This window comes from Rhinichthys klamathensis, unplaced genomic scaffold, assembly GCF_029890125.1.
Source record: "Rhinichthys klamathensis goyatoka isolate OS25496 unplaced genomic scaffold, OSU_Roscu_1.1 h1tg000291l_1, whole genome shotgun sequence".
In the NCBI taxonomy this organism is placed as follows: Eukaryota; Metazoa; Chordata; class Actinopteri; order Cypriniformes; family Leuciscidae; genus Rhinichthys; species Rhinichthys klamathensis.
Genome location: NW_026606810.1, coordinates 212861 through 284949, shown reverse-complemented (window position 1 = coordinate 284949; position 72089 = coordinate 212861). Strand labels below are relative to the sequence as shown.

The following is a 72089-nucleotide window of genomic DNA, read 5'->3' as shown; positions in this document are numbered from 1 at the left end:
CCGAGGGGTCTTCACCGCCGTGGTCGCCCGAGGGGTCTTCACCGCCGTGGCCGCCCGAGGGGTCTTCACCGCCGTGGCCGCCCGAGGGGTCTTCACCGCCGTGGCCGCCCAAAGGGTCTTCACCGCCCGAAGGGTCTTCACCGCTGTGGCCGCCCGAAGGGTCTTCACCGCCTGGGCCGCCCGATGGACTGTCTGCTCCGCCCTGGCCGCCCGATGGACTGTCTGCTCCGCCCTGGTCGCCTGCACAGCCTGCTCCGCCCTGGTCGCCTGCACAGCCTGCTCCGCCCTGGTCGCCTGCACAGCCTGCTCCGCCCTGGTCGCCTGCACAGCCTGCTCCGCCCTGGTCGCCTGCACAGCCTGCTCCGCCCTGGTCGCCTGCACAGCCTGCTCCGCCCTGGTCGCCTGCACTGCCTGCTCCGCCCTGGTCTCCAGTCTTGCCGCAGTCTCCAGGTCCTCTTCCGCTCCATGGGCCTGGCCCTCCATCCCGCCCCCAGGTCCGCCTCCGCTCCACCTCCCTCCTGGACAATTTGAGGAGCGTCTGGAATCCGCTCCTTAAAGGGGGGGCTATGTAACGGTTACCAGCTGGAGTGCCCTTGAGAGCCACCAGAGGGGACTCCACATCAGACTCTCACGTTCACTCACAGACTACATTTCCCATAACTCACTGCCCGGACTCATCACTGATCACAATCACCTGTACCTCATTCTCTGATTGCATTCACCTGTGTGTCATCATCCTGTTAGTCTCAGTCCATATATACCATGCTCATTCATTCACTCACCGCGAAGTCTTGTTTTGCTGCTGCGAACATTTCCAAGCGTTTTCCCATGTATATTCCTGCCTGTTTTGACCTTGTCTGTTCCTGATCTTCTGCCTGGTTCCTGTATCCTTCCTGTTTGCTGCCTGCCCTGATATCCTGCCTGTTTACTGACCACGATTTTGCCTGATCTTCTCTGCTGTGTTTGCTGGTGTTTGACCCTTGCCTGGTGACTACTCTGTTAAATAAAGGACAAGCTGCACTTGGATCTGAACGTCTCCTATGCTTCGTAACACAGACACACACTGGTGAAATTAATAACAGGCCTGTGACGATAAATCTGTTGTGGAGCCAGGAAAGAGTGCACCTCAGATATATTTTATTTAGGAGAGATGAATACATTTTGCCTTGACCCCCCTGAGACTGGTAAATATTAATGTCCTTTGCCTTCCGCCGTCTGAGCGAAAAGCCAGGCCTTTTAAACACCTGTCACATATATCTCTCACAGACACCATTAGCTAAAATATCAATGTCCAGAGCTTCAAGCCACCTTTCAGTACCAGATTCTGTAATAACTTCTTTAAATAAATGGGGTTAAGTTACTCTCTTAATGTAAGTGCATTGACAAAGTGCAGTCAAATGAATTATGTGAAAGCGTGGCGCAACATTAACCTAAAAATGGTTTTTATTAAATCAAATTGAATTAATGAGTAATTAAATGTTAGCTAAACTAAACTGTTAACAAGTGTATGCAGTTTTGCATGTCAGTCGAGCCTGAGCTTCCCTTTAGAATCAATATAGCCCAATTTATAGCTTCAGAAACCCCATAAAGAAGCTCATAATCTTCAGTCCTTGAGCCCTGAGAAAGATATCAAAAGATTATGAAGATCTGAGAGACGATTTGGATAAACACGGGCACTCGGGCAGATGTGATGCAGACTCATGCATTTCCTGATGGTCCAGCCAGGTTTAATCTTTCAGAGTGCCCTGTATTTCAAGTCACTCCTTAATTTAGTTTTCCCTCCATCAAGGAGCTAGACTTCAGAAACCATGGCCAAAAACCTGATTGATTCATTTTGCCAAACGGTCTTATTGTGGCATAGTGTGCAATATTTTAGAGAGTTTAATTATGGAATTGAAAGTTATAACGTTTAATTCGCACCACAAACAGACAAGTGAAGCTTTGAGCAAGAGGCTCTTCATATGACAAAATATTTGAAGCAACAAGAAGCTCCTAAATACCCATGATCCAAGAGCAAAAATAAATTACATTTTATTTCATTGATATTAGTGTTAATAAATAGAACAAACATGAAAATAAATAAATAAATCAGTTACCCATAATCAATTAATTTAATTGTTACATAAAAAATTAATTTAATTTATTTATATAAATATTTTTTACATACACATTCTGAGGATACATAACATATATTCTAAGGATTTATTTATATTTTGTGTTGACTTTTGCACATTTATGCAAGTAGTGTAAATACGAATCTGTTGACATGGCCATAAAAATAAAAATATGCGCATCTTAAAACCTGCTTACATGTGTGTTGTGAAACAGACCTAACACCTACTTATACTGAACACTTAGCTTTGAACTCATCCATGCTCATGATGTTTTAGTGAACACATTTGTGTTTATTGATTATTTTGTCAGTGAACCATATTTCACATGACATCAGGCTAACTGTCCACTCTGTAAACTGCAAACATGGGCTCTTTGCGTATCTAGGGCAATAAAATCACCAATAACTCTGTTCTGCAAAAGTCGACCACTTTAAAGACGACAGTTGTTCAATGCTTATTATCAAAGAATGAACGACATGTTGTAGCAAGTAAGGCTGGATTTAATTGTGTAATTCTCCTTTAAAAGCAAGGGAGAGCTGATGTTAGTCAGTGTCCAGCCATGTCTCACAGCCACCTGACACTTCAAAGGTGAAGACCGAAAGTCTGAGACTGATATTTCTCTGCCCAGCGTCATGGGGTCCTGAGACCACAGAGCTTCGCTGACAGCTAAGCCGCTTGACGTACGTCATCAAAGTTACGCGTTATGATTTGTCAGTTGTGCTAGTTGCTCTGGGGTTTTAATAAATGTTGTGTTTAGACAGGGTCAGATGCAAGCAAAAAGAGTGTAAGCTACTTTGAAATGTAATGTTTTATCTAAACTTTTTAATCCTGAAAGTGCCTTAATCTGCATTAGTTTACAGATTCATTCCATCGCTACAAAATTTCATAATTGCTTACCGTGTGCTCATAACTTTTACATACACATGGTAAGACAATGAGTCTAAAAAAATATGCGTCTGATGACATGCTGTACAGTACACAACACATCATGGGCCCTATTTTAACGATCTAAGCGCACGGTGCAAGCACACTTAGGGCGTGTCCGAATCCCCTTTTGCTAGTTTAACGACAGGAAAAATGGTCAGCGCGCCCGGCGCATGGTCTAAAAGGGTTGTCTCTATTCTCTTAATGAGTAATGGGTGTGTTTTGGGCGTAACATGCAATAAACCATTCAGAATGTAATTTCCCATTCCCTTTAAAAGCTAGATGCACTTGGTCCATGGCGGATTGCTATTTACATGGCGGAATTTGCAAGCGGAAAAAATGAACACTTTTCCAGAGAGGAAACATCTGCTCGTGCGCGAGGTTAAAGCGCGCGAGCAGACCGTCTACGGGACAAGCTGGATACCCTGTGTGTGTAATAAGCAAAGTGTACGCGCGTTGTGGACCCGCCTATAGCCGCATATTACTAACGCGCCCTTTAAATAACAAAAAAATATTGCGCCATTGACTTTAGACCAGGTTTCAGTTGGCCAATGGCTCAGTAATTTCAGTTGCCTCAAAATAGCAACGCGCCAACAATGCGCCTGAACACACCTCGTTTTCAGACCAGCACGCCCATGGGCGCAAATGCATTTGCTATTTAAACAACGTGGCGCAGGATGTGAAAATGATAACTGCGTCAGGCTGAAACTAGCAAAAATAACTTGTGTCTCGCCTGGCGCCACATTGCTCCGGGTGTATGATAGGGCCCATAAGTGCCAGTCATCAGTCAAAGCCCCTCCTACTCTGATGACATCACTCCGCATGATACACTTCAGTTCAGCTTAAGTGACTGACCACTTAAATGCATGTGGAAACGTAATGCCAGCTCTTCTAATAGGGTGTCAGACTAAATGAGGTAAGGGTCACACAGTCACTATGTGGAGCTAATAGTGTTTTTTCAGTTTTTCACAGAAAAACAAATAGGCCTGCTGGTGGTTGCTGCTGTGTCTGATTTGTCCTCTACACTAGAAAGGCTATAAACATGCCTTGTTCTCCAACCCTTTCCTTCTGTCTCTGAAAAACATGACCAATATTGATCCTGGCTGATGGACGTACAGCTGTCTGTCAGCTGACATCTGTTCCAGACTCTGTGTTCAATCTCACTGAGTGCTCCATACGCAATCAGTCATTCTCCAGTCCACTAAACTAGCTGCTTTTGTGTGTGTGTTTATTGTGTTTGCATGACATTCATCATACACAATGTCACTTTAGATACATCCACTACAGATATGGGTCAATGATGTCACAGACATCTTTTTTGTCCAGATCTAAAGATATATTAAAAATGTAATTCAAACAGACATGACTTGAACAAACGTCTTCTATATATTTGATTGTTTGCGAGAGATATGGGTCAAATCAACTTTTTTGGCCTAATAGTATATCTAAGTATATCTAAGTACAGTGGGGAGAACAAGTATTTGATACACTGCTGATTTTGCAGGTTTTCCCACTTACAAAGCATGTAGAAGTCTGTAATTTTTATTATAGGTAGGCCTACTCTTCAACTGTGAGTGACGGATTCTAAAACAAAAATCCAGAAAAATCGCATTGTATGATTTTTAAGTAATTCATTTCATTTTATTGCATGACATAAGTATTTGATACATCAGAAAAGCAGACCTTAATATTTGGTACAGAAACCTTTGTTTGCAATTACAGAGTTCATACGTTTCCTGTAGTTCTTGACCAGGTTTGCACACACTGCAGCAGGGGTTTTGGCCCACTCCTCCATACAGACCTTCTCCAGATCATTCAGGTTTCCGGGTTGTCGCTGGGCAATACGGACTTTCAGCTCCCTCCAAAGATTTTCTATTGGGTTCAGGTCTGGAGACTGGCTATAGGCCACTCCAGGACCTTGAGATGCTTCTTACGGAGCCACTCCTTAGTTGCTCTAACTGTGTGTTTCGGGTCGTTGTCATACTGGAAAACCCAGCCATGACCCATCTTCACTGTTCTTACTGAGGGAAGGAGGTTGTTGGCCAAGATCTCGCGATACATGGCCCCATCCATCCTCCCCTCAATACGGTGCAGTCGTCCTGTCCCTTTTGCAGAAAAGCATCCCAAAGAATGATGTTTCCACCTCCATGCTTCACGGTTGGGATGGTGTTCTTGGGGTTGTACTCATCCTTCTTCCTCCAAACACGGCGAGTGGAGTTTAGACCAAAAAGCTCTATTTTTGTCTCATCAGACCACATGACCTTCTCCCATTCCTCCTCTGGATCATCCAGATGGTCATTGGCAAACTTCAGACGGGCTTGGACATGCGCTGGCTTGAGCAGGGGGACCTTGCATGCGCTGCAGGATTTTAATCCATGACGGCGTAGTGTGTTACTAATGGTTTTCTTTGAGACTGTGGTCCCAGCTCTCTTCAGGTCATTGACCAGGTCCTGCCATGTAGTTCTGGGCTGATCCCTCACCTTCCTCATGATCATTGATGCCCCACGAGGTGAGATCTTGCATGGAGCCCCAGAACGAGGGAGATTGACCGTCATCTTGAACTTCTTCCATTTTCTAAAGATTGCGCCAACTGTTGTTGCCTTCTCACCGAGCTGCTTGCCTATTGTCCTGTAGCCCATCCCAGCCTTGTGCAGGTCTACAATTGTATCTGATGTCCTTACACAGCTCTCTGGTCTTGGCCATTGTGGAGAGGTTGGAGTCTGTTTGATTGAGTGTGTGGACAGGTGTCTTTTATACAGGTAACGGGTTCAAACAGGTGCCGTTAATACAGGTAATGAGTGGAGAACAGGAGGGCTTCTTAAAGAGAAACTAACAGGTCTGTGAGAGCCGGAATTCTTACTGGTTGGTAGGTGATCAAATACTTATCATCTATGTCATGCAATAAAATGCAAATTAATTACTTAAAAATCATACAATGTGATTTTATGGATTTTTGTTTTAGAATCCGTCACTCACAGTTGAAGAGTACCTATGATAAAAATTACAGACTTCTACATGCTTTGTAAGTGGGAAAACCTGCAAAATCGGCAGTGTATCAAATACTTGTTCTCCCCACTGTATATCTTTCATATATATATATATATATATATATAGGCTACTGTATGTTTGAGAGATATGGGTCAAATCCACTTTTTGGCCAAAGTATACAGTATCTAATAGTATATCTAAGTATATCTTTTAAATAAATAAATAAATATATATATACACTCACCGGCCACTTTATTAGGTACCCCATGCTAGTAACGGGTTGGACCCCCTTTTGCCTTCAGAACTGCCTCAATTCTTCGTGGCATAGATTCAACAAGGTGCTGGAAGCATTCCTCAGGGAGTTTGGTCCATATTGACATGATGGCATCACACAGTTGCCGCAGATTTGTCGGCTGCACATCCATGATGCGAATCTCCCGTTCCACCACATCCCAAAGATGCTCTATTGGGTTGAGATCTGGTGACTGTGGAGGCCATTTTAGTACAGTGAACTCATTGTCATGTTCAAGAAACCAATTTGAAATGATTAGAGCTTTGTGACATGGTGGAAGTAGCCATCAGAGGATGGGTACATGGTGGCCATAAAGGGATGGACATGGTCAGAAACAATGCTCAGGTAGGCCGTGGCATTTAAACGATGCCCAATTGGCACTAAGGGGCCTAAAGTGTGCCAGGAAAACATCCCCCACACCATTACACCACCACCACCAGCCTGCACAGTGGTAACAAGGCATGATGGTTCCATGTTCTCATTCTGTTTACGCCAAATTCTGACTCTAACATCTGAATGTCTCAACAGAAATCGAGACTCATCAGACCAGGCAACATTTTTCCAGTCTTCAACTGTTCAATTTTGGTGAGCTCTTGCAAATTGTAGCCTCTTTTTCCTATTTGTAGTGGAGATGAGTGGTACCCGGTGGAGTCTTCTGCTGTTGTAGCCCATCCGCCTCAAGGTTGTGCGTGTTGTGGCTTCACAAATGCTTTGCTGCATACCTCGGTTGTAACGAGTGGTTATTTCAGTCACTGTTGCCCTTCTATCAGCTCGAACCAGTCTGGCCATTCTCCTCTGACCTCTGGCATCAACAAGGCATTTCTGCCCACAGAACTGCCGCTCACTGGATGTTTTTTCTTTTTCGGACCATTCTCTGTAAACCCTAGAGATGGTTGTACGTGAAAATCCCAGTAGATTAGCAGTTTCTGAAATACTCAGACCAGCCCTTCTGGCACCAACAATCATGCCACGTTCAAAGTCACTCAAATCAACTTTCTTCCCCATACTGATGCTTGGTTTGAACTGCAGGAGATTGTCTTGACCATGTCTACATGCCTAAATGCACTGAGTTGCCGCCATGTGATTGGCTGCTTAGAAATTAAGTGTTAACGAGCAGTTGGACAGGTGTACCTAATAAAGGGCCGGTGAGTATATCATTTCAAATATTGATCATATTAAAATTAAACTTTGCCCATCACTGTGAATTTCAGTGGTAGTATTTTTTTTTTTTTTTGTAATATATATGTTTACCCTTCTATGAAAAGGCAAGGTAGTTCAGGTAACTACAAGAAAATGTATATTCATTATATATTTATTGATATTGATGATTCTAAAATTATATATATTAGTGTTTTTAAATATATTTTCAAAAAATAAAGAAAACCAACACAAACACAAAGATTGTATTTCTAAGACTTGTGTTTTGTGACTTGTCTTTTAAATGGTGTTTTCTCTTATTTCAACTTTCTTCTTCTCACCAGTAAACAATCAAATCATAATTCACCTTCATGTACATAAACAAAGGAGAATAAATAAATAAATTAGGAAGCTGCCAGAGATTTCAGTGATGGTATGATAAATGCATATTTCTGCCTTTCAACATTAATCAGGGACATGTGACATTCGTCACCCACTGATCATTTATCAAGGAGGAAAAACAAAAAGCAGCCGTGAGTAATCTTATTACCATTCATTTGTCAAACGGGCCCGGTCTGAGCGTCAGGAGGCACTCTGTGCTTAAAAGCTACAGCTTCCATCACTCATCAAGCTCTCAATAATTAATGTCACTAACGGCATCTGACCACAGAGCAGTACACCAATCCAATACAGCGCTAATGCCATGCATGGTGGAAAGGTGCAATGGAAAGATGTTTTCCGTCCTTCTGTCTGTCCATCCAAACATCCATTCTTTTAAATCCACGTATGTGGGAAGTGGGAGGAGGCGGGAGGGTTTCCCTGAGGCCAAATGAAAGCAGATCAGACTGAACAGCCCCAGCTGGCACAATGGGTGGATGCCACTGGAAGTCAATTAGCTCACATGTCACAGAGACAAACCTCCCTCCCCCTTTCCTTCACTTGTCCTATTCTTGACAGTGCGGTGCCATGGGTGCCTTCGCCACTGAGCATGAAGAAATGAAGAGTAACTAATCACCCCACGCAAGGGAAGGGGGTCGAAAATAAATACATATGCTATTAATAATTCATTTAGGTCCTCAAAGTCAGAGATATTAATCTTTCAAATACGCATTTCATTACTTCTGCTGTCATATGGTGTTTTCTAAGTCAGCAGATAATTGGGTTTTCTGATGTGAGCCGCTGTCATTTATTTCTACCTGTTTCACTTTTTAAACCACGCATTAAATTGTTTTAATTATTATCTGTGTAAATTATTTTTATAGACTGGAACTAGGCGATACAGTGGGTTTGAAATATTAAAATTCTGCTTTATCATGCAGAAAGTATTCAAAGGTAGTAAAACATGATGGCAAGTTTGTGAGGTCATGTTGCCGGATGAATAATTTGGGTCACCTGTTATATATATAATGTAAATATAGATATAAGAAGTTTGCTCACCTATAGGCTGCATTTATTTAACCCTCTGGTGCTGCTCGTGTGACGGTCAAAAATGACTTATATTTTTTTTATTTCAATGTAGGCTAATGAATATACTATATTTTAGGTCGATAATGTTTTTTAGTTCATATTTTGTATGTTTAGGGGATTTTATGGTACTAAAATACTATTGACCAGAAAATTAAATTTCCAACTTAAAACGTCGCAAATCTTGAATGCTTTGGAGCACAGACTTAAGTTTGGTCTCTTTTTTAAAGAAGAGGCTTGGCAGATTATTGCTGAAGTTACAAAAAAAGTTACAAAGGTGAAACTAAAAAAAGTTAAGGCCTATTATTATGAAAAATGCACAAAAAAGACTATTTTTAAATTGTATATGAAATAGGCCTATTTTCCAAAATACATTTTACTCTAAAACTGTAAGAAAAAAACAAGTTGTGCTCTATTTTTGAGGTTGATATTTCCAAAATTGAGAAAATAAATGGGCTCCATGACTCTCAGCTGTATATATACATATACGTGTGTGTGTGTGTGTCTTCCAAAAAAATAAAATAGATCAATCTTACTGACCCCAAACATTTGAACGGTACTGTACCAAATTACAGTAATACATTTAAAATCGAACTCGTTCTCCAGCTTTACTCTTTCTAACATAAAGCTGTCAAGACAAGTGAACTGAAGTAGTGTGCATGGAAAGCAAAGTGCATTCTGCAGTTCTGTCAATCTCGCTAATCGTCAAGCACAGGGGTTCTTTTATCTGTGCATCTGAGCCACGACTCTCCTCCGGATACGCAGTTCATAGAGTGTGCGCATCACTTTCATCTGCAGAGCTTCTCACATGGCAACATGCTGAAAGGAACTTCATCTCAGTCTACAATTAAAAGTCTTCTCTATAGTGGTTGAGATCAGGAAAAGAGCGTCTGGCCCGGTTAAGGTCGATGTTCATTTGGAAAATAAAGGTTTGGGCCGAGAACGACGTCAGATGGACACAAAGCAGCTGTCTTATGACAAAGAGGTGTCACCTCCAGGCTTCTGAGGACCTCCAAAAATGTCAGCCTCCCCAGGAAGATCAGCCAGCAGACAAGAGATGATAGCCATCTCTCCACCCCCCTCCTCTGACGGATCAATGGTCCTGCTCTCTCATATTCTCTCTATCTAGATAATGGGGTTTAATGGGCCGTGTCCCATGGGATTCCTCCACTGTGATAAGAGCCGAGGGGTGTGGTCTGTTTAGGGTCAGGGTGGCTCATCTGTTGTGGGTCCACTCCTCCTGTGGCCATCACTGAACTGTCCTTCTATTCATGTCAGAATTTGATTACATTTTCAATACGCACAGATCAGGACTGAAGAATTAATCAGACTCGAATTACATATGCAACCATCTGCACATGCTGCTTCAAATGACAAAGATTAATTCTGTTTGCATGGCTAATTTCGTAATCTATCTAGAGCTCAGAATGAACACACATTTCTCTACAAAAGGTTTTGATTATAGCCCATTGTGTTTCCTAGAACTAGTGTTCAAACGAAGAAAGTCAAGTGTGCCTTGGGTTAGGTTATTGGAGTTTAACATGCTTCAAAGCAGAGTCGCTTTATCCAAGGTAAATGATTTGAAAATATTCATGAATATACAAATGTTCCGTTTTTTTGTTTTGTTTTTCAAATATTTATAGGCTATTATTTTATTATTGTTATTTATATAATGATATTTATTGCATTTATAATTATCTCTTATTTACCGCAATTATCCACTCTAATATGACATGGCTGTTTATTCAATTTTAAATGTCAACTAACCCATTCATTTGCAACTACATGTTAATTAACTCTTATTAGAGTATAGGGGGTTAGTAGAATATGTTGTACTTTAAACAGACAGTCTACTAATAATTTAATGACTAGTATTTGACAAGTTACTTATTAGTAGAATGTCTAACTAAAGTTGACTTGAAATAACTGTTCCCCAAAATATTATTTACAAAAATCACAGCCATGTCATATTATAAGTGAATGAGCAAGTTTATTTTTAAATCTAACTTCGATTTCTTACTTACAAAAATTCATTTGATTTAATTATTAAGATTTAAAAAAAAAATGTGTTAATTGAATTCGAAAAAGAGACTTTTAGAAAATAGGTAAATATAAATTAATTAGAGTAGGTACCAGTGCTGAGTCTGACGCACTCTGAAGCGGAGCCCAAATCCAAGACTCTTTTATTTTTGTCCCAGCAGGGAGCCAGCTGTTTTCACGCAGGTGTGTGCTGACTCCGCGTCACATCACGTGCCCCACCCTGGCAGCGCCCCGGCGAGCCGTCACTGATGCCCCGCAGGCAGATGGCATTACGACTGCCAAAGCGCGCATCCTCAATTCCCAGTCCAGGGATTTGCAGGCAGTCTGGCCTGACACTTTCTAAAGATAAAGATGCTGAAACTGCTCTGAGCTTTATGTTTTTCGTTTCGCCGTTGTTCCCGGGTGGCAGGGATAAACAGCTCTTCGTTGGCACGCTTGCCCAGCTCCGATGTGTGCTGTGGAGATGTTGTGTTCAAGAAGTAGAGCGCGGCGTACAATTCAAGAGCAAGATGTATAAAGCCAACTTGTGATCACTGGTGGATTCTTGTTAGACATATTTATGTCTTATTCTGAAGCTAAATATTTCAACAATCGCACAGTTAAACTCTGAGAGGAGAATTCCTAAACAGCTGCGGCACTTTCACGTGCGGTAGATATTTCCGCGCAAAAAGCATGCGTCTTATTTAATAACGATTTTATATAAACCTTCTGACCTACTATTTACGTAAACTAAAAAGGTTATTAATCAATGATATATGCTTCTGTTCAAGCTATCAGTCCGCGTTATTTAAACGTCATTTTAAACTTATCGTATTTAATTGTCAAAATCAATGTGAAGTGTGAACAACTGAATTAGTCAGTGAATCACATTGCATTTGACTCAGTCGAGTCGATCTTCATACACTCTAAAACTTACTTTAACTAAATTGTTTAAAGCTGCAGTCCGGCATTTTTCCTCTTTGTCGCCATCTCTGTTCGAAATCTGCAATTGCAGTCATTCGCTGAATTATCAACTTTACGTGAGTTGTAGTTCAACACCCTCGACACGGCACAGCGCGGATGAACACAATGTTTGAGGAGAGTGTGCAGCTGTCAGTCACCGCGCCGATGTGGATATTGTCATTTAGAATCACAGATTATTCTTTTTGGAAGTATGACCAACATAAGAATTTTCACCGGGAAATGTCATCTGAACTAGTAAGAAACATTCACTTTTGTTCTGGTTCTGACATTGCAGTAAATCGCGCTGATTAAATCTAACAATTGCTTATAAGTTATCATTTCACGCAAAACCGTGCAAAGTAGCTATACTATGTTCTCTAATTGTTAATGTTAACAACGTCAGCAAGCATTGCGTGACTACATCATGTAATGTCCTTCCGATATTATCCTTGTTTTCGCATGGGTCCGGTTGCAGTCTCTTTTTTTCTGTACGTTAGCCACTCCGAAGTCCGAACGAAGTCTTTTGCATGTTACAGTGGGTGAGTCTCTAGTTGTCACTGATGATGATCGTCGTTTGAACCTTACTGGATCCGCCATCAAATTGATAAGTTTAATATATCAAGTGCTGTGAGAAAAGGCTATAAATCTCTACCTCCAACATCCTCACACGCAATATAGCTTATAATAGCCGAGACTCCTTCTTTATGTGTACAGATGTGACGTAATGACGCAAAGACATGCTCGAATCTCCCGCGGAAATCCACCAGTACCACTAAAATTAAAAACATTATTACAAGCTTGTAGAGGCAGATACAAGCTCACACATCATGGATCTGCTGACATAATTCACTCATCACCGACACACATGTATATTGGACATGTCCCCTTTAAGAAGACGTTCATGAGAGTTTGGGGGTGGTTTAATGCGCGTTTTCTCTGACGCATGAGTTCATTAAAAAACACAACTGTTGTTGTTCTGACACCGCAATCCTGCCTCCGTGTATTTTTGATAGCACAAAAGCTACATTGGTGACCCCGATACAGAACAATTAACGTACGATGTCGACGAATGCTGTATCTCTGAAGCTGCCGGAGTTTTGGGAGCAACAAGCGGCCGTGTGGTTCGCTCAAGCCGAAGCTCAGTTCGCATTGCGGGACATAACCGCGGACGACACGAGATATTACTATGTTGTTGCAGCCCTCGGCAACTCCACGGCCGCGCGAGCGATCAGCATTCTGGAAAACCCCCCGGATCTGCATAAATATGATACTCTAAAGGCATATCTGTTAAAGACTTTCAGTTTATCAGAGACTGAAAGAGCACGTCGTTTGCTCTCACTGCCAGGCCTCGGAGATTCCCGGCCATCAGAGTTGATGGATCACATGCTAGCGCTGCTGGGTGAGCACAAACCATGTTTTCTGTTTAAAGAGTTGTTCTTACAACAGTTACCACAGAGCGTTCGTACCCCTTTGGCAAATAGTACAGTGACTGACTACAGAGAACTAGCACAACTGGCAGATGTTTATCAGGCAGCATCACACAAGTGTACAACTACTGAGTCAGTGGCTGCGTCTGTATACCCGGTTATGAGAGCTGCAGCACAACGGGCAGATGAACGACCAGCTTTTGCGGTGCGGCAATCACCGGACCAAGGACTATGTTATTTTCACGCCCGTTTTGGGGCGAAAGCCAAAAGGTGCCGTCCACCATGCACGTTCAAGGGGAGCCATAATACCACACCTACGGTCAGTAGCATAGTAGCTAACGACAACGCTTACCTACTGTTCGTCACTGACTCATTATCTGGCCGACATTTCCTGTGTGATACAGGGGCGCAGGTCAGTGTTCTCCCCGCATCCCCGGTGGACAGACGCTTGGGTGAAGCTGGCTCACCGCTCGAGGCGGCCAACCAAGGCAAGATACGCACCTATGGGAAACGGCTAATACCACTGTGCTTCAATGGACAACGCTTTACATGGGAGTTTGTCTTAGCGGATGTGAGTAGGCCTCTCCTGGGCGCAGACTTCCTGTGCACTAATGGACTGTTGGTTGATGTCAAAAATTGCTGTTTAGTCACGGCGGAAGGTTTTAATGTCTTACCCTGTTCGAGGAGCACTTTCCCCACAACCACCCTGTCTAGTGCATTGACAGGCGAGTGCGGGTTCGCCCAGCTTCTCAATGAATTTCCCAATCTCACCAAGCCCACTTTCTCCTCAGCACTGGCCAGTCATGGGGTCGTTCATCATATCTCTACATCCGGGCCGCCAGTTTATGCCCGGCCCCGTCGACTAGATCCAGTGAAGCTAGCAGTTGCCGAGGCGGAGTTCACAAACATGGAAAAACTGGGTATAGTACAGCGCTCCAACAGTCCTTGGGCCTCACCCCTCCACATGGTTCCCAAAGCAGACGGCGGTTGCCGCCCTTGTGGAGATTATCGTCGACTCAATGACATGACCACACCTGATCGATACCCGGTTCCACACATTCAGGATTTTTCAGCCCGCCTGGCTGGGAAAACTATTTTCTCAAAGGTAGACCTGGTTCGTGGATACCATCAAGTGCCAGTATTCCATGAAGACATCCCAAAAACAGCAGTGATAACACCATTTGGCCTTTTTGAATTTTTGCGGATGCCTTTTGGCCTCAAAAATGCGGCACAAACCTTTCAGCGCATGATGGACTCAATCCTACGAGATCTGGATTTTTTATTTGTATACTTGGATGACATTTTAGTCGCTAGTACCTCTAGAGCAGAGCACCTGGCGCATCTGCGATTGATGTTCGCTCGCCTCAGCCAGCATGGCTTGATAATTAACCCCACTAAGTGTCAGTTTGGCCTGACTGCCATCGACTTTCTTGGTCATCGAATCACCGGCGAAGGGGCAGTTCCCCTACCAGACAAAGTCGACATCATTACACAGTTCCCTGTTCCCCAGACAACCAAAGGACTACAGGAATTTGTGGGGATGGTGAATTTCTATCACCGTTTCATTCCTCGGGCAGCCGAGCTCATGCATCCTTTGTACAGAGCCCTCAAAGGACATGGCAAGAACAAAACGATTTCCTGGTCAGAGGAGATGTCTAAGTCATTCGAAGGCGCTAAACTCGCTTTGGCGCAAGCCACCTTGCTGTCCCATCCTGTTCCAGGTGCCCCCATTGCCCTCACTTCAGATGCTTCAGACCGCGCTGTCGGCGCAGTACATGAACAGCTGGTTGGCGGTGTTTGGCAACCCCTGGCATTTTTTAGTCGCCAGCTACGCCCAAATGAGCAGAGGTACAGCACATTTGACAGAGAGTTGCTTGCACTGTACCTTGCAGTAAGACACTTCCGTTTCTTTTTGGAGGGCCGTGTTTTCACAGCATTTGTAGATCACAAACCCTTGGTTCATGCCATGTCTAAAGTTTCAGAATCCTGGTCGACACGACAACAACGCCACCTGGCTTTCATATCTGAGTTCACGACGGATATTAAGCACATCGAAGGAAAAAGCAACGTTGTGGCAGATTGCCTTTCCAGGGCCACAGTGCAAGCAGTACACTTGGGCATGGACTTTGTTCGTTTAGCAGCTGACCAGCACTCTGATCCCGAGGTACAGGCGTACAGAACAGCTGTCTCAAGTTTGAAAATAGCAGATGTCCGCTTTACAGAGGCAGGAGTTACACTGATGTGTGATGTCTCCAGGGGCTACCCTCGCCCAGTGGTACCTGGACAGTGGAGGCGAGCTGTTTTTGACAGAGCCCACGGTTTGTCACACCCTGGACGGAAAGCTTCACAGAAACTGGTCTCTTCAAAGTTTGTGTGGCATGGATTGAAGAAGGACATCCGAAACTGGGTCTCGGCTTGTGTAGCATGTCAGCGAGCTAAAGTACAAAGACACATCAAGGCACCACTGGAAATTTTCGAGGTACCAGAGCGACGTTTTGACCACGTCAACGTCGACCTGGTGGGACCACTGCCACCATCCCGGGGGTTTACTCATCTTCTGACAATGGTGGATCGAACCAGCAGGTGGCCGGAGGTGGTACCTTTGACCTCAACGACAACAGCGGATGTAGCACGGGCCTTCATTGACACTTGGGTTGCACGTTTCGGCACACCATCAGACATCTCTTCAGACCGCGGCCCCCAATTTACATCTGATTTGTGGACAGAGGTGGCTCGGATTCTGGGAGTGCAGCTGCACCGTACTACAGCATTCCATCCACAGGCAAATGGCCTCTGCGAACGCTTTCATCGCTCTCTGAAAGCTGCGCTAAGGGCCAGTTTGACAGATGACAGATGGACAGAGCGGCTACCCTGGGTTCTGCTGGGCCTGCGAACGGCTCCCAAGGAGGATCTACAAACTTCTTCAGCAGAATTGGTATACGGTCAGTGTCTGCGGGTCCCGGGAGATTTCATTCTAGACAGCACAAAGCCCTGGAGTCCATCTTCTGAACGCACTGCCCTCTTAGACAGGATCAAGGCTTTCAAACCTCTACCTACATCTCAACATGGACTGGCTGTGGCTTGGGTTCCCAAAGACCTTTCTGAGGCTAAGTTTGTATTCATTCGTCATGATGCTCATCGGAATTCTCTGCGACCCCCCTACGATGGACCGTTTCGGGTTCTGGACGCTGGAGCCAAAACCTTTCTAGTCGATATTGGAGGACGCCCAGAGCGCGTGACTGTTGATCGACTCAAAGCAGCTCATGGGGAGCCAGGTCAACCGATGGTTCCGGCGCAGGCTCCAAGGAGGGGTCGTCCAGCCACCAACAAGGAAGCAGCCTCCAAAGCGGAATCTCAGACTGCGCGAGAGGTTCAAGATGCTGCCGATTCGCGGCATTTCACGCGTTCAGGGAGACAAATTCGAGCTCCTAGCAAGCTGCTGTTGCCGGTGTTGGTGAATTCTGGGGGACCTGTGTAGAGGCAGATACAAGCTCACACATCATGGATCTGCTGACATAATTCACTCATCACCGACACACATGTATATTGGACATGTCCCCTTTAAGAAGACGTTCATGAGAGTTTGGGGGTGGTTTAATGCGCGTTTTCTCTGACGCATGAGTTCATTAAAAAACACAACTGTTGTTGTTCTGACACCGCAATCCTGCCTCCGTGTATTTTTGATAGCACAAAAGCTACAAGCTTACCGTTTTGCATCGAGCTAAGGCAAGCAGATAGTTTTAAACACTGGCTGGTTATGTATTTTATCAAATATGTATTTTGGATAATTTTTAACCCAAAAAAAGCTACGGACAGCAGCTTTAATATATGTTGTATAGGGCAGGCTATAGCCAATGACTATAAATTAGGCTATTTAATATAGTCACATTATATTGAGCTTACTGCGTTTTTTATTTGATTACGTCATTTGTGGTGCTTCATGGTTCATTCCATAATAAAAGAAGGCCTAGAGTTGTTTTTCATATTATAGCTATGTATTATATCATGCTTCATATTTATATTATATTACATTCAAATTTTGTTATATTATTTATTATTAAATTGCATATAAAGTAGTAGTATTATAATGTGTAGTATATATATATTCAGCTGTTCTCCAAAAGAGGCAACAAGTTTGCATAATTAAATTAAGTAAACTGAACTAATTGTTTTTTACAATTAGTTCAGTTTACTTAATTTAATTATGCAAACTTGTTGCCTTAATTTCATCAAGTAAGCATAACTTAATTGCATCAAGTTATTCTTACTTAATCCATTTAAGTTTTGTCAACTTAATTCTACCTGTGATCTGAGGAAGTGTACTCCCAGAGTGCATTGCGGCATGAATAAATGAATTGCTTTGTTTTACTATTTTTGGCTTTGTTTTACCATTACAATTTTATTTGCTATCGTTATTGGGGTTATACTGACAAGAGACAGCAAATAAAATTGTAATGGTCTAAATGTCTAAAAAAAAATTGTTACCATTGTTGTGGTTTGCATGCTGAATGTTGAAGTCTGTGTGTGACTCAAGCAAAATTGCAAGATATCATCACAAATATAGAGGGATTATATCAACCAAATGAAAGATTTATGCCATAAGTGTTAGCAAATAAAATGTTAAACGATCATTATTATGCATGAAATATAGCTATGTTATCATTAATACATTCATTCATAACATGAAAATAATTTAAGTATAAATATATATAATAATTATTACTTCACTTCCTTTGAAATCAAATATTTGTGATTTCATGTTGCATCACTGCATCAATTGGAAGATAATTACAATAATATAAATTAAGTTACAAGTGCCCAACCAAAGGGAACATTAATCACAATAATGGCGAGAAAAGGGAAATCAACATGAATTTATGAAGTCAACTAAAGAATTTTGATGTTCTCTTAAAATTTGTTGGTGTATTGACAATAATATTCAAGATGACTGGACAATGAGCGAATGCAAATAAGAATGATGACTGCAGAAGTGGAAGAAATGAGTGAAAGGTCTATTAAGAATTGCCCCGCCTCATAAACCGTTTGCCCTGCCCGTTTTGTTTTTTTGCTTTGGCAAAATGGTACCCAAACCAGTCAAGTAATGTTTACTAGGTTTTTCTGAGTAACGAAGGCATAGCATGCAAATAGTACAGATTAATAAGAAATTTTAAGTAAGTTCAACAAATTATTAGACATTAAGTAAAGTTAACTTAAAAATTCTTAGTAAGAACAATGTTAGATTTTACAGTAATGAACCATATTTTTTTGGTGTATGTGTAGCTGGTCTGGGAAAGTGTTTACAGGCTGTTGCAGGCTGACAGGCAGAGCCCAGCAGGACCTCTGATCAAGTCTGTCTGTGCTCAAGACACACACACACACACGCGCGCGCGTGTGCACACACACACACACACACACACACACACGTATACAGCTGAGAGCCATGGAGCCCATTTAAGAGATATGACAGACAGCCCCAAGAGGACGGTGTCCAGGTGCCATCCTTCAGGTACGAGTGGCGGTGCTGCTTCAGGCTGCTGCCTCTGATTCTGTGTCTCCTGGGTATGAAGAGTTTTCCAGAAAGGGCCGGCCATGCAGTGTCTGGGCGATATGAAAGTACTTCCTATCTAAATGCTAATTGTCCCTTTGCCTGGAGATGAAGAAAGGGAAACAGAATGAAAAGGGCTCCATCAGTTGGACAGAATAAAAGAGGATGGAACACTTTCTTAAAAAAAAAATTCTTCTGTTTATTGCTTTTTCAAAAGTCGATTCTTCTATGCAGGATTACGTGTAAATTCAGATATGTGTATGTCCTGAAATCCTACATCATAGGGTAGCATGGGGGAAGATGACCATATAATGACCACAAAATCTCATCTCTGCACTTTTGATGAATGGCTACGCTATTTTCAATTCTGTCTTTTCATCTGAATTTCAACATTTATGAGATTAGTCATTCAAAACAGTTTTGTGGTTAATCGATCTAATTTTGTGTCTCTGGAAAATAGTGATCTATGATATTGTAATCAAAGTATTTTATGTCTGCAATTAATTGGGTTTTTATTTAATATTTTCCATTAATGTACATTTCAGACATATTTGCTTTCATTAAAATGTATAGGTTAGTATCATTCAATTTGATTTCACTGTGTTTCTATTATGACACATCTTCAATTAAAATATGGGCAATATATGTAAATATTTATATGCCTGTATATGAGTCATATAATAAATTTACCTTTCAGATAAATCTGTTTTACTGGGATTCTGCTTTGTCTGTCATCGGTTATTTAATTATTCAACTAAATTGTCTAAATACATTTTTTTAATTGAATAGTTGATTTATTATATTAAATATATATTATATAAAATAATACAGTTCATCCAGGTATAGGGGGACAACTGATAGGGCCATCTTACCCCTCTTTTAATATTTAATATTTTGTGTTATAACAACTAAATTAGCAAATGTTTTTATTTATTTCCTATAATAACACATTGGCTGATGCATCATAATCATGCACATTCAAAATTTACATCGCAATAGGTTACAAATTAAAAGTTTTTCATTTTTCAAGAATTTTGACAAGAATCAAACATTCAGGCTTCAAGACAGTGCAGTAACTCTGTAACTCAAAAGATGAACATGTTTAGTGTAATTTAAGGAGGTTTTTCAATAAATGAATATGCCAGACTTCATTGTTGACTTGATTGTTTGCACATTGCTGAGAGAATTAACAGGAATTAGAGAAAGAGGAAGAAAAAAATTAAGAAACACCTGGAATATTTATTTGAAATGGAAATGTGCATATTAGTGTCATGGGTTGACTTGCAGCACGCACAGAGAGACGTAGATGTAGCCAAACAAACAGACTTTATTTAGCATTCGAGTTACACTCAGGAGAATTCAGGAGAAACGCAATTGGGACATTAGATGTGTTCGACTTGAAGAGACGCTGCGCAGATCATTCACTGTATAAAATCAAAGACTATGTTCAGACTGTCAGTCAAAAACAGATTTTTGTGCATATTCGATTGAAATCCGATGAGATTTAGCTAGTATGAACAGCAAAAAATAACATGAAATGCCTTCTTTTTTTTTCAAATTCGCTTCGAGCTGCATTCATTTCAAATCCTATTCAAATTGCATTTCTGGAAATCCGATTAAATATGACTGCTCTGATCAGATTTCACGTGGTTTATGTGACTCTCTCACGCCACGTAAAACGTAAATGTCAGACATTGTTATAGCAAACAATCTGAAAGTCGCTGCAGAAATAAGGTTGTGATGTTGCAAAGTGCCGGACAAACAGAAAATGACAATATAACGGAGACATGTTTTGAAACTGGCGGAGACGACAGCACAGAATAAAGCCGCTCATACCAGCCTCCTACGGTTCTAAACACACAAATCGGTTCTGAAGAGTTGCGATACACAATGTGGACAGTCAATCATTTTTTATTCAGATTCCAATCGGATACACAAATAATTGGATTTGGGCTGAGAGTGTGAACTAGCCAAAATACGATTAGAGAGTAGATGGCTCTGTGTGCTTGAGAATTGCTCTTGTGGAACTTTGATGCCATACACCAATCAGTCTGCGCAGCGCCGCTTCGAGCCGAACACACCTATCACAGAACCAACATCCGAACCGACCAAAGAACTGAACTGAAACCGGATTATTCTTGGCAAACATAACGACACACAGGTGATATAATAGGAGGGTATAGCTACAAATGAGGACATAACCAAAAAAACTGCAACTAAACACTCCAGGGAAATGGGAACTAAAGGAAATGAAACAGAATATCAAAATAAGAGCGTAACACATAACACAGGCCTACACCTGAAAAGGAGTTTACACTTGGGTAAATTATTTAAAATTCAAAAAACCCATATTTACTTAATTGTGATACTGATATAAAATAAAATTTGAATTTATAAGACATTCATGATGTGGACATGCCAATGTACTGTACATTAGAAGTTACTCTCTAATCTCCCATTTTAGCGCTACACAATCAGAACTGTGCATTTGATCAGTCCAGAAGAGAGATTGGGTGACCTCTGCATGGGCACAAGGGTTGTTCTTCAGTGGCAGTTGAAGGCAAGCAGTGGGGCTTAGGGCAGAATGCTCAAGTTACCTAGAGCTTTTAGACATCATTAGAAATCACAACTATTGATCCTTCTGAGAGCAACAGATGGAGCTCATCTTGCCTACAGACAGAGGGTTCGGAGCCAGCCGATACAGTAAGCCTGGAATGACCAGACAGAAACACTATAGCATAATATTCAGTTCATGTAGTCGACATGCTTTGTAAGTCTTTATTTATTTATTTATTTATTTTTTGTTCATGGATACGAGTCAACTTTCTGCATGGATGAAGCATCATGCTAAAGAAAACATTTTCAGTGCAATTGAAGGTATATTTGTCACCCATGATTCATTTAATGTGCCTTGCACTAAAAGCCCAGCAAATAGGCAACGTTCTGGCAAGGTTCCCTCAAAGTTTTGAACAAAGAATGTTCAAAGTTACCTGGTCTTTAATAATGTTCTCAAAACGTCAGCACAAAAACATAATTTTTGAATGCCCAGAGAACATTCAGAAATAATGTTTTCATAAATTAATAAACATTAGCAAAACATTCTTAGAACATTTTTTTGTTAGCTTGGAGTGTCCAATAAATTTAAAAAAAAAAAGTTAAATAAATTGTCCATAAAAAGGAGTTGTATTTGGCCAGTCATGTGATTTCAATAAAAAGTTATCATTTTTGTGCTTTAATAAAAATGCAATTTTAACCTTATTGGTCAAAATTAGGTTTGAAAGTGAAAAAAATACTTTGTGCATCTTTAAGACAAGATAAAGTATTTATAATCTCACTATAGTCCTAGTGTTATACTCAAGTTTTCATTTTGGCCATTCAGATCTCCGCCTTTTCTGTTCTTTCAGCAACACGCAAACATACACAGAGTGACAGGTTTTCTTCTGACATCAATAGCTATTCATTACATGGCCTGAACAAAGAGAATCAGAATACGTGTCACATCAGGCAGGCGAACGCACACACGGGCTCAGGGCCTGAATCACATGCACGCCGTCACAGTCTGTGACAGCATTGATGAGATTTGTAGAGGCTCCAGCAGTCACAATGAAAATTAATACGACAGCAGGGACCGGCGCAAGCAGTCAATCAGGGGCAAGGTTCTTAAGTTATACCAGCCTGACGAGGTCCGGCTTAGACGGCCAGTGTCGGTCTCAGGGGACAAGGGCACTGAAAAATGATCGCATCCTCTTGTCCGTGTACAAGAGAGCCCGGGGAGAATGAGGAGTCTGGAACTTCCTGGAATCTTGTAGAATAAATTCATTTAAAACCATCATGCTCGAGCATCATTTGCCACGGCCCGACAGATATTTAATCTCTCCTTTCATGACTTCATGCTGAGACAACAAAATCAATTAACAAATCTCTTTGTCTTCATCTGTGCCAAAACATCTCTCATTGAATTCTGTGTTTTTCTGTCCTTCACATGGACTTCAATTTCAAGATTAGTTTATTACTGGATTAGGCCATTTAACAACTTGTGCCTGTCTCTAATTATGTCTGTATATTTGTGCTCCACTGTCCAATTTTTCAAACCAATTATAAAAGAAAGAAAAAAAATGAATGTAATATGCATTATGCTCTTTGTTCTTTTCTAAAGAAAACATCCTTTGGCATTTAATTAAATGAATGACATTTGGCTTTTCAGACTTAAGTTTTGAATATTAAGCCACAACAAAAGTTCTTCAAAAGAAATTTTCTCTCAAAGCCATGGCCATAAATTTTTCCAACTTGTTTTTTTTTTTTAACAGATCTCTTGTGTTTACAAGTATTACCAATAAAAAGGTGAAGAAAATCTCAAAGGAGAATTTTATTGCTTGGATGTAGCTCTTTCATTGCTCATTAGCTATAACTAATGTTTCATGAAAGCAGACACTTTTTTTCAGATGTTTCTCCAGTATGTCGAGAACTAAAATGAATGTATAATTTGATCTTATTGTTCACTCTTAAAAATAAAGGTTCCAACAGGTTTTTTTTTTTTTTTTTTTTTTTTTTTTTTTTTTCACAGCAATGCCATGCAAACTATTTTGGTTCCCCCAAAGAGCCTTTCAGTTTTGGAAAATTGGTTCAAAATTGGGTAATTGGTTTTTGCCACACACAAAAAAGAAAGAAAGAAAAGTGAGGTCACATTAACCACTGCTCTGCAAAACTTTACCGGCAAAATCCAGTCAAGAATCCACATAGGGAGTTTTGCTAATAGAGATTTTGCAATGGGTTGAAAGTGATTGCTTCATACATCGCAGCGTTATTGACAATGGAACTCTGTTGTTCGTGAAATTTAGCTTATGTCACCATATTCCTAATTCTTATGAATTCTAATATTTTCGTATGATCTCACTCAATTTTTAACCATACAAATTAGCCAACAGTAGCCTACATCAAAGGCTATACAAAGTCAGTACTTCGTAAGATATCAGGTTGATTGAGATGTTGAAACCTCATTTGTGATTTTTCTGTCGAAAGGAACAAACTATTTTCAGTCCTTTCGAGTAAAATGAGTAGCCTGTGTTGCATAAATGTTCACTTTTTTCAGAGAACAATTTATTTGTATGCAGCAGGGTTGTGTAAGATTATTCACACTTTATTTATGCATCTTTATGAATCAGTGGGGAAGGGGAATAAATAACATTCTGAACACAGATTGTTATGCATATTGTGCCATCGGGGATTGATTAGAGAGGTGTGAAGGGGTGGGGGAAGGGTACACATACCTCCTTTGGGAAACATTCTACCCTCTTTGTGTACCTTCACTGTGTATTAAAATAAAAAAGAGGTTTATTTACTTGCTTTGCATTAATCCTATTCCATTATTTGAATCAAACAGCGCGAGAGGCAGGGGAGGGGAGAGGATATAGGGAGAGGGAGTGGGAGGGGAATGATTTAGGCTATCATGAAAGGAAGATAGAGATATAGTGAGGAAGAGGGATCGTGTCGTGCAGACGACAACATCCTTATTGCGACGGAGGTTGCAGTTGCTTGGTAAAGAGAGAGAAAAAAAATCGTAACATTAGGCTATAGAAAAGGCCAGTGGCCGTTACGCAGCATCAGCAGCGTCACCGGAGGAGGAAGAGAGACGCGTGCACGTCCTCATTCAAAGCTGTTTTACAAAGGTAAGAAAGCGCGTTTAAAAACCAAACCGTAATTATTCACTTAACAATTTTATTTATATTTCCTGTAAATTTCTGTTTGGTTTTTCGAGGTACTATTTTAGGACGACACGCGTTGTGAAATAGTCTGCTCTGAGAATTCTGTCCCAGTCTAGCGGAATTATTATTTTGGTTATATTTCTGTGTCACACTGCAGTTATTAGGATGCCAATATGGAATAAAGACGTTTATTGTAGAATAATGTGGCGGACTGGTGTAAACGGATAGTGGCGGCGTTTTGTTTACACGGGAGTGAAGACCCTAATTGAAATCATATACGGCTGATAGACAGGCATGTGTCGTCTTACCTTAAACACCTGTGCAAACGACTGGCCAAAGTCAACCTAAATTAGGCTATTCTTTGAGGAAGACTGTTATACCAGAAGTGTTATTATAAGGGAGACTTGGTGCAATTGTAACACTCAAACGTTCTGTGTTGAATTAAAGACTAACGTTACTTACAAATGTGGAGGGGAGACCGGGGCTAGTTGTCACAGAAGGACGTTTTGAGGCAAATTTGCCTCAACATTTGCCTCAAAACGTCCTTCTGTGACAACATCCAATTACACTAATGTGTGGTTTGCCTTGCAATGGTTTTGTATGCTGGTTTCAGACACCTTGTGCAAAACTTGACAAGTTGTCACATTGTTATTATTACCGGGGCAAGTTGTCACACATGGTTTAAATTTGCCTAAATAAAATTGTATTGTTTTGTTTCATAATAGTTTAATTTATCTAAAAATCCTGTAACAATAATTGATTGTGAACTATAATTGTTACAATATTCAATAGTTTTTTTATAGCCAAGAATTTCAGCTATATAGCTTAAAGAAATTTACTTTCAAAAATAAAGTAGGCTACATGTTTAAATAGAATTTGATCTGTATAGAGAGAGATATTTTTGTACAGAGATATTTTTGTACAGTAGCCTTGAAATAGTATTCAGGAAGTAATAAAGGAAAACAATAAAGGCATTTGCAATTAAGTTGTCTTCAGCAACATGTTGTAAAGAATGCAGACCCGAGTCTGAACAAACTGCTACAGTTCATAAATTCTGATCATACACAAAAGCAGACCAAGGTCAGTATCCCCCAATACTAACTGCCTTGTTGTGTGACTCAGCCTTATGGCATGAAATTCTCGCTCATGTATCGGGGTTTTATTCTGTTCTTATCAGTTGAATCTGCAGTACTTCAGAAAAGCTGTCCTTATTCTGAGAACCGACTGAATTATTTCAGGCATGTTTTACACAATGAATAATTTCAGGCATGTTTTACACAATGCATTTTGCACTGTGTTTTTCAGTGGGTTTCCTCTTTGAGTTTTGTTCTTCGCTCAGTTTTCCCTGTGCTCTCAGTTAGCGCTTTGAGCTCTTTAATCTCTGCCTGCCTCTTTCATGCTATCTGAAGCACCAGAAGTAATGTATCGAAGTTAGATCTAAACGCTTGACCATAAACTGAACTTGACCGGTCTTTCGCATTGTAGATGAATCTTGATTTTAGTCCAGCTGCATTTTGAAAACTGGCAAGGTAATTTGGGCAAAGCAATAAAGGTAGTGTATAAATGGTCAATGACTCAGGTTTATTGGTGACGCTTGTAGTGAGAGTGAGCATTTCAGAGGCGTTTTGGAGGCTGGGGACAGTCATGGCCAGGGGTTAAACCTGATAGTGACAGACCGAGCAGCGCCAGCAAATTAAAGCTCAGTCAAGCACTGTGGAAAAGTACACCATGGACTGCTAATGCTGGCCCGCAGCAGCCCCATCAGTGTGCTCAGGTGTGCGGCTAGAACCGAAAAATGTGAAACAGTGAGAGACTGAGAAAGAACAAAAACAGAGTAGTACTCAAGTGGACACGATGGTGCTGAATCTGGCAGACTCTGATTTTGGCAGACTTATGACCTAGAATTTTTTATAAAATAATTCATGTAAATATAGCTTCACAATCTACTGGAATGAGGGCGTGTGCTATATCCACCCAGCCTCATAAAACATTCACAATATCCCGATGCTTTCAGAAGCAGATGAGGTTGAGGGATCGAGTGGACTCATACCGCTGGGTAGAGGTGTGTCCAGATTATTTTGGCCCATGCGTGGCCCACGTGGGGCACTTCATTCTTTGGTGACATGAAAAATAAACCAACATGCCTTAAAAAAATACATCCAATTATTAATGGGATTTTCTTATACCCAAAATATTACAAAATGTGTAGCAACAGAACAGCTAACCTCGATAAGTAATATGCATTCACTACTGTTCAAAAGTCTCTTATGCTACCCAAGGCTTCATTCATGTGGTTAAGAATATAGTACAGTAATATTGTGACATATTACAATTTAAAATAATTTATTTTAATATATTTTCAATTTAAATGTATTTGTTCCTGTGATGGCAACGATGATTTTTCAGCAGTTATTACTCTACATTAGTCCTCACTCCTTCAGAAATCATATTATGTTGATTTGGTGCTCAAGAAACATTTCTTATTATTATAAATGCTTAAAACAGCTGTGCTGCAAATATAATATTTTTGTGGAAACCGTGATGCTTTTTTTCAGGATTCTTTGATGAGAACAGAGTTTATTTAAAATATAAATCTTTTGTAACATTATTAATGTTTTTCATGTCACTTTTGATCAATTTAATGCACCCTTGCCAAATAAAACTATTCATTTAATTAAAAAAAACATACTGACTCCAAACTTTGGAATGGTATAGTCTTAGTGTAACATGATCTTAACATGGGCTTTTAATTGGAAGTTAAAATTCAGCATTAAAAATGGTAAATTGAGATTTTTGTGTATTTTTTCTACTAGAATATGCAGGGTGCTCTATTATCATTATTATTCTTTTCTATACAAATGTGTCAATCATCTTTGGCCATTGAATTGCTCAGCGCTGTTTTTATTATCATTATGTGCCATTTTTAAGAGAGAAAATAGTCAAAATACTTTTGTAGGAATAGATCTGCTACGCTGCTGCTGCTGTTATTGCTGCTCATATATTGCCAATACATACACAAACACGCTGCTGTGAGCAAGACATCCTGCCGCTTTCTACTAGCATATACATTACCCATAGCAGATCTATACAGGTGGAACTGGGGAAGTGGAGGGTTTTTGAAAGCGCACTGCAATGCTAAGGCAAATGCTAACCAAGTATTTGAAGGTTGAGCATGCAAGCTCATTGGCTACTGATATGATTGCAAGCAGTTTGAGTTAAGAACCTGTTAGCCTGCACCATATGAGTTTCATGACAGAACTTTGTATGTCTCAATCATATCTGTTGCTGCACTGCATGCTGTTTACTCCCATGAATATGAAGGAAATAAGGGAGATTCTGTGCCTCAAAAAGTAATGCTTTCCATGCCGCTTTGCTTCGGGAATGTCAAGGTTAGGACCTGTGATTCAGCTCCGATCAATAAACCTATTTCTTCAACTGGCAAACTTGTAGCTAGTCCACTTGATTAATTTGTTCATGTTGTGAAGTGTTTGAATGACTCATTGCTGAAAACGAAATGCTTTGTCAATTACCCTTAAAAGGTATTTAATTAAACTTGTTTTAATCAAGTCAAATTATTTATTTAATATAACAGAATGACTATTTTTAAACTGCCAAAATGAATAGAAATTAGCTCAGGAAGGCAACAAATGGCTGTTTTAAAACAGGTTTTATGATTACCCCTGCATTTTAAAATTTAAATAATTATACAGTTTTGCTTTAAATAAAATTTTACAATATCATAATGCTTCTTTCTATATTCACATTTCATAAGTGGTAGCTAGACACTTCTAGAAAGCAAAAGTGACCCAGTAATCCTTTCATGGATCACGGATGAAGTGAGAATGAGATGCATCCACAGCGCTATGAAACTCTGTGTTAATGTGAGATTAAATTAGATTAGTATGGGAGCTGGAAGTACATTTCTGTCCAGCTGCTGAAAAATGATCCTATAGAGAGCAAGAGCATTGAAGCCATGAGCTCAGGCAGTCAGGATGATGTGCTTACAAAAGAGAAGTTTTAACTGAAGCCAAGTGAATCTAAACTGACATATGTTTAAAAGACTCATTCATCCACAAGAGAGAGTGTGTACTTACTTAACCCTGAACTGCACACATCCAGGTCATGAGTGCCTTTAGCAGTTCAACCGTTCACTGGAAGAGGCAATAAAAAAAGTCTGATCAAATAGAGAGGGGTATAGTCACTGGGAAGGTCAAAGACCACAAGGTCAGGTGTCTTTGTCAGAGGGTAATAAAGGTCAAGGACCTCCACATCTGTTGGGTTATGGGGGTCTCGTTGAGATATGGCCATATGAGAATGGATGGGCCTGTGTGTGAGGGAGGAGGTGGCAAATAAAGAGGACTGGGGAGTTTCTCAGTTCTCTGATCTCTGTTGAAGTGCTCAAGTACAGATGAGCTTCTGTTTTGTGTCCTGGAATGAGCACTTCTGTGATATAGAGTGGTCATTGTTCTCATCCAGGCATTGCTGCTGCAGATGCTGTATCTGTCAGTGAGAACATGCCATGCTCCAATTGAAGTCACTGGGCATCGTAATTGCCGACTCTCCCTCGGTACGGCCATCCACCACCCCAGCGTCATCTGTTTTAATAGGTCTTATCACAGTAAATGTGTAATAGAGAGAGTTCTCCCTGCAGTCTTTCCTGCTCTCTTCTTCACTTTGAGACCAGTAACATTTGTTTCAGTCAAAAGAATAGTTGAATAGTTAGCTGGAATATGTATTACAAGATTACATGCCATTCAAAAGTTGGGGGTCAGTAATTAATTTAAATAATTTAATACTCCTATTAAACAAGGATTCAATAAATTGATCAAAAGTGACAGTAAAGGCATTTATCCAGCCCATTCTCATCCCTAGGCGTCATGAAACTATCGCCTTGGGAATCATTTTGACCATGCTTCAATATTTGACGCTTTAGGCACCCTTTAGCGTCAGTTACATGACGCGATCCTAGGGCGTCATCTAACTGACGCTTTACCTTTAACGTCAGTTAGATGACGCTATCTAATCCTAACCCTACCCCAGACCTAAACCTACCCGCGTCATCTAACTGACGCTAAAGGTAAAGCGTCAGTAAGATGACGCCCTAGGATTGCGTCATGCAACTGACGCTAAAGGGTGCCTAAAGCGTCGAATATTGAAGCATGGTCAAAATCGTCATTTTAGTGACGCCTTGGGATGAGAATGCGTTGATTTATCATGTTAAAAATATTTCTATTTCAAATAAATGCAGTTATTTCTATTCATCAAAGAATCCTGAAAAAAGTGTATCATGGTTACCACATAAAATGTTAAGTAGCACAACAATTTTAAACATTGATAATAACAATAAATGTTACTTGACACCAAATCAGCATATTCAAATGTCTAAAAGATCACCATGCGACTAGCGACTGGAGTAATGGGTGCTAAACATTCAGCTTTACCATCAGGAAACAAAATAATTATATTTTAAAATGATTAAAGCAGAAAATGTCTAGGAAACATAAAATATGAAACACATTAAAATAAAAAAACTATTTCACATTATTACTTTATTTACTGTATTTTTGATTAAATAAATGTAGCCTAGTGAGCATGAATTACTTTCAAAATCATTTTAAAAAAATCGTACCTAACCCAAACTTTTGAAACATACTGTAGCCTATATATAGAATTTGCATATCATCAAACTAGGGAGGATCTGTATTTTAAAATTCTGTCTGATACAAATAAGCTAATAATTATTTTCATAATGAATAAGCTGATACTTATTTTTTGTGTGATAACAGACGAAAGGCCGATGTTAAATTTAAATTTTCTTTTTTTAAATGAAATACAAAAATAAGACAATCTAAAGTCTATCTATCAGTCATTTTAAATGTTACAAGTGAATTTAGGCATTACAAAATTAATGTACAGTATGAAAATATTAATTGAAATATTTACTAAAAAAGGTAACATTTACCAATGTTATCATATTAATAGTGTTTTTAAAGATACAGTACGAGCTGCTGGCCTCCGAACCAACGCTGAGCAACAGGGAAAGTCAAACTGGCTGGGGTAGAAAACCAGATCAGTCCGTCAGCATATAATATCCAGTCGTGAGGCGAGAGTCCAAGCTCACAGTTTACAACAGGCTGACAGTCAAAACGGAAAGACAGTCCAAGCAGGCCAGCAGTTCCAGGAGAGCGGTCCAAGACCAGAGAACTCTGGGGGTCAAACAGGCAATGGCAACACAACTGGGCAGAAGAGAAAAATGTAACCAAACGTAATGTAAAAAATGTTTAACAAAAACAAACAAGGAGAGCTAGTGGTGGGTACACATGAATAAGAACAACGAATCAGGAATTAGATCTATCAATTAGACTATCGTGTTCAGTTACAGGAGGACTAGTGGGTCCACATGAGGATGTTTGTCTTCTCAGGTCTCTCGCCCTCACACACTTTCTCTTGTGAGTTTGATACATTGCCGTGGCCTTTAAGGCCCAGACTGGCACCACCTTACGTACCATCTGCAGTGCACGGGGAGGAAGTGAGGTGCCGTTAAATGTGTAGATGCATATAAGGACAATCGAAACAGGTGGTGCACAAGCTGCCGCTGTAGTTTTATGTACTGAATATGTGCATCATGCATATTTAATCTTTATGGGTGATTCTTCTTTTAGGGCCACGTTTGACTATTTGAAATCTTGAACAATGAAACTTAATTAAAATGATATGATTAAATTCTGACTGCATTTATCAACAACAAAAAAGACTCTTCTTTTTAAGCTTTTAATGCATGTATTATAGATGGGCACAACATAATGATATTCTGGTCAACTGAGTATTTCACCAATCTGATAATATATTCTTTAAAACTACAATGATTGTTTAAAAATATTTATATTTTTTCTCTTCGATATTATAATCATTGTAGAGGTCCAGGCCAGGGGACCAAACTGAAGAATAAATCATATGTCTTGAAAGTGTTCTAAAGTCTTTTAGCGTTGCAAATCTGCAGTACAAACTAGAAATACTTGTTGAAATGCAAATTGAGAGGTGCCACAGTGCCGCTTAATTCCAATTCAGAGGATCAAGCTTTGCTTAGGGAAAATATCATATTTGCAAAAGAAACATCCTTGTTTAGACTAAGCAATTTTAGCTCAGATCTTAGGATCTGTGAAATCTGAGCCATTTCAGCTTGAACAGAGATCTGGTTTCAGATGTTCACACAGCATTTTAAGCTGACGATTCTTATCATCGCCGGCTGCCACCCTGCTGTCTAAAGCTATGCTGTATACCCAGCCTCAGCACTTTTCCTAGCGTCTGTGCTTTCCTGTCTATGGTGGCTCCAATTAGAGTGACTGTGACAGTAAGGTAGTCCTGAGGTACATTATATCAGCATGCAGGTGACAGCTCAATATATGGGCAATGGACTGCCACACAATGTTCAATACAAGCAAACTTAAATTACTGATTGAAAGCTACCACACTCATATCAGTCAAAATGTAAACTTATTAAAGGACAACTCCGGCGCAAAATGAACCTCGGGTGTAATAACACATTGGTACAGACTAAATCGTTCCCTGAGATTTGTTTTCATGATAATCGAATATAAAGAGTTTTATCTCTAAAAACAGTTTAGCTTATAACGCTAGTATATTGGGCATCGAGTAAGCAAAAAGAGATCGCTAGTTAATACCATTAACAAGGCTCAAATTAGCCCCACACTAACACGGCAGCATAATGAGTGTCCTTACATGCAAACCGAAGCATTGAGAACTTTGTAAGTGTATAGACAGTTTAATAAGAAGATACTTTACACAGACAGTACAATTAGCGCATACAGACAGCAGCCATCTTGGAAAACAGCCTCGATCAATCGAACCACGAAGGTGAGCGAACAGTACGTGTAGATATTGAAGATAAGATAAATTATATTTATTTTTTTATTTTCTCTGTTGCGTTCAGTGCTTCTCTTATGCGCTCAGTGCTTTCTTCCGGAAACAACGGACCATATGAGATTCCAAGTCACAGTTCAGCTCACGTATCACCGTGTTCGTGGTTTGACTAATCGAGACTGTTTTCCAAGATGGCTGCTGTCTGTATGCGCTAACTGTACTGTCTGTGTAAAGTATCTTCTTATTAAACTGTCTATACACTTACAAAGTTCTCAATGCTTTGGTTTGCATGTAAGGACACTCATTATGCTGCCGTGTTAGTGTGGGGCTAATTTGAGCCTTGTTAATGGTATTAACTAGCGATCTCTTTTTGCTTACTCGATGCCCAATATACTAGCGTTATAAGCTAAACTGTTTTTAGAGATAAAACTCTTTACATTCGATTATCATGAAAACAAATCTCAGGGAACGATTTAGTCTGTACCAATGTGTTATTACACCCGAGGTTCATTTTGCACCGGAGTTGTCCTTTAAGCGCCATTCAGGGCTTGGCTTTATAAACGCCCACGCTCCTTTCTTTTTTAGGATAGCAGCCCTTTAAATCTCATTTAACATTGCTTTTGATTATTGCCGCTTCAGTGAGTGACAGCAAGGTGAAATATCGAGAAAGGCAAGACTTAAATAATGCATGGCACAAGCCTAAGAGGCAGTATGTCAATAAGGCCCTTCAGGATTTGTAGACCCCCAAGTCACAAAGTTATCATATAAAAAAACTAAAGACTTTATTAAAAGTGCTTGATAAAACTTATTATTAATGTAAAAAAAAAATGTGGCTAATGACAAAATTATCTTTCATGCAAGTCTATAGGGCTGCAAAGAGTAGAAGAAAAAGTGCAATGGAAAATGTCATGGTTGATGCAAGATATTAGCATTCATGCGCAAGTGTGCCGTATCCCAATTATGACCCAATAAACAACCTTCTGCCCTTGTGTTTCATTTCAGTACATGGCTGGATAGAAACATAATAAGGCCACAGTAAGCTTTGGTATAAGCTCTTGGTAGTATCTGTTAATTACACTTTGCCGTTTACACTTTAATTATGCTCTCAGCTCTGTTTTATTGTCACGGTTCATAGATTCTAGGCTTAATGGCATAGTCATTATAATGATTGGGTTTAATGTACCCAAGACTTTCAGTCTGAAAACAGTTTGTTCGAGCTTTGTGTCACTGTTCAGACACTCACTCAGATTACACTACTCTGAGCAAACAATCACAGCAAACAGCTAATCATGGCATGAATATGTATAAAAGGATGCTCATGGTGTTGAATCCATAGACCTGTTTAGATTTGCTATGGACTGCAGTGACTCATAAGACACAAGTATTTATTTTCTTGTTTGAGAATTGGTAAGGGAGGCACCTGCGAATGCAACACAGTAAACCAAAAAACAATGTAGTTTTCAAATAAGTGTCTTTGACATCTGCTTTTTTTTGCAAAGCATATAGATGTGCTTTTTCTGCATGGATCATCATTATAATTCAGCTATCAAGTGTTAACTTTATCGGCAAACTCAGATTGCAAACACTGAATATTTATTCGGTGACAAGGCCATGACTTGGGGACACTAAGCCATACATTTTAGATCAGTCTTGGATTGGTTCAGTGAATAACAATTTGATTTACTTTAGGAATGTTCAGACCCTCTAGATATTTGTTGCTGTATCAGCTGAAACATATAGGAATTTGGCTGTTTGTAGACCAGCATTTTTTTATTTATTTTTTAGAATGCAGAACCCTTCGTTTTTAAACAGCGGGTGCCCAACAGAACTTTAGGATAAAAGTATAGACTGATAAATTCTTTAGATATGTTTTTTTTCTTCTTGTGAAGTTTCTACATGGACGTCTGACTTAAATAGGCCACCTGCCGGGAAATATCCATTTTGGAGGGCGGGGGTGGTGGTTTGTCCCATTAGCAGATGTCAGGGCGACAGTAAAAGAGTCATTGCCTTAGGCAGTCCTTGAGTCATACAAGAAACTTGACTTTTTATAGAGAAAAGGAAGTACTCGGAGATGAATGTAGGATGGTAGGCAGGAATGGAATGGCCAAAGGGAACACTGCGACTTTTTCAGATGGCCTCTTGTGGGCAGGATATCCAAACCAATTTACATATACAAAGCAAATATATAATAGGATATAAAGGGAGGAAAAAGCTCACAGACTGGCATACAAGCTGCAACGATGGTGTAGTCTCAGCCTCAGACGTCACATCCATGGACCGTTGACTGAACGTCTGATGCATATGGCACAGAATAGTTTCTATGTAAATCTGATTGGTTGAATTCTCCTGAATATCCGGGAGATGTGTGTGTCACGTTCTTTAATGGTCAACCTGGAAACAAAGCTGTCATGATGCCAACCCCCCTTATGGAAGAAGAAAGCCATTGTGTTTAAAACTGTGACAATGAGTGCTTATCAGGATCAACTATTCACTGGGTTTTTAAAAGTATGGGAAGTTCACAGCATTATTGTTGTGCCATTGTTGCTGTAAACTTGCACTACATTCTTGAATGAATTGCACGCCAGCCTGTTATTGTGGGGACATCGACTTAACATTGTCACACCCCTAAACATAACGCTGAACAAAACGTGTGACTGGTTGCTTTACATGTCGGTCGGTCAGACATCCTCTTGAGCAATCCTTGGCCAATGAAAGCTGCAATTGAATCCAGACCTTCTGCCGTCGGTCTGAAGGTCTGGCTACCCGAGACTACAATCTCCCAGTACAAATCGGCAGAGTAATTAATTGCAACGTTCAGTAGATGTGATGTGAATCAAGTTCATTGAAATCCTGTTACTTAGTTACTTAGAAATTCACTTTGTTAATATGATATTACTATTGTCAGACTCACTCTATTTCTATGTGTGGAAGTTGTCGCCAACAGAAAGCACTCAGCCGTGAGTCCTCATACTGGCTGGACAAGCTATTATGATTCTCCTCAGCTCTGAGGTTTGAAGCAGACACAGCAAAATAAGAGATTTTAACAGAACAGTGTTTGAAAAAGAGGCATGATTCACTGTAGGGAGGTGTGAACCTGAGAAATACTCAAAGATCTAACTGGTTTCAAAATGCAATCAAATGTGCCCCCATTACTTAGATTATTTTAAATAAGCATGCTTTTCCAGGATCTAAACATTGAATTTTTTATTGTATAATTTTGTTGTTTAAAGTGTTGTATTAAAGATTAAAATATTAAATACAACATATTAAAACAACAATTTGAGAAAAAAATAAATAATAATAAACTATTAATAAATACAAATAAAGTAACATTTTATTTTAAATATAGTATACATATTTTATTTAAAAGAGTTTGAATTATAAGCATGTGATAGTGGGGAATTATTGCACTGTTTTGGGGTCCCAGGCTATCACTTATGATAGAGAAGGGTAGACGGACTGCAAAGAAATGTAATTAGCTATATGTGTGTTTGATGCCGTATACGGTAAATCAAAGCATAACAGAGAACTCACCGTAAATGTGTAGCATTGATGATTTGTGCATTCCTTGACAAACATCCCTCTCAGATTCATGCATAGATCTACTGCGCCATGAGGAAAATCATGTCAGTCACATCCTGGCAGCCAGCACATTATACTATGCTAAGTAGAGCGCGGATGAAAAGACTGTGACAACACAACAAAGTTGTGCTGATAAAACAAGCATTTGAGTGCAGTCAGGTGGCAATCAGAGTCTTGTTTGGTGTAATTAAGAAATTTCTCTGATGAAAGGCCCTTTTTCTCCCTTTTAAACCCCTATAAACGACGCTTCCAAAGGAACGTTCACATCACAAACAGCACATCTGTGCTAACGCTTCATGGTTCTCAACTCTGCCCGCAGACTCACCGGGAACCGCAGAGCAGCGGCCCTTGCTGCCATTGCCATTACTTGAGCCAGGGAAAAGATGTGCGATTGCCAATTACAGGGCTGGGGGGTTATGTTGCACAGTGGAGGAAACAATCCTGCACATTTGAAGCAGATGTGAGGACCGGATGGTGAATGGTGCAAAACAGCTGCTGCCCGTTGCTTTCTTGTCAATTTAGCCATAAGACAATTTGAGTAACATGCCCCTGTTTTATTAGCCCCGGCTCCGAGCCGTGCATCAGCTGGTGACGCATCAGGGCAAGGGAGCGGTGAATATGACATTGTAGAATAGGTTTTCAGGGTGTCAGAAGAGTACGGTGTCAGAATAACTCACAATTTGTCGTCAATTGAAAACACTTGGCCATGCATCCTCACATTGGTTAGACCAGGGTGTTATGATTCTCCTCAGCTGTGAGGTTTGAAAAGGACAAAGAAAAACAGAATATATCCACAAGCAAGCTTTATTAACTAGAAGCTCAAACCAGCCTCTAGTTCAACTAGGAATGAAATGGTTTCTGTTTAACGATAAACCACGATAACATTTTGATGATTAGTATTATAGCTTCATATTTGAATTATCATTAAACTTATTTGATTACTGTGATTTGAAAAACTGTAAATACTGTCCAGCATTAAGCATAATGTTTGCCATTTTTGATCAGACCAATCCGAAAATCGGACCAAATTTTTATGCACTGCTGTACATTTTAACCGGGTGATGGAAAATAAGCTAATGTGGATTTTAAAAATCGAAACAAATCGGATAATAAAGTAACTCATCTCTTTTGTTAAACATTTAAAGGCTGAAATGTGCACAGAAATTTTACTTTTATGTTGTAAGTCACTCAACCAACATTTTTGGTTCATTTAAAATCTGGCCATCATTGTTTTTAATGTTTTTTAATTTTAATTTTTGGTTCATTTAAAATCTGGCCATCATTGTTTTTAATGTTTTTTAATTTTAATGTTCATGTAAAAAAAAAAAAAAAAGTGCATAGTGCTGCTATTTGTTGATTTTTGTGGACAACTTCACTTGGTGAAATGATTTCAGTGTGTGTACCGTTTCATCTCTAATCTCAACAAAGGTTTTTTTTTGTGGAGAGTCATGTGGCTTTCGTTTTTTTTCTTCCTAAGGAGCTGAAAGCATCACTCGTCTGGGTGTGGTTGCGGTAAGAGGATGAGGATTCTGTTGTGTCTGCTGTCTCTCAGCTCTCTGGTTCTGAGCTACGCATTGGGTAAGTATGATCAAGGGCCGGTTGCATAAACTCCTAAGACTGGTTTTACAAGTTAACCTTCACATTCTTTTCTTTAAAACTGTTCATAACTTTTAAGTCAGTTACATAAAAACAGAGATTGGTCTTATTTAATACTAAAAAGTAAGATTGATTGCCCCTTGACTAACCGCTGGTTGGTCATGCTAGTACTTAAGACAGTCTTAACATAATGGCTATGTTTATGTCATTGTCTCCCATCATCTCATCTCATTTAAGATCCCATTTGCAAACATACTTAGTAGGTCTTGCTCAGCCCTTCCCCCATTAGCCAAACTTCGTTACCACTCACCCGTTGTTTTTTTCTGTATTCCCTCTGCTCCAGCATTTCCTTGTTAAAACATCATTGAAATGTACGTTGTCACTTTGATGGTGTCTGGGATGTGTGGTTTTAGGGTTGTGCATCAGTGGGGGGGCCACAAATTCAGATTAATTATTCATTGTGTTATCTTAGATCAGTGGGCAGAAGGGATTTGATTTACTTGAGAGGTGTTTTTGTCAGCTAAAGTAATCCCGGCCCTATTAAACATTGATAAAAATGTGGTTCTGTCCATAATGCTATTAACTTGGCAAACGGCACTCTAGTCAAAGTTGTCCTAGTCTCACAGGCGTAAAATGTGGTCCATTTTGCAGAAAATTGTGGCCAGAAACCGCCGTCTGACCAACATAAGTGACTAATCAATCAATGCGATCATATCTTTTCAGAAAATTTGGACTAAATTCATATTGTTTTACGATCTCTATGAACTTTTTAAGCATCAAAGTGGTAGTTGCGTAGCTGTCAATGGAGGGACAGATATCTCTCAGATTTGATTAAAAATATCTTTATTAATATTCCATTGAACGAAAGTCTTACGGGTTTGGAACGAAATTAGGAACTAACCCCTTAAAATAACTGTTTTCTGTTTTAATATATTTTAAATAGTAATTTATTCCTGTGATGGCGAAGCTGAATTTTCAGCAGTTATTACTCCAGTCACATGATCCATCAGAAAATTCGAATGCGCTGATTTGGTGCTTAAGAAACATTTAATATCAATGTCGAAAACATTTGTGCTGCTTTCCTGCTTAATATTTTTGTGGATTTTTTTTCATGATCCTTTGAATAGAAAGTAAAAAAAGAGAAATAGAAATTGTCAGTGTAAACAACAAAACTGTGTAATGGGCATGGAAAGGAACAAATAATTTGAGAATATACACAAACACACTTATTCTCAAATAAATTATGCTGAGAAAAATATCCAGGTACAAATGTTTAATCGCAGGCATTTAGATTGAATTGGCTAACAAAACAATTACTGTGTTTTAGTCTATTACACAGAAGTAACTACACAAAGAGACTGTGATGATCTGTTGAGAGACTTAAGAGACCGTGGAAAAAAACTTAAGTGGCAGTTTGGATCTGTTTATCCCCATTACTGGAAGCAGCCAACACACCACTGAAAATCACTGTTATCTCAGAGCAGAAAACCTCCCGGGTAGCCGGTTCCCCTTCTCAACTCATCTCTCCTCCTCTGCCTCTCTCTTATTGCCCTAGATTCCTGTGGGTCTCACCAGAACTGCATACACACACTCATTTGAACACACACATGCATGCATACAATATACACACATGTGCATGTAGATCTCCAATGAATTTTAAATGACAAATTTATAAATCTAAGCGCACACACAGTCACTGAAAAAAAATCTGAATCTATGAAATTCTATTAAAATCTATTAAAAATATTTTGTCATGTTTTAAGAATGGGTTACTCTTAAAATCCACAAGATAAGATTTGTTTCAGAGACATTTTTCTTCCTAAAAATTCTGTTTACTCAAATCCATCACAAACTTCATTTAACACACAGTCCCAAATCCATAAGAAACACCCATTTATTTAAGAGTAAAAAAAAAAAAAGCCAAATTCCAAACCCAAATCCGCATACTGAGACAAATGCGGTCCCAAATAATCCAAACTCATTCTTTACCCAATTCATAATGCATCAGATGGCAACCTGGAGACTTTACTGTATGTCTTCAAACTCCCCTGTTCCCCTCGTTCTGTCAAAATATCTGAGTGCATGCAATTATATCTGACAGTTTGAATCCCCTGCTGACTTTCCCCGGGTGGAGAACATTCCCACTCTGAGTGCAAATTCACTGGAGTTGTTAGGCACGCACAGCCCTCCTGTATCTGTCTGTTTGGCACAGTACACTAGCTGACAAAGAAGGCAGAACAAAAGCCCTGAGCATGACTAAACTACTTGATATACATTACTCTCAAGGATATTTTACTACACCCCTGACTTTTATTTAGAGTGCTTTTAATAGTTAATCATCCGGGGATAGAACCAGAAGGTTGTTGGTTCAAACATCATTATGTTAAAAGGCCATTAACACTACAATCTTGACTCAAATTTGATATATAAAGAACCTGTTTTGTTTGACTAAAAAGCATTTTTTTGTGACAATGTTTGTTGAAATGTTTCTCTCAGACAGTGTTTGTGTGCACGTTTTTTTGTAGGTGGGGATGTGTGCGTGTCTGGTCACGACAGTGGGCCGGTGTTTGAGGAGCAGCCGTATAGTCTGATTTACCCTGAGGGGATGCCAGAAGGCAAGGTGACCCTGAGCTGCCAGGCTCGCGCCAGCCCTGCTGCTATTTACCGGTACTCAGATCAGATTTTTGTCACTTACACCTTATTGAACAAAACAAGGCCTTTACTTCATTTGTATGACCTATCCCTTTACACAGACATTGTAGAAAATATTTTTACAAAAATAAACATCAAAAAAAAAAAAAATCGAAACATCCTTTAATAAGATACTTTAATGAGCGAGAACGTTTATTTGAAATAGAAATCGTGTGCAATATTCTAAATGCCTTTAATGTTATGTTTGATCAATTTAATGCATCTTTTCTTTGCTGAATAAAAGTATTAATTTCTTTTAAAAAAAAACTTTGTAATGCAATTCTTAAAGTTTCCTTGCACATTGGAATTTTTTTATGAAAAATAAACCTGATCTTGATATATTCTCTGAAAACATGTTTCAATATACAAGTTTGCTTCTCAAGTATTTACAAACCTCCCTATTTTTAGGAGGTTAAAATATTTCTAGACAAAAACAAAGGCAAAAATTGTGAAAAAAACCATTATGTATGCTGTTCCCAAAATGTACCACTTTTTTGCCAAAATTAAATAAATAATTGATTATCCACTTTTTGACAGTCTTCTGGCTATTGAATGGCTATCTTGTATGTGATTTCTCACAGGTGGCGTGTGAACGGCACTGAAATAGCATTTGTTGAGGATTCGCACTACACACAGGTTGCAGGAAACCTTGTGATCAATAATCCCCAGCATGGGCGAGATGGTGGGTCATACCAGTGTCTTGCCATCAACCGCTGTGGCACCATTGTAAGCCGTATGGCTAACCTCAAATTTGGCTGTGAGTACAACTCAAACAATTATCGTTGTCCAAGTGTGAAAATTAGACCTTTCTGAATAAAAGAAAGCAGATGAAATGTCACACTACCGCTCTAAAAAATGTGTGTTTTTTAGATCTCCATGATTTCCCCCCTGAGAGCAGAAGCCCTCAGACGGTCCATGAGGGTATGGGAACCTTTCTTGCCTGCCAGCCACCAGCTCATTACCCAGGTATCCACATACACGATTATTTAGCAAAACCTTTCACTCTGTGCTATTTATCCAGGTCAGTATATTTATTTCATCAAATGTGTTACATCTTGCATCCATTTGCTTCCACCAAGCTTTGTCCTACCGCTGGTTCATCAATGAGTTCCCCAACTTCATCCAGCCAGAGGCGGGCAGATGGTTTGTTTCTCAGGTGACGGGTAACTTATACCTTGCTAATGCTAGAGCCAATGACACGGGCAACTATTTCTGCTTCACCACCATCAATATGGACATCAGCACCAAGAGCATCTTCAGCAAAGCTGTCCAACTCACTGTTTACCCTGATGGTTAGTTCAAACTAAGATCTGTATTTCCCTCTGAAACAAGAAACAAGCTCAACTACCTGCTGTTATCAAAATGAAAACAAAAAACAAAACCCTCTTATCTTGTTTTTTTCCTTGATTCTACAGCAAACCCAAGGAAAGCCGCCCCGAATATCCGAGTGCGTTTTCCTGCTGAGACATATGCATTATCAGGACAAACTGCACAGCTTGAATGCTTTGCCTATGGCAAGTAAGTCCCCTTTAGCTTCCCACTTCCCTTCGGAGATCACTGCTGCATCGGTTCAACATAATCCATAACTCAGTCAGCTATAAAATTTTTACTTTTTTCTCTAACATCATCTTGTTTGCTCTTTACTTTCCTCCCTTAGTCCCATTCCTAAAATCCGCTGGAGGAAGGTGGATGGGATTTTGCCCCCTAAGGTTGGAGCAAGTGCGGAAAGACCCATTTTAATTATTCCTGATCTGAATTTTGATGACGAGGGCATGTATGAGTGTGAAGTTTACAACTCAGAGGGTCGTGAGACACATCAGGGACGCGTCACTGTGCAAGGTAGGCATGATGTCAGAACTAGACTTATATAAATATCCTTTCCTCTTGTTAACTTTAGTAGATGTTTGATGTGACATAAAACGTTGTGTATAACAGTGTTGATATTGTTAATTAAGAACAAATAAAAATTATTTTCATTGAAATAAAATAAAATATAATTATTAGATAAAAAAATTAAAGTGCCGCTATTATGCAATTTTAAATGTTCCTAATTTTCTTTGGTGGTCTCCTACAATAGGTTTACATGCATCCAGGGTAAAAAAGAAACACTTTAATTTTCTCTTAATATACATTGCAGCATCACTTTTTTTCTCACAGTGTCTGAAACAGTTCGGATTCAGCCTCTCTAAACCCCTCCTTTCCGAAAGCCTACTCTGCTCTGATTGGTCAGATGGCCCAGTCTGTTGTGATTGGTCTACCACTTAAAGCGTGGGTCGGAAACTAAACCCCCATTACTACTGTATATCTAAATGTTAGCATCGGGGGCTTTCTCAGCACTTGTATACACAGTAATACAAACAATAACGATGGTGTCGTTTTTACTCTATCAATTTGAGAAGTGCATGTAGTGTAGACTTGCTTTTGCATTGCAGAAAACAGTGTCTTTTTGACATGTCAACCACACAAACCCAACTCCACCAGGCTTCAGCCACAACTACAGTGTTTGAGGGTCAAAGTAGATGTTGTTTACGGGCAGCCAATGAAAACCATAGACCGTGCTAATTTGTTTCAAACCTACGTAGGTCCGTGCAGGAAGTGAGACTGGAATTATCATGCGCTTTGAATCTTTGAAACTCTGCAGACCTTTTACATTCACAGACAAGCTATATTACAAACTACATGAAATGTAATATCCGAAAAAGCATAATAGAGGCACTTTAAACTGAAAAAAATATGAATGAAAATTAGAAATGTTGCCTTGGCAATTAACTGAAACAAATTGTTAAATTTCTAAAAAGAAATAAATTAATAAAACTAAAACTTAAATAAAAAATTTAAAGCTAAATTGAAATATAAAAACAAATAAAAATTAGCAAATCAATTTTACAAAATTACAACCCCATTTCCAGAAAAGTTGGGACATTTTGTAAAATGCAATAACATCAAGAATCTGTGATTTGTTCATTCTCTTTAAACTTCATCTAACTGACAAATGTACAAAGAAAAGATTTCCAATTTTTTTACTGACCAAGGTGGCAACACACTCCAAAAAAGTTGGGACAGAGGCATGTTTACCAATGTGTCATCTTCTTTCCTTTTGATTGCACTTTTAAATCGCTTGGGAATTAAGGACACTCGTTGTTGAAGTTTTTTGCCTAATCTCGCCTGATACAAGACAGCTGTTCAACAGTCTGTGGTCGTCATTGTCTGTTTCTCCTTGTCATTATGGGCCACACATTTTCAATAAGTAACAGATCTGGGGCCGTATTCACAAAGAATTTTATCTTACCACTAGGAGTACTCCTAAATCGCACTAAAATATTTTAGCTAGGAGTTTTCTCTTAAAAGTTATTCACAACGCCTTTCAGACCTACTCTTAGTAAGGAAAAATGACAACTCCTAAACTAAGAGTGAGTCTTCGTTGCTATGGATGATGTCACTTCTCATGCACGAGCCTACTCGCAATGATCACGGTGATTGGTTGTTAGATGACAGGGCCATCATGCGGAACATAACACAGACGCAACAAATCATGGATTTAGGACATCTAAATATGTCTGTGTCCTACACAAAATAATAATAGTAATGTCATCGAAATGTTTGTGCAGGCCCCAGTGAAGTGTAATTCTAACAAGGCAGAGAGAGAGAGAAGTCGTGAATTAAATTAAATTAAATCAAGGTAGCCTAATACCCCAATGAAAACCGCCACTTGCCTAATAATGAAAAAACGACACTTGCATTAACACTTGCTTGGTTAATTGACATCCTATTAGCCTAAATAGACTACTTAAAGCAAGGAAATGTTACTCCTATTGAAGTAATTAATGTAATGGTGTGTTCACACCGAACGCGAATAAAGCGTCAAATACGCGTCTATCGCTTGAACATTCGCTCGACTTCAATTTTTTTAACTTGCGCGGAAGACATTCGCGGCAAACGCGTCGCCCAATTCGCGTCATTTGCAACGCCCGGCGCGAATGATGCGCCTATTCGCGTCTTTGCATTGACTTTGTATGTAATCTACTCGCGCAAATAATTAAATTCGCGTTGGGTGTGAACACACCATAATAGTTGAATGACGGTGGATTATGAACTCGCCAAAACGGAAAAGAAAGCCCAACTGGACGCAGGAATGGATCAGTTACTGCTGCTGGCCCAAAAACATAATAAAAGTGAAATTCGGCACTGGGATATCAAGCAAAACTAAGCGTGAGAATGGGAGAGGATTTGTTTGCAGATCAATGCAGCATTCCCGCTTGTGTCGCGGACCCCGGACGACTGCGAGAGGCGGTGGTATGCGATACAATCCTTTGTGAATAGGTCTTAGTGAGTTAGGAGTCCTCTCGACTTCTTTTAAGCTGTCCCAGACTTAGGTGCTACTTTTAGGGCTAAAATGCTTCGTGAATTACTCTTAGTTAAAAAAATTAGGAGTCCTAAAGTTAGGAGTGACACGCCCATTATTTTTAGGAGTTGCTCCTAAATTTGCCAGTTAGGAGCTACTTTTAGCCTTAAAATTCTTTGTGAATACGGCCCCAGGACTCAGTCAATAAGAGTCAGTCTTGCTTCCCAGGAAAGATGTCATCTTGATGGCAGTATATGTCTCTGTACAATCCCAATATACGTCTCCACGTCAAATGGTACCTTCACACAAATGGAAGTCACCCATGCTGTTTGCACTGATGCGCCCTCATACCATGACAGATGTTTGCTTTTGCACCTGTTGCTGATAAAACTCTGGATGGTCCATTTTGTCTTTGGGACTAAGTGGAAATAACGGACAATGCCCGTTTTTCCCTAAACCAAGCTGAAATGTGGACTCATGTGGACTCATCTGACCACAGCACGCATTTCCACTGTGTTTTGGACCATCTGAGATGAGCTCGGGCCCAGAGAATTTAGCAGCATCTCTGCATGGAACTGATTTATAGCTTTCTTCTTGCATAACAGAGATTCAAGTTGCAATTCTTAATGCAGTGGTAGACTGTGTTAAGTGACAACAGTTTTTCAAAGTACTCCAGAGCCCATGTGGCTATATTTAACACAGTAGCATGACAGTTTCTCATGCAAAAACAGTATAACTTGGACATTCTATAATCTTTTCACTTTTATTGTGCCTCTGTCCCAACTTTATTGGAGTGTGTTGCAACCATCAGAATGTGTTTATATTTACAAAATACAATTAAGGTGGTCAGTGAAAACTCAATAAATCTTTTCTTTGTACTTTAGTTAGTTAAATAAAGGTTCAAGAGAATTAACAAATCACTGAATCATGATTTTATTGAATTTTACAAAATGTTTTCTAAAAAATGGGGGTACTAAAATGAAATGAAGTAAAAGCTAACCCAAAATATTAAGAAATAATATAATAGTATATAAATAATACTAAAAGAATTCACTGGTGTATAAGAAATGAAATGAAAACTTTTATCTAATAAGTGGATTGATGTGTTAATCTGCTGGTTTGTGTGTGTTCTCGCTTTCCAGCCCAGCCTGAGTGGCTTCAGGTCATGAGTGACTCTGAGGTGGAAATCAGTTCAGAACTGCAGTGGAGCTGTGCCGCTGCAGGCAAACCAAGACCCACCATTCGCTGGCTCCGTAACGGACAGCCCCTCATCACACAGGTCAGACATACACACACACTTTGGCCGGATCGTCATCTAACAGTGTGTGTGTTATCAGAATTTAACAGGACCTCTTGCTGTCAAGACTCAGACTGATATATGTTAACTCATTTTCTAGAAAACTCTTCATGTCTTGAAGGCAGTGAGATGTGACAGTGAATAACCTGCTCATTATCTTTCTTTAGCCGTAGGTAGATTGACAAGAGGTATGTTGTGTGGCCCTCTGCTGGCGTTAATATGCATGTGCATCATGTCTCTTACACAATCATACTTGTACCTGTGTGCAGGACCGTGTGGAAGTGAATAATGGACGACTGAGGATCGGGAACCTCGCTCTGGAGGATTCCGGGATGTATCAGTGTGTGGGCGAAAACAAACATGGCACCATTTACTCAAACGCTGAGCTCAGAGTTCAAGGTGAGCACAACTGAATCGCAACATGAAAACATATCAGAATATTATTTCATAAACATTAACATGTTTCTCTTATTATCTACCTTAATGCACTTCAGATCCCCTTCTGCCCACCCAGTCATGCCTGAACCCCAGTTATAATATGATCTGTGTTTAAATCCTCTTTGTGTGGTTACCCATCTCCCTTCCTGCCTCGTCCTGTCACCCTATTTCAGTCCAGGCTCCAGACTTCAGGTTAAATCCAGTGCGTAAGCTGGTTCCTGCTGCCCGTGGTGGACAGGTTAAATTGGAGTGTAAACCTCGGGCGGCTCCCAAACCCACTCTCTTTTGGAGCCGTGGCACAGAGCTACTGACCAATAGTACTAGGTAATCCAGTAATAATTAAGTGTTTCAAAGACCTCCTAAATGTTTGGAACTCAATATATTTAGTTTTTGCTTTGTGAGTTTGTTTGAAGATGCTTTGAGTACAGTGATGTCAGAAAGACCATATGATGAACTCTGTCCAGGATAACAGTCACTCCAGACGGGCTTCTGTGGATATTCAACATCAGTCGTGCCGATGAGGGGAAGTACACCTGCTTTGCAGAAAACTACCTTGGCAAGGCCAACAGCACAGGGCACCTGTCTGTCAGAGGTAACAAAACCTTATTTCTTTGATTTACCTATTTTAAAGGTCTCAGGTTATCTGTTTTGCACAGATTACTCTGAAATGTGTAATATCACATAAAACCCATAAACAGTGTTTTGTTATTTCGGAAAGGTCATTAACGGTTAAGAAAAATATGTACTGTTCTCGACACACCTAGACTTTTTAGCCTAGCTCCAAGTAAACACTTGTATCATCTGTCTGTCTGCATATTCATTGTGCACTTATCTTCTGTTATGTCTCATTTTCGGCTTATTGATCTGCGTGTAAACCTCTAAAATGCAATTTTTAGTAGTCATCAGCATTTTATTGTGGACTCAAATGCTTTCAGTGTATAAATATGTTTTTCATCTTGTTCTGTCAAACAGATGCCACAAAAATCACTCTAGCACCCTCTAATGCTGACATCAATCAGGGCGAAAATGTCTCTCTGCAATGCCATGCGTCACATGACCCTACTATGGACCTCACCTTCACCTGGACCCTCAATGGAGCTCTGTTGGACCTAGAGGAATCAAATGGACACTATCGGCGCATGGAGGGGGTGAGCACTTGGCTTGAAAGGGTGTTTAAAAACTGTAAACTTTTTTTCAGGATTTTTTTATGAACAGAAACTAAAATATTTCTTATTCGAAATAGAAAACCCTTGTAACGTTATAAATGCTTTTACTGTCTGTCACTTTTCGTCCGTTTGATGCTTCCCTGCTGAATAAAAGTATTAGTTTTGTTAATAAAATATTTAAAATAAATAAATCTTACTTTAGTAACTGTATGTTAGTTTGATTTTGTACTGCATGGTACTGATTTATTCAGAGTGCAGCTTGAGAGGGGTGTTATTGATTTTTTTTAAGCAATTTGACTATTTGCCTGGCAGATGATAATATAACAACAAATCCCATAAATGAAACCCAAGTTATATCTAGGGAAGATCATAGAGACTTAACACTTTGCTGTGCCATAGAAATAGCATAGCAACATGCTAACAACAACTTAGAGCACTTTAGTAACCACATAGCTGTTACACTCTAGCATGCAAGCAAATACCACTTCTTCATAAAATGTAAAAAAAATCTAGTTATGTTCTTAATATTTAAAATAAGAAAGAATAGTAAAACCATCTGAATTTGTATTCCAATAGCACCAAGCTTCTCTCACACTCTGAGATTAGCTTTAATAGGATTCACTTCAAAGTAAATCCCTTTTAGACATGATACATTTTAAAATCCAAATCTGAAGCCTCGAAGAATTAGGCATTTAATAAAAAAAAAATATAATAAATGGTTTTATGAAGTGAAAGTGGGCTAATACTCCTTTTTAAATAAAGTTTACTTTTCTTTTCACTATCTCTATACAGAAAGAGACGATCGGTGACCTGGTGATTGTGAACGGACAGCTCAGTCATGCTGGCACATATACTTGCACGGCCCAGACGGTGGTGGACAGCGCGGTGTCCTCGGCCAAGCTAGTCGTAAGGGGTGAGGGCTTCCAGCTGGCTGAGCAGTGACAGAGACCTTATTAAAACTCATTCTTGTGTTTTACCTCAGCTTCATCGTTTTTGGCCAGACAACTCTCTGCATTCAGCCCTGTGAGAATTGATGAAACGTAGAGTCATGAAATATAAATTTAGCAGATCTATATCCTGGGGGATTGGTTTCCAAAAGCCTGTTTGATGCTGATTTTTTTTTTAAAGCAACCCCAACTACACTGCTTTGACAATGTTTTTGCTGTGTGTGTATGAATATGAATGTGTGACAAAACTGTTGTAGATTCTCTGGCAAAGCTGAATGTTTCTCTCTTTATAGGCCCACCAGGACCTCCTGGAGGTTTGGTGGTGACTAGTGTCAACGACACATCGGTTGAGTTGAGATGGAGCCGTGGATATGACAACCACAGTCCCATTGGCAAGTATATCATCCTGGGCCGCTCCTCACAGACTCACGACTGGAAGAGGATGAGGACAGGTGAGGTTACGAGTCCTTTAGGTGTCATGCAAACACAACAGCTGCACAATGTTATAATGAACAATTTTGCATAATTATTTTTACAAGGATGCTTTTAATCAAACATATGTTGTGAATTATGAATACATTTGTTTATTAGAGCAGGATTTCTCAAACTTTTTTGATTTTTTGTTTGGTTTGTTTATAACCCCAAACTGTTCACAGTCCCTCACTTGCATAAAGCATTGCAAATGATATAATCAAATCGGTCTTCCCACTCTGTCAATCAACTTTGCAATCTTGCATTCTCAGCATGAACTTTTTAGATATTGGAATATTTTGAAATATTAGTAATGTTTTATAATATTTCTTTTTTAATTTATGATACATGTGACCCTGGACCACAAAACCAGTCACATGGGTATTTTTTTCAATTTCATCTCTATAGATAGAGATGAAATTGAGATTGAGATTGCTGAATAAATAAGCTTTCCATTGATGTATGGTTTGTTAGGATAGGACAATATTTGGCCGAGATACAACTATTTGAAAATCTGGAATCTGAGGGTGCAAAAAAAAACTAAACATTGAGAAAATCGCCTTTAAAGTTGTCCATTTATGTTCGCAATTGTGCTGCATTCACTCACAAAAATAAATGTTTTATATATTTATGGTATATTTATTTCATATATATTTATGAAAATGTACAAAATATCTTCATGGAACATGATCTTTACTTAGTATCCTAATGATTTTTGGCATAAAAGACAAATTGATAATTTTGACCCATACAATGTATTGTTGGCTATTGCCACAAATATACCCGTGCGACTTGTGACTGGTTTTGTGATCCACGGTCACATATTTCAAATATTTCATTAAACTATTAGAATAAAATAATAAAATATTACAATATCTCATAAAAAATATGTTGATTTTGTTTTTGGCAGGGTTAATTTCACCATTCAATTAGATTTCGATTCACAAGTTATTCACTTCAATTCTGATTTTGATTCAATATTGATTAACTGGGTTATGTATGAGTACAGTACATGGCAAATTTTCTCATGAACAAAAAAGCAAGAAAATATTTGAACTAATGCTGTAAACTGTACAGGTAACCCAAGTTGATACATTACTATGATATTAAAGCTACTTACATTTAAATTACACATAAGCAAGTTTTTGTAACACTTTATTTTACAGTGTCCTTTACATATCTTGCATGTACTTAACATAGTAATAACAGTAAATTGTGCATAATTAAATGCAACTAACCCTAAACCAAATGTAGTTCATTAATATTACTCAGTACTTAAATCTATAATTACACTGTAACAATGACACCTTAAAATAAAGTGTAACCCAAGTTTTTATAATAATAACATTATATTCATTACAACTTATTAACATTATATTAATAACAACCCGCGGGGCTATTTGACAGAAGCCATCCAGAATGCCAGTTTGTGAAATTTATTTGTATTATAGCATGATGTAATCCTGATGATGTTTGCCTGTCATTGTGTGCTAATGGTTCCTCCAGACCCTGCAAACATAGAAGGAAATGCTGAATCTGCACTTGTGATAGATCTTCGACCCTGGATGGATTATGAGTTCCAGGTCATTGCTAGCAACATCCTGGGAAGTGGAGAACCAAGCATGCCCTCCCAGCCTGTCCGAACCAAGCAAGCAGGTCAGAACCATTACAAATGTGTTGGTGTTACACAAAACTTTTACTGAATTAGAACCAAAATGACATAAAATATTAGTGAGGTTTCACATATAAATATGGTTGGTAGATAGTAGGGTATTTTTTCCTCTGTATAAGTGGGTTATTATTTTGTTTTGCAGCACCAACTGTGGCGCCCAGCGGACTTGGTGGAGGTGGAGGAAACCGTAATGAACTTATCATTACATGGACTGTAAGTGCCACAGACCTCTGTTGCTCTAATTGCATATAATATTTGATTTATACCTTAAATCAATGTGTCTTTATTACTCAACCCTCACCTTCTATTACATAAAAAAACGATTTCTTCTGGTATGAATTACAGCCCATGGTCAGGGAGTATCAGAATGGAGATGGCTTTGGGTATATTCTGGCATTCAGAAAGCAAGGCATGCCAACATGGACGGTGGTGAGGGTTCCACACGTGGAGTCATCACGATATGTTTACAGCAATGAGAGTCTGTCAGCCTACTGCCCTTTTGAGGTCAGAATCAAGGCCTACAACAAGAAAGGAGAAGGTCCCTTCAGCCAGATTGCTGTAGTACACACTGCAGAAGAGGGTGAGAGAAATACTACAAAGGATTATGTTTTGTGTAATATTCATTATATTCTGATTGCTTAGACATTGCTTAATCACTAGAGGGCAGACAATGGAGACAGTGGAGAAACGTCTCATAGAAACGTCTAAAAGGTCACACAATGATACAATTTTCCTCTGTCATCTGAGATAAGATAATTTATTACACTATGTGAGTTTATTGTGCTATGAATGCATATTGTAACTTTTAGATCTCAAAATTTCCTCACAAAAACATTGAAACAGTGTTGCAATAATTTCTTGCCCAGAAGTTCTGCAATGTCATACAGATGACACACAATCACTCACATTTACACATACCAGTTTTGTGTTCAGATAGTGAGGTAGTGAAAGTTTTTTTCAAAAATGTGCAAATACACCAAACTTCTCTGCATATCCTTTCGATATTTTATGATTGTTAGATTATTTTATGCATGTGTCACAGTATAATGCTGGCTTTAAAAAGAGGCTGTTAATGAATTAAGACAGTGCAAATTATATTGTAACCAACATCAAAACATGCAAGTCGTGTGTTAGTGCTGCAATATGCACGTGAAGAGGGAGTTTACATAATTCAAAGGGTCAGAGAGAGGGTGAAAAATGACCTACAAATAAATTATGACGGTTTATTTGACATAAAAAATGTTACCAGTCTAAAAAGATTAAATGATGAACAAATGTATGATATTATCACGTTAATGCCTCATAACTGATAGTCATCTTTATGTTTTCTGATCTTCCTTAGAACCTACTGTGTCCCCACGAAGGATTAATGCCACTGCTTTGACAGCTTTTGAGATTCAAGTGTCCTGGGACCCCATTCAACATCTGAACATTAATGGAGTACTTCGGGGTTATGAGGTCAGTACAGACCCATTATTTTAATATCTCTAACATCTCTTTTTGTGGATAGATAAACATATAGCATGACGGAGTTGAGGGATGTTTTGGTGACCATTGTGTGTCGTTGGCCACCTGAGGTGGCACGTCAAGATATGTGAGCTTTGCCCCATGAGCGAGCAACTATTCGAGGTGCTGCTATCTCATTAGTTCCTTTTTATGAACCGCACGTCTCGATCAGATCAAGGAACATTATTTAGATAAGACGCCTCCTTTTAGATAAAACCGTGCTTTGAAATTCACTGGTATCAAAGGGTATTTTTTGCAGCTTATATTTAATTGAATCTTCTAATACATAACATTGATTTTCATAATTTTGCATCTTTCAGGAGCAAAATATGAATCCATTATTTGTTATTTTTGAGTACAGAGTATCCATTCTGGTTGTTTTCAGTGTGAATAAGCTTGTCACTCGATTAAGATTGCCAACTTGCTCTGGTTACAGATTCGTTACTGGCGACAACATGAACGCGAGGCAGCTGCGGACCGAGTGAGAACTGCTGGGCTGGAGAACATGGCACGAGTCACGGGTTTGAGGCCAAACACTCTTTATCACGTCACCGTATTGGCCTACAACAGTGCAGGCACTGGCCCACCCTCCCCAAGAACCACTGTCATCACCAAGAAACCTCGTAAGACCTCATTTTCAGGCTCGGGGAGCATTGGTGGCCTAGCTAAAATGATTTACATGAGTAGAACATGTTTCTGGAGACTTCTGGAACATTTTTCCTAACAATCTTCACCCAAACGCTACCTAGCTGGCAAATGACCGAACTTCAGCTTCGAAATGTGATTGAAAGACTCTCAGTTGGTGTTTTAACATTGATAGTATGTTGAAACAACATTAAAATAATGTTTAATACTAAATGTTGTAAATAGGTTAACAAAATACTTAGAAAGTCAACACTGAAATTAAAGATCTGTACAAAAAATAAGACATTGAAACAACGTTGTGATATCAACATTGATACGATTTGCTAAATTTTAAATTAAATCAGAGGGCAGTGGTTGATAAGAATGTTGTTCCAGGAACAACAAAGGTTGATTCATGTCCAACTTGCATAAGCTAGTAGTTTAATGGTGGAAAAGTTGAGAGAAGTAACAGTTCTTGTTGCATCGCATCACGATGTCGTGATATTTTGAGTTTTCTTAACTTTTCATTCTGTAAGTTGCCCTCTTTGCAGTTGACTCAAAACTATGGAAGCTTGTTTCCGCTACAGAATAAAACATTTTCAAATATAATTGTGACTTTTTATCGTGATATAATTGTGAAATAAACTCGAAATTTTGACTTTTTTCTCAGAATTCCATGTTTATATCTCGCAATTGCGAGATATAAAGTCAGAATTACATTTTATAAAGTCGCAATAGCGTGTTATAAAGTCAGAATTGTGAGATATAAAGTCAGAATTGCAAGAAATAAACTCGCAATTCTGACTTTATAACACTTAATTGCGAGTTTATATCTCACAATTCTGAGAAAAGATGTCAGAATTGTGAGATAAAAAGTCGCACTTACCTTTTTTATTTTTTATTCTGTGGCGGAAACAAGCCACCAAACAGAACTGCCTTCATTTTTATCCTGGAGAAAAACTGATAACTGTTACTTCCTTAACTGTTCAAATGCCACCACCAGTCCTGCATGTTATTCACAACTTTACATTTGCAGTTCTTGCCAATGTCTTTGTCACTGAGAATGGTGTGAAAGCCAGTGGACTTACTTTTGCTTGTATCTTCATTTCTAGCCCCCAACCGCCCCCCAGGTAAAGTCGCATGGAAGGTTGCTGGTTCTTGGGTTACTGTGAGGTGGGATCATGTTAAATCCATGGACAATGAGTCTGCTGTTCTGGGTTACAAAGTGAGTGACACACGGTGCCACCGGACACTACAGATATTTGTTTGTTGTGTACATGTTTGTATTGGGTCATCTGTCTGCGTCTGTATGTCTTCAGAATATTTGATCAGATTCATTCATTTCAATCAAAGGTGGGATATTGTATATGGTAAGAATTTAATAAATGGTGGCCTAATGTCACGTGAGAAGAGAACACGTGTCGTATTTTATGGAAAACCAGACCACCAACCCTATGTGCCCTTTAACAGTGAATAAACATTTAAACCAGTTGTGTATATCTCATATCTGATCTGCTATAGGATTGAGGTCATCTTTTGTCAAGATGGCTATCAAGAGAACATATATAGATTCCCAGAAACTGATCAAATACTGTATATACCTTAAAAGTTACTTTGGATACAAGCGTCTGCTAAGTACATACATTTTGGAAATTTTTAACTTAAAATTAACCAAAACATGCAAGACATTTGCATATTCACTGTTTGGGAAACTCTACATTAGGATATACTTCATTACTGTAACTTCTGTCAGAAAATCACCTGTAAATATAACTTTTCTCTTCATTTGCAGATGAATTTCTCTTCATTTTTCAGAGTTAATTTTTTTACAAAGAAACTCATTGGCTCGTGTTAAACTATAAAAGATAGTAATGAGAGCCAATTCAATATGTAAAACAAAAGGGGAAATGTTTACAATACGTTTCAGAGTTTTTTACATGTTTTTCTTTTTTTTAATTGATTTCAGTTCCTGTCTAGAAATTCTGTAAGCACAATTGTGAAATATATAAAGATCTTTATATAAAGTTGGACATATAAGTCTATCCAACTTTATCCGCATACATACACTACACTTGAGTAAGGCGACATATATTATTTAGCTAATCTAAACTGCTTGATTGCTTGTATCGTCGCAAAATGGAAACTATATTTTTGCCAAGCTCAAGGCATGAAGATATTAAGATATTATAAACAATAACATCATGATTTTCTGTAAAGCTGCTTTAAAACAATGTTTATACCGTAGTGTAAAGTGTAAATGTGTAAAGCGCTATACAAATAAATTTGACTTGACTTGAAATGCTACACGGCTATCTTAAGAAATTCATTCTTTAAAAAACAGTGGTTTTTGAGTACAGATTGATACTATATTATTTGTGTAGGTCCTTTACAAGCATGAAGGGCAGTCTGTCTTGAAGATACTGGAGAAAAGCAAGACCTCCATCACTCTGCCGTTACCCAAGGACAATGGTTATGTGGTTTTGGAGATCCGCTCTTGGGGAGATGGAGGAGATGGAGCAGCCTATGAGACCATAGTGTCTCGAGACTCAGGTATGTGGTACGAAGAGTAGTTAGGAGTACTGGTTTTAGTAAAGGAACTCAAGAACTAGTGTTTAAGCACTAAATATGTTTCTGAAAGTCAGTGTGTTTGATCCACAGGCACTGGAATGATGGTCCAGGACAGCGCTGGCACTTCAGGACCCCTCTGTACATCTGTTCTTGTGGTCACTGCACTCGTTCTCATTGGCTCGTCAGGACTGTGATGTTAGCCAATGATAAGTTATTTCTTATTAATATCACAGAGTAAGGAGCAGGGTTTCCTCACGTCAGAATGGTTGCGTGTGGTGCAAAGTTTTGGAAATGTGAGAGGTGGAAGATTCTTTTGTATAAAAAGGCTTTTTTACAAGGATGACTGGTCATTGTGGAATACAAAGAGAGTTGTTGTGGGAGACTTTTTGATTGTGTTATCATTTTAGACGCTTGCCTTATGGAAACTCAAACTTGACTGGTGGTCATGTCAACATTTGGTTGTAGTTTCTAAAATTCAACAACAGCTCTGACTTGTTGATTTCCTTGTAGATGTAAATGCACATAGATGTATTGTTGACATTCCATACTGGATAGAACAAAACCTTTTTTAATACGTTGTTGCTACTTCATGGCAGCATGTGGACCGCAAAATGATCCAAATGAGTGTTTACCTTTTTTATTTGTTCTTTTCATTTTTTTTGTGACTATGTAATTGGAAGCAAGAGCGGATCATGATTTTTGTTAAGTCTTTTGTATCGGTGTTGAATGATTGTAGCATTCTGCCTTTCCCTCAGTGTTGTAGTTTTTAAAGATGAAAGGTTTCATGAACGCAGCGGTACAACAGAAGCTGATTTTTGTGTGGTTGTTAAAGTGGGCTTGTCTTGCCAAAGTTATCGCTCTGTTATCTCACTCATTATTATTATTATTGCCTTTATCCTATGTCTTTTTTCTCAAGGCTTACATAAACATGACGTCCGTGGGCTGTTACTTTCTTTCTTGACACGGTACAAGAGCGAGACGCTGGACATTGATAATACTGAAGATAACAAAATCAATACAGTGACAAACAAGTTAATTATTATCCTATAATATCATAATTTATTAGTTTTCATCTTGGAGGCTGCCACTAATGGTGGAATCCTGGTCATACTTTAAGTGAAAAGGTTCCATTTGGCTTAAAGCATTAGAAAACATGTGGCTAACATTAGATTATGTGGGTCCTAGTGGGTCTCGGGTCTTTTTAAAGTGTTTGGAGGCCCCTGACAGTCTGACGTCCCAGGACACTTGCCTGGTCCATAATCCAGCTCTGCCTGCGAGATACACATGAAGCCATATCATAGATTTTTTTTAATGTTAATATTATTTTTTTAATTAATTAAGACTAATCTAAAAATTCTTTCAATACTGTGGCATGAACTAATAAAGTACAAACTGAAATGCACTTTCAGTGTAGCAGGTCAAATCTAACAGTATTAAAATCATTCCGTGTAATTCTACAGTTCTTTAAAGTTGTTGCATCTAATTTCAGTCTGACAAAGAAATCAAGAAGGTAAAATGTCTGATTTTATGTTTTAATTTTGTGTACATTTCTTTATTTTCTCTCCTCTGCATTGCTTTTTATTGGTGCCCGTTCAACAGGGTGATATTTCTTGTAATTATATATTTTCTATTTAATGTATTTATTTAATTTTCTATTTAACATGCATCAAGTTGTTATTGTAAATATTGCCATTTTCTGCGTCTGAGGATTGCTTGATAGTTTGAGCTCCTTCATTCGTTTTTTACTGCTTCTCTAACACCTTCTTTATGGGATTTTAACTGTATATTAATTCATGGATCACTCACTGGAATTTAAAACACTTTTAGCCAAAAGCTGTGACACATAGCAGCCTCATCAGTAGCTCTTTAGTGGTTCTAGTCCCAAACCCTTGTAGCAGTCGGGTAAATGTTACACTTTCTGAATGTAGAAGCACTCAAAAGTCATATTAGGACTATGAAACCAAAACTAATGTTCTCTTGTCCTTGCATCTGTTTTGTACTTCTCTTTCAAGTGATTTTTAATTGCATTATGAGTGCACTATGTACAATTCCACGACTCTTTTATCTCATAATTTCCTTAATTTCTGAAAGAATTGCTGTGTTTCACATTGTGTAGTTTGCCCTCTTGTGTTGAATCAGGGCTGTGTCGCTCACAACTCAACAAACAATTTCCGAAATGGCTGTATGTGTGCTTACATGAGTCGAATGACACGCTTGTAGTTTCACTCTGAAGGTCACTCAGGTTGTGATGTCATGTTGTCTCTTCGAATTACCATGTTCCCCATTTGTTGTAAGGTTGAGCCTGTCCACTGTGGACTGAATGTGAATAATGCACCACTTGTAAATATTCTTCAATAAAAAAACATTTTGACTGTATTTGAAGAAACTATGTTTGGTTTTTAGTGATTGACATGCATACACGTGTACACGGTTGACTAAGATATACCATGTTTATGAAACAGGGTCATATTAGTCATACATAAAGCACAATGCCATGAAATATGAATAAAAACGTATACAGATGTAAGCCAACATGCCTACATGAGCATGCTTTTTTTCTAATATTAGTGTTCTGCCTATTTAATCTTAATATAAGAAACAAAATTGGTCACATCTTAACATTCACATTTTTATATAATGTGACTATAATTAAGGTATTACATTTTATGATACTAATTCTGTCTATTAGCCAATAACAACCTCAAAGATAATACCACCTTACCGTAACGTGCCAGTTATATTACTAGCTATTAATTTTATTGCCCAATTCTGGTGAAGTTAGCACTTATCACCTGTACTTTGGAACTATTAATAATGTATAAGTATACATGATCATGAACAGATTTTCACCAAACTGCTTATTCCCAGTGCAGCTGACAGGTAAAGAGACCAGTTTTCAGATGTCTCATTCTTTTCTTTATAAATGATATTTATGCGCACACACCACTTTCCATATGGCAAAACTTGGCATGCTGGTGAAATTGCTAATGCAATTTCATTTATTATTTTTACAGCTCTGTTTCTGAAGAATACTGGTTTGGATCAAGACCAAAATGGCCAAATTAACTCTTTTAGCAGGTATGTTCCATATTAAAGATATGTATTTACTGAAAGTATGTTAGTTTATTTTTTATGTGTAATCATGTTGTCTTTTGCATAGGACTGGGCATCTTGCTTACAGTGCAGATTGGTAAGAACCTTCAATAATTTCTTTGTCAAATATATAACCAATAAAATGACTGCATAAAGATCCATAATAAATATTCCTGGATGATGAGTATAGACAAAATATGACTGTGGAGCTGTGAGCTGTTAATAATATCATCATTTCTGATAGCGGCCTCTACAAAGCTGGTGTGCTACATGACCAACTGGTCCCAGTACAGACCTGGCAATGGGAAGTTCTTGCCAGACAACATTGATCCGTTCCTCTGCACTCATGTGGTCTATGCTCTGGCAAGCATCAACTACAGAAATGAAATCACCACCGTCGAATGGAATGATGACGTGCTGTACAAGTCACTGAATGACCTGAAACAAGTGTAAGCAATATACACAATGCATGAAAAACCATAATTGCACAAATGAATTCATACCCTTTTGTGATCTATTTTTGAGACTGCTATTGAACAGTTGAACTGATCGATTTCATATTGTTTGATTTTTTTTTAAATAGAAATCCTGCATTGAAGACCTTGCTGTCTGTTGGAGGATTGACCAATGGCGTCAGTCCGTAAGTGGAACACAATATATCTGTGACATTATAACATGACATTATAATATAAAGTAAAATTCTAAAAAATGTACATATATTTTGAATAAATTACTTTTTTTTTTTTTTTTTTATCATAAATCCCCAGCTGCCAACCCAAAACATTAAACGAGAGTTGCTTAAACATGTCTCTTTTTGCACTTTAGATACATTGGAGTGGTGTCCACACCAGAGACCCGCAAGACTTTCATCCGTTCTGCATTGTTGTTCCTGCGTCTCCATGAATTTGACGGTATGGACATTGACTGGCAGTACCCTGGTCACAATGGCAGCCCACCAGACGACAAGCAGAGGTTTACTACATTCCTCAAGGTCAGAAGACTAGAATGTCAATATGATGCACTTTTATTTCCATTGATAAAGCAAATGACTTTCGGTCTGACCATGTTCCTGTTGTTTGAAAATTCTCAGGAACTGAGAGAAGCTATTGAACAGGAGGCCGTAGACACGAAGAAAACTCCTCTGGTGCTCTCATGCAAAGTGTCCGGCATCAAGTCTACTATTGATAAAGCTTATGAGATTGCTGAAATTTCAGGGTATGTTTGGTAGTTTCATCAAGCTACAATAATGTGTATCCATGAAAGTTTTTTTTTTTTACTTTCTCCTTCTTTTTTTATCATTATAGTTTGTTGGACTTTTTGACCATCATGTCTTATGACTACCATGGCCACTGGGACTCCTTAACAGGGCACAACAGTCCCCTTTTCCGCAGCTCCATTGACAGTGGGAACGTCTTTGACCACAATATCGTAAGCTCAAAACCCATAAATTCAAAATCCCATCAATCCGTCATATGTAATCTGAGATCTCTTAGCACATCCCTATCTCTCTTATACTTAGAACTCCTCTGTGGCTTCCTGGCTCAGCAGTGGAGCCCCCGCTGACAGGCTGCTTCTTGGCTTCCCCACATTCGGACGCACATTCTTGCTCTCCACATCGCAAACAGGTCTCGGAGCCCCAGCCAAAGGCCCCGCTGATGCCGGACCCTACACACGCGAAGCAGGCTTCTGGTCCTATTATGAGGTTTCAACACGCTACTTTTAACTTTGATCTAAAACACGTGTTCTCAACTGGGTTTACTTCAGAAAACATCAAGTGGCACTTAAATCATGACTAATTTGTGAACTAAATATGTTGTATATTATTTTGCATACAAATAAGATATTTATTTGTAAGTGAATAACTACTATCAAAGTCAAATGTTTAAATTAGCGACTCTTTCTCCTGGTTGCATTGATATGCCAGTAGGTGGCGACAAGTGACCATTCTAAATAGTTTCTAAAGATGAGTGAGTCATTGAATCATTCATTCAATTTGTTTAAAAACACTGATTCGTTTTGGAACAAAACAAGTGATTGTATTTATGAGTAAGTCATTGAATCATTCTCTCAACCAATTCGTTCAAAAAACACGATTCATTCAGGAACACCATTACTTTGTTACTCAGCGACTGTGCTGTTGTTTTTAAACTATTTTCACTGATGTAGCAGAAATAGAAAAAGTAACTGGCAATATGATAAGGGTTTAGTTTCTAAATGTGTCTTGAATTGTAAATATTTTATGCTCTCTGTAGTCGGTAATTCACCACTCAAAACACACAGTGATCGGACTAATCTATGTAACCTTTGAAAGAGAAAAATGAATGAGTGTTGTTTGGTTCACAGATTTGCCCCATGGAATCAAGTGTCACTATTGAATGGATCGATGAGCAGATGGTGCCCTATGCAGTTCAAGGAAATGCCTGGGTCGGATTTGACAACCGTGAAAGCTTTACTGCTAAGGTAAATCAACTACTGTTTTCCAGAATTTAAGGCAATGAAATGTTTGACAAACTTCTGAAAAACTTTCCTTAATATTTGCTTTAACAGGTACAGTATCTTAACTCCTTAAACTTGGCTGGAGCTTCAGTGTGGACCTTGGATTTGGACGATTTTGCTGGCCGTTTCTGCAACAGCGGAGCTTACCCTCTTGTCAACCATTTGCGCAACTCACTAGGTAAGAACTTTAGACTATAAAGACCATTACATTTATTCTGTCTTCTGTTATATGTTTTAATGTGATGCTGAATGTCTTTTCAAAGGTTTCTCACCCAAGCCCACCACTACACCACGTCCCACCACGACCGCTGACCCCATCGCCTCTTTCTGTGTTGGTAAACCAGATGGCCTGTACCCCAACCTTGCTGATGAGACCACTTACTTCCACTGTTTCCGTGGAAACACATACCTGCAGAAATGCCAGCCCGGTCTGGTCTTTATTGACAACTGTAAATGTTGTGATTGGCCTTGAGCTCAAGTTCAGATCTGCTCTTCCTGTTCAATAAAGCTGTCCAGGAGTCTCCTATTGTTGTGATGTACCTCTTCTTCCAACTATCCAATGCTCATGATTTGGGAAAAAAGTATGCATAGCCATACAGAGTCATATTTTCCCTCAAATTTAAGAAGTCATAATGTCCTGTTCAATATAGTCTAGTTTCCTCTTGTTGTCGTGCAGCAAAACAATGTCCTCTTTTTTCTTTCACTTTCAATAAAATATTTATAGCAATCTGACTTGTTAACTCTTCCTTAAACTGATCATCTGAAAGTAAAATAGTGACAGACCTTATGTATGAATAGCTTTATGAAAGTGTGAAGTTTCACAAATATGGAGTTTTATAGACCTGAAAGGTAAGGGCAGAAGTGCCATCATTCATATTATGTGCACCATCCATCAAGGCAAGGCAAGTTTATTTATATAGCACATTTCATACACAATGGTAATTCAAAGTGCTTAACATAGAGGACATTAAAATATTAAAAAGAAATAAGAACAATTAAAACAGTTTAGAATAAAAAAGTAAAATACAGTACAAACAGTCGGACGAACAGTGGCACAGTGCTCATTCAGTAAATGCACAGCTAAACAGATGTGTTTTGAGTCTGGATTTGAATGAGACTACTGTAGGAACACATCTGATCTCCTCTGGAAGCTGGTTCCAGCTGTGGCTAAAAGCAGTCTCTCCATGCTTAGAGTGAACCCTTGGTTTTTCTAACTGATGTGATCCTAATGATCTGAGTGATCTGTTGGGTTTATATTCAGTGAGCATATCTGCAATATATTGAGGTCCTAGCCCTTTGAATGATTTAAATACCAGTAATAATACTTTAAAATCAATCCTAAATGTAACTGGGAGCCAGTGTAAAGACCTGAGGACTGGTGTGATATGTTCAGAATCCTGGCAGCAGCGTTCTGTATGAGCTGCAACTGTCTTATGGTCTTTTTAGGAAGGCCAGTGAGGAGTCCATTACAATAATCCACCCTGCTGGTGATAAAAGCATGCACAAATTTCTCTAAGTCTTGACTTGCAATATTTTTCAGATGATATGCTGATTTAGTTATTGCTTTGACATGACTAGCCTACTGAAAGGTCTGACTCTAGAGACACACCAAGATTCCTGGGTAACACTTTATAATACGGTTCCTTCGTTAATGAATAACTACACAGGAACAAATGAGTAACACAATATTAACAATCTAGTAACTACTATTAACTAACAAGAAATTCTGATTAGCGAATTAGTAAGTAACAGCGCACAGATGAAAGTGGTAGTTCACTATTAACTAATTGATAACTACTTTTTTTTTAATGCTCTCCAGAGAAGATTAATAGTTCATGCAAAACTAATCAATAACTAATGCAGGACAAATGACTAGCACTACATTAACATTAATAACTGCTGTAAACAAATACACAAGGTTTATCAATATGTAATAGCATAGCAGACTTATGATTTGGGAAATAATTAGCCTATGCTCTCTCCTAGAGAACTATTTATCAACTAAATAATTTTAAAGAAATGGCTTTTTAAATGCAGTAGTCGGGACCTACTTGTCCTGTAGTGATTCAATGCCAGTCCAGAGGAATGCCAGAAAATTGGCCAGAGTCACGGTGACGGCTGGAACATATTGAGTTATCGGCCATCCAAATACCATATACAGTGATTTTATTATTTAACCTATACCTCGAAAAAAAAAAGATTTTATTAATGTCTCCTACCTCATACGTGTGTGCAAATATCTTGTGAAGGATTAGAAGATTCTACACTTTAGGATTGGCTTTTCATGTAAGAATCATGATAACTAACTAGTAATGACTCAAGTGTTACTACATACTTCTAAAGGAATGACTAATTATTTGGATCCGTATTCTAAAGTGAAGATCATGGTAACTAACTAGTAATGACTCAAGTGTTACTACATACTTCTAAAGGAATTACTAATTTTTTGGATCCGTATTCTAAAGTGAAGATCACGGTAACTAACTAGTAATTACTCAAGTGTTACTACATATACTTCTATGGGAATTACTATCTAAAACTTCACCAAAAACCTCAAAAGCTTAAAAGAATTAGTAATTCCTTTAGAAGTATGTAGTAACACTTGAGTCATTACTAGTTAGTTACCATGATTCTTACAGTAGTTCTCTGGGAAGCATTAAAAAAAGTAGTTATTGATTAGTTAGTGAACTACCACTTTCAGCTGTGCGCTGTTACTTACTAATTTGTTAATCAGAATTTCTTGTTAGTTAATAGTAGTTACTAGATTGTTAATATTGTGTTACTCATTTGTTCCTGTGTAGTTATTCATTAACGAAGGAACCGTATTCTAAAGTGTTACCGATTCCTGACTTGATTTTTAGTTGTTAGACCCCTAGCGTCAATGTATGCATTCACCTTGAGAACTTCATCTTTGTTTCTAAACGCAATGACTTCAGTTTTGTCTTTGTTTAACTGAAGAAAGTTTTGGCACATCCAACTGTTTACTTCATCAATGCATTGGCACATGGAGTCAATGGGGCTGTAGTCGTTAGGCGATAGGGCTAAGTAGAGCTGTGTGTCGTCTGCATAGCTGTGGTGGGCAGTTTGGTTCTTTCTCATTAGTTGGGTCATTGGGAGCATGTACAGGTTGAATAGGAGTGGCGCAAGAATTGAGCCTTGAGGGACTCCGCATGTCATGGATGTCCACTCAGACTTATGGTCTCCTATACTCACATAATAACCTCTCAATTGACCCTTCGCTAAGCCCCGCCCTCCTTAGTTACTGTTGCTACGCCTGTCAAGCTTTCACGGCTGCCACGTCTATTACAGTGTGAATGCACCGGTGTCAGACATTCCCAAGGAGATATTTAGTCATTTTTGGCGAACAAGTGAAATATCTGAGAGAGCAATACAAAAGGGACAGCAGTATGCATTCGAGGGATATATACACGACATAATATGCAACCGATTAGAGAATAATTTCATCAAAATTGAAGCTAAAGCCAATAACGTTAGGTCCCAGCGCAAGTGTGACAGATTGAAAAGGAACATGTACATTGAAAAGGAACATGTGTATTTTAAAAATGCATAAGTCTGTGTACACTGTAATATATAATTATATATTTGCTATTTTGAATATGTAGAAAAGTTTATAAAATATAAACATGTAGTTTATAGTTATTCTGAGTTTTTCTGTGATCAGTTAATTGGGACGATAAGTTGGACGATCGATTGTTCTGGTCTGCGTGAACACTAGGGGGAGAGCTCGCGGGATTTCTCCATTCTACATAAAGCTTGCAGCGGAGAAACAGCGAGTGCGAGTTTTCTGTTTTAATCTTCTTCCCCTTTTCAGGTACGAAGTATAACGAGTAGTCAAAATACTTTGGTATGATGCTATAATATGTTTAAGAGTATGCAGACGCGAGTATTATATTGATGGTGTGTTTGAAATGTTGAAATAGTTAGTTCAGAAATGCGCGAGTTCAAGACTCCATTTTAAGCATGTTGGTCATGGCGTTAGGCCTATATAATGGCGCGAAGCTCGTATGTTCAATATTTGTGTACTGAAGGTGTAATTCGGTTTATTTAGTGCTGATTTGCTGACTTACTGAACAAAGATGAATGTATTGAATATGAAAAGTTAATTGAGAATTTCAGATGCATTTTCAGCTAAAATAACTAGCTGAAATAGTACATTTACGTGCTTATGACTTATTTGCCATATAGTTAATATGCATTTATGTCTAAAAAGAGAAAGATTTAAAAGAGTTGATTCTCAGGTAACTGTAAAATGTTTTATTGTATTTTTTGTTACTTTATATAGTGTTATGGTTTTCAAATAGCCTATTATAAAGAAGTGTACTCATGTAATTAAATGTGTACGGTACAAATTGTTGAATTATGTTAAGAAAAATGTCAATGAGGTTAATTTGGAAAAGAACTGTTTAATGTCAATTACAAAAAGATTCTACATAAAGCTTGCAGTGGAGAAACAGCGAGTGCGAGTTTTCTGTTTTAATCTTCTTCCCCTTTTCAGGGGTACAACATTTTGGAGGCACCGCTGGGATATACTCTTCGGAGGGCAGTCGTCACTTACCTGGCCGACACTTCCTGATGCAGTACATCCCCTAAAACAACCCAGATCAACAGTGGAGAGTGGATAGAGTTCCTGCAACAAAGGCAAGACAGAGGCAAAGAACCATAAACCTGAGGCCACAGAGATCATCAGGTGAAACAAAAGTTCAGTTAGTCTCAAGTAAGCCCCAACTCAGTGAAAAGGCCCACTCTATTGTCAAAATGGAGACAACAGTGCTAGAGGAAATGCAAGTCGAAGTTATCGCCATGCTAAACCCACTACCCAAAGACAAGCTTCTTAGTATTTGTGAGTTCCTGAAAATAGCAGACCAAGAGAATGTTTCATCTAAATCTCGCATGTCTTTGATCTCTCATATCCTTCGACGTCTCGAAGAAGACATGACGGATCTAGAAGATGGCGGCATGTCTGTACTGTTAAGCCTGAGAGATCAAATTACAGAAGTAAATATAGCCACTGAAAAGGAGACCACAGAACCAAGTGAAGTCACAGAAAAAGATAGGTTGCAAAGGGAGTTAAATGAGCTAAAAAGCGCAATGAAACAAAAATTGAGTGAAATTCAACAGTTGGAAGAAGTGAACACAAAACCCAGCATTGTCCAGCCTCAGCTTCAAATTGCTGCACACCCACAACATTTAGTGAATACCCAACACCCCAGCCCACCTTGGCACAAAGATTTCAAAATTTCTGGACAAATTGGTGACCCAGGTCAAAAAGAGAAATTAACTTTTTCAAGTTTAGCACACCAAATTGAGAACGGTTTGAGCAGAGGCTACCCGGAATGTGAGATTGTCGATGCAGTCATCCGCGCCATTTCCCCAGGCTTACAGTTAAGAAGCTATTTAGAAGGAAAACCAAACCTGACTCTACCTACCTTAAGACGAATCCTGCGCTCTCACTTCCAAGAAAAAAGTGCAACTGAACTTTATAAGCAACTTACCTCTGAATGCCAAGGGAACAAAGAAACACCACAGAACTTCCTTATGCGTGTTCTTGACCTGCACCAGAAAATCTTGTTTGCTTCCAAAGAAGCAGAATCAGGCCTCAAATATGATCCAGCATTAGTTCAAAGCATGTTCTTACATACTGTACGACCGTAAAGTGAAACATCAGACTTTGGAGAAAGGAGATCGAGTGCTTATTAAGAACCTGGCCATTACAGGAAAGCATAAGTTACAGGATCGCTGGAACTCCTTACCCTACCTCGTTATGGAGAAACTGCCAAACTTACCTGTATACAGGCTAAAGCCAGAGACCGGCACAGGGAGTGTCAGGACCTTACATCGAGACCAATTGTTATCTATTGGAGATAGAGTGAGGTTGTACTTGCCTGATGAGAGGATAGAGGTCCAGCGTCCAGTGGTGACCAGAGCAAAAGCGGTGGAGAGAACGCAAAGAGAGCAATCAGCACAAGATCGTTGTGATTCAATAGATCCCTCTGATAGTGATGAAAGTAGCCTCTGTGATTACTTCCCAGTTCAACATAGGAGACCGGTCAGACAGATGCACACCCCCTCATTAAATACAGAAAACGTAGAGATGCATAACAGTCATGAAAGAGTTCCTAATCAAATGGAAGTGATAGGAGATCTACCAGAGTGTGAAGCCGAATGGATCTCTCTGCCGACTCCTGATCGGATAGAGGATCTAGAATCAGAAGGGGGAGACGGGCAGTTCATGAATTCCACAAAAGAAGCAGAAACTGAAGGAGTTGAACTTCGTCCAAAGAGGCAAGTAAAACCAGTGAAAAAACTGAGTTATGATGAACTGGGGCAATCTACGGACAGACCCTTAACCCTAGTATATAGGGGTATGGTGGTGCAAATTGAAGATTTCCCAAGAAAGAAAAATGTTTGCAAAACATTGTGGTGCCACCCTATGGCACTGTGCCCTCAATGTTCTAGATTGAGTAAACACTTAAAATCTAGAGCCATGATACTAATGTAGTTGACTCGTCTCATGGGGACCTGAAGTCCGTTACCTGGGTAGAATAGTCTCTGCAGAGGGAAGTAAAGTTGATCCTGCAGACACAGAAGCTGTCAGATCCCTGAAAGACAAACAACCCAAAAATGTTGGTGAGTTGAGGAGAATTCTTGGTCTACTTAGCTACTACAGGCAGTACATTAAAGATTTCTCTCGCATCGCTAGCCCTTTGTATGAACTGTTAAAAAGCACTCCAGAAGATGATGCCCACATGAGAGACAATCAGAGGAAGCCAAAGACAAAAGGCATGAAAACTGGTGTTCCATCGAGTAAGCCTATTACCTGGACTGATCAGCATCAGAACATTCTTGAACAACTAATTGATTGTCTGCTCCAGCCCCCTGTATTAGCATTCCCTGACTTTTCACAGCCTTTTGTCCTGCACACAGACGCGTCAGCCCAAGGCTTGGGTGCAGTATTGTACCAGAATCAAAATGGAAAACTTCGTGTGATTGCCTACGGATCTCGTACTTTATCTGCTGCTGAGAAAAATTACCACCTACACTCAGGCAAGCTTGAATTTCTCGCTCTGAAGTGGTCAGTCACTGAAAAATTCCGTGATTACTTGTACTATGCTCCAACTTTTACCGTTTATAGTGACAACAATCCCCTTACATATGTCCTGTCAACTGCCAAACTGAACGCTACAGGCTGCAGGTGGGTGGCCGAATTGGCAGATTTCCACTTCACAATCAGATACCGCCCTGGCCGAGAAAATATTGACGCTGATACACTATCCAGATTGCCCCTTGACATAGGGACTGTGATGAATGAGTGTTCTGAGGAGCTGTCATCAGACGTGATAGGTGCAACAATTCAGGCGGTAGAAGCTAGGGGTGTGCAAAAAAATCGATTCACATTTGAATCGCGATTCAATCTTTACCGATTCAGAATCGATTCATAGAATTCCAAAAATCGATTCATATATTTTTTTTAATGGCGTGCACGGGCGGAGTGGCAATCGGGTGAGTCGGGACTTTTACCGGTGGTCCGGTAGTGTTTCGAGGCCGCGAGGGCCGGTCTGATAGTTACATTGCAAGTTCTTGCCGCCCGCTGGTCAAACTGCAGCCTCTCTGCTCAACCCGTAAATAAATGCATCGATCCGCAGATCTTATGTTTAAGTTCTGTAGATCTTTTGCCAAGCGTGTCAGAGGTTACGGGTTCTAAACCGCACTCGTTTAGTTTTTTCTCTCTCTCATCAAAACCCATCATGTTCATCAAGTCTCCACAACGGCGATATGAAGCGCGTGTCCGAGTGAAGACTGCGCGAGCCACAGAGAACACTGTATCCATGACACTGATAGCAGTGGAAAACGAGCGCTCAGCTTGATTTCAAAAACAACGGATCTCTTATTTAATAGCAAACTAAATGAATGCTCTGCTAGTTAACTGGAGATACCCGCAAATTACGCCTATGAACGACTTCACTGGATCTAAACAAATTAATCTAACCATAGATGTTACCACTACCAGTAGCGGTGGCTTTTTAAAATCTATTTAAAATAATTTCGCAAGGGTTCTATGACATTAGTATATATTTTTAGGAAGTTCAATGTGGCCAGTCGAGTTCACATTTCAACAGTCAACCTGGTAGCTGAAGTAGTCCTTAAACCACATTTAGCATAATTGTTTGATCTGACTACAGCCAGGGCTCGACATAAGCAATGGCCCGATGGCCCGGGGCCAGTAAAAGTGTATGTCGGGCTAGTTGATTGGCCAGTCACTTGCCCGCGCGGGCCAGTAACTGGCCATCAGCAAAACAAACAGCAAACGTCATACACAGTGGCGCGAAGTGTCAATGTTTCTTCAGGTTATTTATAACGTGTTAAAATGTCAAAGAACTACGAGGCTAATACGAGAAAGAGTACCGAAACCCTGTATTAAACGGGACTGAATTTTGAAAGACCGCGCTGTATCGATAAGCTCGGACGTTATCGGTTCTGCTGTCGGTAATGGAGAAATACACGTAGGCTATCATTTATTATTGCTATAAAGACGTTTTTTTTTTTTTTTTTACCATCTCGCTGAGTCGCCAGCCATTTCTATAATAAAATTAAACCATTTGTCTGTGATGCATTTTTGCTATTCGCGCAGTCCAGAAGAGAGAGAGATCTCACGCGGTGCCACAACACGCACAACACCTGACGGAGGGGGACAGAACTAAACATTCAAGTTATGGTTACACTTTAGATCTGTGATATTAGTATGATTTTATTTTAGATTTCGGCTTCCAAAGATTATAGAATATATTTGAGGTAAAACCATTAAAAACTGCATTCTGTCTAGCGCAACTTCCTTCCCTTCGCAGCAGTACGCTGTCCTTAAAACTCAAACTTTAAGACAGAATCAGCACGATCGGTGATTGTTGTAAAATGCAGTCTCGTCTGTTGCTAAATTGCGGGACGCGTTTAATAATAAAAAGAGCTATTAAAAGCACAAAAATCTGCGCAAGAGATGCGGTTCCCAATGCAGCGCGCGCTCCGAAACATACCATAACGAGACAAGCAAATTATACTTTGGGCTTCATGTGCGGGTCTAAACGATCAAATGTACACAAAAATGTGTCAAAATGACTGGCTTGGAGATTCACTTAAACAGTTTATGTCTAAAATGGACGCAGTTATGGAAATGGTTGGGAGAAAATATGGTGCATCAGTAGACTATTAGATCTGCACTTGTTCTTAAAGGGGAAGCAGTCTAATAAACATGCTGACGATCACGCCATTACTGAGAATTAAACAACAAAAGGCACAAAGAAAATCACTCGCAGCTCTCTTGAATGAATAACTTTAGCTTTAATAAGTAAGATGAGGAGACTGAGAAAAAAAGAGAGAGGGAGATGAGGAGAAAAGCAGGTATTGACCAATTTACTGCACACTGACATTTGGTTATTTTTGCATGTGTCCAGGGGCTCTCTCTTAATTCCTGAACTCCCTTCGCTGTTTTGATTAATCCTATACAATAAATACAGTTTATTTCTTTCAGGGCCAGTCAAAATATAGAAGGGGCCAGCAAAACTCTGATCTACTGGCCCCGGGGGCCAGTGGGGATTTTTTTTATGTTGAGCCCTGCTACAGCACTTTAAAGCTAAATGTAAAAGCTTTTTATTTAAGTTTTATTTTAAACTTGAATTAAATGTATTTGAAAGCTGGCCAAAGCTTGGCACTTTGCACTTTTTAGTTGCAAAAGTTTTTATTTTTGTATGAAAACATATAAAGTAATATCAAACTACATTTAATTTGTTCTGTTTTTTGTTCTTTTAAATTGTGTCTACTGCAATCAATCACATAGGAAAAAGTAAACTACATTTATATACTGCGAATCGTTTTTTGAATCGAGAATCGTTTTTGAATCGAAAATCGATTTTGAATCGAATCTTGAGACAAAAAATCGGTATCGAATCGAATCGTGATATTTTCTGAATCGTGCACCCCTAGTAGAAGCTCAAGAAGGACCCAGCATTCCATGGTCAGTCTCGACAAACTGTTCCTCCATAGAAGTCTGTTCAGCAGTTCCAACCCTAACTCCATTGTCTGTAAATGAGATTAGAGAAGCTCAAATCAATGACAAGGAAATTAGTCCTGTATATCAATGCAAGCTGTCTGAATTAAAACCGCAAGTGAAACAGCTCAAGACATACAGCCTAAAAACAAAATGCCTGTTTCGTGAATGGAGGAAACTTACCATTGATAAGGATGGTGTCCTCTGCCGAACCACTTCCACCCGCACACAGTTGGTCCTGCCCGAGAAATATAAAGGAACAGTCTTGCGAGAGCTTCATGATGAAATGGGTCATCAAGGTACAGAGCGCACTCTCTCTCTCATTCGTGAACGGTTCTTTTGGCCATATATGCAGGCAGACATTGAGCCTTATGTCACAAAAACATGCAGATGCCTAAAGCAGAAGAAGCCCTGTTATGAGACCAGAGCTCCATTAACAAACAATGTTACGACCCAGCCCTTTGAATTGATCTCAATTGATTTCCTCCACTTAGACCGCTGTAAAGGAGGTTTTGAGTATATTCTTGTGGTAGTGGACCATTTCACCCGATTCGCCCAAGCATACGCCACTACGTCCAAATCAGGTAAAACCGCTGCAGATCGCATCTTTAATGATTTCGCCTTAAAGTTTGGCTTCCCCTCTCGCATCCACCATGATCAAGGCGGGGAGTTTGAGAACCAATTGTTTGAACAGCTCCAAAAGTACTGCAGCATCACAGGCTCCAGGACAACTCCGTATCACCCGCAAGGCAATGGCCAAGCCGAGCGTTTTAATAGGACACTATTGCAGATGCTCAGAACACTCACAGAAAGTCAAAAGTCTAACTGGAAAGACTACTTGAATAAGCTACTGTATGCTTACAATTGTACCCGCTCAGAAGTCACAGGGTTCTCTCCTTTTTACCTGTTATATGGAAGGTCTCCAAGACTGCCTGTTGACATGCTGTTTGGGCTGAATTCAGAAATGTCCTCCTGTAACCAGAAAGAGTATGTAGAAAAATGGAAACATGGAATGGAAGAGGCATATACAATTGCCAGAGAGTGTGCTAAAATATCTGCGGACAGGAGCAAAAAGAATTTTGACAAC

The 72089-nt window shown here is 39.1% G+C and overlaps 2 protein-coding genes across 2 annotated transcripts; both read left to right on the top strand.

Annotated features, from left to right (window-relative positions):
* Positions 1-24466: 24466 nt before the first annotated feature.
* On the top strand, positions 24467-56299 carry cntn2 (contactin 2). Its single transcript, XM_056269879.1, has 23 exons — positions 24467-24539; positions 37516-37616; positions 40160-40301; positions 40907-41082; positions 41196-41291; positions 41405-41617; positions 41741-41843; positions 41983-42164; positions 45810-45946; positions 46234-46363; positions 46576-46726; positions 46867-46994; positions 47375-47550; positions 48361-48481; positions 48809-48967; positions 50493-50642; positions 50801-50871; positions 51004-51238; positions 52001-52116; positions 52601-52787; positions 53901-54013; positions 55170-55338; positions 55447-56299. Exons 2-23 carry the CDS (start codon positions 37559-37561, stop codon positions 55548-55550), a joined length of 3117 nt encoding a protein of 1038 aa, XP_056125854.1. The 5' UTR covers positions 24467-24539; positions 37516-37558; the 3' UTR covers positions 55551-56299.
* Positions 56300-58333: 2034 nt separating this feature from the next.
* Positions 58334-61468, top strand: chia.1 (chitinase, acidic.1). The gene is made up of 11 exons (XM_056269884.1): positions 58334-58434; positions 58517-58546; positions 58694-58898; positions 59033-59089; positions 59275-59440; positions 59540-59664; positions 59754-59877; positions 59969-60151; positions 60793-60909; positions 60997-61123; positions 61209-61468. Exons 1-11 carry the CDS (start codon positions 58410-58412, stop codon positions 61415-61417), a joined length of 1368 nt encoding a protein of 455 aa, XP_056125859.1. The 5' UTR covers positions 58334-58409; the 3' UTR covers positions 61418-61468.
* The last annotated feature ends 10621 nt before the right edge of the window (positions 61469-72089 follow it).

Excerpts from the sequence above, each read along its gene's own strand:
- cntn2 (XM_056269879.1), top strand. The coding sequence starts at position 37,559 with ATGAGGATTCTGTTGTGTCTGCTGTCTCTCAGCTCTCTGGTTCTGAGC. Across the intron at positions 40,302-40,906 it reads AGCCCTGCTGCTATTTACCG|GTGGCGTGTGAACGGCACTG; the intron begins GTACTCAGATCA and ends GATTTCTCACAG. Across the intron at positions 50,643-50,800 it reads TGTCCGAACCAAGCAAGCAG|CACCAACTGTGGCGCCCAGC; the intron begins GTCAGAACCATT and ends TTTGTTTTGCAG.
- chia.1 (XM_056269884.1), top strand. The coding sequence starts at position 58,410 with ATGGCCAAATTAACTCTTTTAGCAG. Across the intron at positions 58,899-59,032 it reads CTGAATGACCTGAAACAAGT|AAATCCTGCATTGAAGACCT; the intron begins GTAAGCAATATA and ends TTTTTTAAATAG. Across the intron at positions 60,910-60,996 it reads GTGAAAGCTTTACTGCTAAG|GTACAGTATCTTAACTCCTT; the intron begins GTAAATCAACTA and ends TTGCTTTAACAG.